General features: G+C 29.2%; 2 protein-coding genes across 2 annotated transcripts in view; one reads left to right on the top strand and one right to left on the bottom strand.

The window, feature by feature from the left end:
- The window catches only part of LOC129980795 (astacin-like metalloprotease toxin 5), an 18,706-nt gene extending 16,722 nt beyond the window's left edge, over positions 1-1,984 (top strand). Inside the window, exon 6 of the mRNA XM_056091181.1 lies at positions 1,687-1,984. Coding sequence (XP_055947156.1) covers positions 1,687-1,913 — 227 coding nt within the window. The 3' untranslated portion in view covers positions 1,914-1,984. The remainder of the gene's footprint in view (positions 1-1,686) is intronic.
- Positions 1,985-9,474: 7,490 nt separating this feature from the next.
- Positions 9,475-58,577, bottom strand: LOC129975409 (glycine receptor subunit alpha-2-like). The gene is made up of 11 exons (XM_056088475.1): positions 58,492-58,577; positions 54,842-54,930; positions 39,002-39,069; positions 37,192-37,415; positions 26,534-26,620; positions 26,216-26,357; positions 24,890-25,001; positions 21,164-21,304; positions 14,005-14,219; positions 11,668-11,844; positions 9,475-9,739 (listed from the first exon to the last, which is right to left on the bottom strand). Exons 1-11 carry the CDS (start codon positions 58,575-58,577, stop codon positions 9,488-9,490), a joined length of 1,593 nt encoding a protein of 530 aa, XP_055944450.1. The 3' UTR covers positions 9,475-9,487.
- Positions 58,578-72,089: the final 13,512 nt, after the last annotated feature.

Genomic DNA, 72,089 nt, shown 5'->3' on the forward strand with positions numbered 1-72,089 from the left:
CACATGTCATTAAAATACCGGAATGTATTCCGCCGCATTCTCTTCGCTGAGAACTTTGACAAGAGAGTGGAAGATATCGATGCATTGAATGGGAGTTTCAGCGCTTACACATGATGTTAACGAAAGTGATAAATACACTTTATATCACACCTTTTTACATCATTCATTAATTAGTAATAAAGTTTCTTCACCGTGATTAATCATTAAGAAAAAATTCCACCACTTACTTCAAGTTTGAAAAGATTCCCAAAAATTTTAAAATTTAGTGTAAAATAATCTGAAATACTTCTTGGCATGCTTTGTTAGATCTAAATTAGATAAATATACGCTAATAATCAATTATAAGCATATATTATGAATTACCTAATGCATCGCATTTCTTACAAGAAGCAAAAGAATGCGACGCTGTAATAAAATCTAAAACATTTTGCGATTTATTATCATGATTACCACATAAGTAGTTATCAATCGTAATTATTGATACCAGTTTTAAAAAACTATATGAACGTTTTTATGGTTTAAATCTTTTGTTTTCCATTATAGTGTAATATTCAAATATTTTTAGATCAACACTATCCTATTTGTATTATTATTTCCGGTGAGCAAATATTAATCGCCTACTTTCTTCAAAATATTAATATTCTACAATACACTTCCGAGTATCTGGCCTAATGGGGCGGAAGGGTAGGCCGGATAACAAAAAAGCCGGAGTTCTATTTCTTTGCTCACCAATACCAGAAGACAAAGTTTTTATACCAAATCTCATTTTTATTATACGTATTTTCTTATTGAGTATACTTAACCTTCACTTAATCCAAACCAAGCAGACTGTGAACGCGGTAGCAACCCGGTGGAACATAGAAGCCGTTACCGGTAACGCGTCAAGTTAAAATAGAAAGCTCTATACTGATGGTTTATGTATGTTTATATACTGCACTGCATTTTTGAAGAATTTTTAAGATACAAAGAAAGTTAAAGGATATAAACTATTCGCATTTTGTCATAAATTCTGCTATGCCCAACTGAAATGTGGAAAAAATAAACAAAACATTAACGTAAATTTCAAACCTATTTCTTTAGAAAATTCAATCAAAATTATTTTACTTTTCATTAATAAATGATTACACAGATATGAAAAAGTAACCTTAAACTCTAAGCCATTATGCTTGCCTTTCATCATGGTTTTTCTTGCTTTTATTCCACTTCCACTAGGTTGTGAAATGCAGTACTTTTCAATTTCTGCTCGATTTTTTTACAGCCCTTGTACTTTTCACAGCTGCTTTTTCCCGAAACTGTATTTTTTGTTGTTCCACCAAAATCAAGTCACTGTATAGCACGTAATTTCACCTATATAGTCACTACAACTTTTTTTCGTTTATCCCACATTTCGAAATCTTTACTATGGTACACTTAAAAAAAACATTAAGCATATCCTAAGAACAATTTACAAATACTGTACATACAGTGCAGTTATAATCTGAAACAATGAGCAATGAGTACAATACTTCTCATTGCTCATTGCTCAACTTGTACTCTGCACGTGACACATAGGAGGATCGTAGCAGACGCCCTCTTTCAACGCAACGCCTTGTTTCCCTCATTTAATTACAGTAAAACAAAATTAGGTCGTATTTAGGCTGTATAACAGTTTGCACCATCATTGACATTTAATTTTCTTTTCCCCAGGTATGGCCGATCAGTTCTTCAAGCTGAAACCTGATCAGAACCAACTACTAACCCCCTTCGATTACGATTCCATTATGTTGTATGGCTCCTACACCTTCTCGAAAGATAGAAGGAACCTGAAGACGATGGTCGGGCGTAACAACATGTTCTTGAAGGACGTCATCACTAAATATTTCATGAGTAAAAGCGATATTATAAGATTCAAGAAGCTCTACAATTGCCCTTGAATGTCCGAGGTTCCATTTGCTCATTGGAATAAACGAAAAAAATAAATGCATTTCTGAGGAAAAATTGTTTAATGAAGCATTTTTTATAAAATTCATATGATTTTATTTTAGCGAGATATGTTGCATACATAATTATTTTCTGAATTCATATCTATCCTTCATTTTTCAGCAGGTGTGACTAATTTCATTGCAAGTCATATTTTATAATAATAACGCAGAAATCATGTTCAACGGGTTACACATTCCGTAAATATTTATTTTGCTTTGAATATAGAAGTTGCAAGGTATAATTCTGAGAGAACCATAAAATTACTATGCCTTCTTATCTATTCAGGATATTTGTTTCAAATATATATAAAAAAAATATTTCTATATGGATTTCCTGGTCTCAGCATTTCTTTTATAAAAGATTACATTTGATTTCATCAAAATTTTCATTTAATTTAACTAGCATTTGGCTGGGCTTAGCCAAATATAGACTTTTAATTAAAAATTAATCAATCAATGAATCAAAAAAAAAATATTTTAAAGATATTCAAGTAATCGAAGTAGCGTTAAGAACAGTCTGTTTTGAGACCCATAACTGTCAAATCAGTTTTTTGCATGCATTAAAGTGAATTCATCCACATAAATTGCATCTTTTTAATGTATATTTTTGTAACATTAAAATGATCTCTTATGTAAATACATTTTACTTAAACCAATGTTGTTTGAAAATTGACTTATGCAGAACAATTTAATACGAATGCGAAATTTCCCGACACGAACTTCGAATACCATCTAATAATAACCTCCAAGTTGGATCATGGGAAAAATACATTGACTAATAACGTAACGCCATCTATTGTAACAAAAGAGAAGTTATGTAATCGTTAGAGTATAATTTTGTTTTTATAAACAAAAATGATGGTCGAAGGAAGAAAGCGAGAATCGTGGAAGTAATTTATAAAGTGACCATTCAATAACATCTGAGATCATACTGCTCGGTTAACTTTATTATTACGATGTAAAAATCATGACTTAAATGATATTTTGAAGCATGATCAGTAAATGCTATTACGTGATGTTTTCTTCAAGTATTTTGGAATTTGAAATAGCTCTTGTCGAAGGCAAAAGAAACTTGATACAGCAGCATAGAATTCGACTACGCATCTTGTACGATGATATTTAATGCATGACAAAATAGCATCACAAAAATTGATTTCATTTGATATCAGAACGTATAAATTTATAGAGATAAAAAAGTACCAATCGTTTATAGAAAGGACTGTATATTTGGCAGTAGAAATTAACATGATAAAATGATGGACTAACAATTAGGGTGAAGTTAAGTAAAATCCAAAATAACATTTTGAGAAATACTTTGAAAGCAGGAATACTTTCTGCGTAACAAGAAATTGTATTACACAAGACATTCATTATTAAATAAATTTATACAAATTAAAATAAATCTAAATTAAAATTTCCCATATTAGTCATGAAATATTAATTTTTTAACTTATATATATATATATATATATATATATATATATATATATATATATATATATATCGGGTGTTTCAAAAATGACCGGTATATTTGAAAAATCAATAAAAACTAAACAGATAGCGATAGAAATACACAGTTTATTGCAATATGCTTGGGACAACAGTAAATTTTCAGGCAGACAAACTTGCGAAATTAGTTACAATTTTCCACAACAGATGGCGCTGCAGCCTAAAAAAATTTAAACTACGATATTTTTCAAATATTCACCATGCGCAGCAATAACATAACTTAGTCTCAGAACGAAATGAGCAAAAACCCGGTAAACGCCTCAGGCGGGATGGCTTCACGTGCAGAACAGATGTATTGCTTCAGCTGTTTAATTGTTTCTGGATTGTGGCGGTACACCTGGTCTTCCAAGTGTCCCCACAGAAAGAAGTCACAGGGGTTCATGTCTGGCGAATAGAGAGGCCAATCCACGCCGCTTCCTGTATGTGTGGGATAGTCCAAAGCAATCACACGATCATCGAAATGTTCGTTCATGAAATTAAAGACGTCGGTTTTGCAATGTGGTCCAGCACCATCTTGCATAAATCACGAGGTGTTCGCAGTGTCCTCTAAGGCATTTTGTACCTTTTTCACAACAAACTTGCAATCTGTGAACAGCACACGCTTACAGCAGACAGACGAGTTACAGAATGGCAAACTCACGAGTGGTTGAAGTTAAAGGAGAGCCCGCTTCCAACAGAAGCTATCTCCTGTAGATGGCTGGAAGTTGATGAAAGTTGACTTGGCTTCACATGATTGCCGTGGTCTTTCAATGTTCCTTAGCGTGTGATGGTAGCAGTGGAACTGGCGCTACTCTGCGAAGCAGAGTAGTCCCCTGATGGAGAGTATGGCAAACTCACAGACTGTGTTTTCTTCTATATCTTTCAAATCGCCTGCAGCGCCATCTGTTGTTGTAAATTGTAGCTAATTTCGCAAGTTGTCTGCTTGAAAATTTACTGTTGTCCCAAGCATATTGTAACAGACGGTGTATTTCTATCGTTGCCCGTTTAGTTTTCATTGATTTTTGAAATATACCGATCATTTTCGAAATATATATATATATGGGTAATTTCAGCAAAGCAGTAGACAGCACGACAGTCCCATAATCAATTCTAACATCTGCTTTTCTAAATAAAAGAAGTAGTATAAATTATGAAAATCTTATGTTTATCTTAATTGTTATTTGTTTTGTGTAAGGTCTAGTAACTATTTATTTATACTAATGAATATAAATTTATGTTATCTGCACTGCTATGATTTTATGTTATAAAGGAGTGTGTATAAGGAAATTCATAACTGTTTTTAAAAAATTGAATTTTGATACTACTTTATGTCGGAAACAATAATGCACAGTATAATGGACAATGAATAATAACCGATTTAAATTTGGACAACATATTATATTTATTTAGAGGCTATTCTTAATAATGAGAATGAAATCTATCAAATACTAGTAATTGCATCACAAACCTATGAGTGTACATCATTGTCTTGAAAATATTGATTTAAGTGTCCTTCGGAAACTTTCTTAAATAAGAAAGTTATTTCTTTTTCCATAGTTTTTCTAGAGAAGTTAGATGAGTGCCAGATGTTTATAGAGTTTTGAATGTATCCTACTGAAGTAATTAAGAATTGTACGAGGAATTTTCTCATATGCTTCAGTTGCATAAATTAAAAAAAAGGTTAATTTTATGAGGAAGGTAATCATTTATTAATCGATTTATTCTGCTCATTTGTTGACATAAATGTACTGAGATTTTAAAAAATGTCCTAAAAATCATTTAAAATAAAGGTTTTTTTTCATAAGATGTTTGACAATTACTATAATGTTTTCTATTTTTCCCCATGAGTAATTTTCCTGATGTCTATTCAATCAGTTATATTCAGTTATATGTAAAATAAAATTATAAAATTCATATCTTCTTCAATCGGTAGATTGCATTAAACAACAAAATTCTTTTTTAATGTTAAATGATGCTATATTTTGATTTGCTTCATCAAACCTTCTATGCTAATACATTACTATATAATGTCATAAAAAAATTAAAGCATTCTTCATATTATCAAAATCCTCCATATGTTTGAAGATCATAAATAACAACACAGGTTCACTTTTGAAAACTATTTATTCCAGAAGAATTGATTACATAACTACAAAACACAATGCTAATTGGCGTTTAATACAATTCTATTGGCAGTGAATGAATCTTTTATGTACGTTTTTAACATATATCTTTAACCAGACAAGGAATTATATTTTTGAATATATGCTGGTTAGAAGAAATTTATATTATTAACAGCAACGTCTAACAACGAATTAACAACGTCTTTAGAGATGTTTCTAGAAGGAAATGTCATGAAAAATTCTGATATTGAGAAAAAGAGAATTGGATGAATCATAAACTTTTGGGAAAACAAAGATATTTATTGAATAAGTATTTCTGTTTTCTATTAGTGACCATTTTTGTGAACAGTTAACTCTTCATTTATAAAAGGTAATTAGAAAAAAAAAGAAGAATTAAAGAAAAAAAGAATGAATGTATTTTTAGCTCGTAGTAGTGATGACTCAACTACCTGGCATTTCCAGAATTAATTACGTATTCATATAGCAACACTGAAATGACATGCAAACGATTTCTCGTCATTCTCTTAACAACTGCATCGATTTTTTATTAGAAAGCTCTGTTTCAAAATTTTGTGTTTTTCAGAAATTTGATATGCATAAATATAAATTCGCAGTACGCAAATTATCAAAATATTATTTGTATCCATAATCAGCAGGTTGGTGGTTCTTATTCTTTTTTAACTTGCCATCGTCGTAAATTAAGATTTGTCCTAAAAAATAAGATAGGAATTTGTCTTCGTTTTCAGAAATTCTTCTGTGGAAAAATCAAAATAGTGATTTCATTTAGTTGAATAATAATATTTACGGTTGTTATAAGAAAGGGAGAAAAGATTTTTCACCTCTTTTCTATAATTTTCTGGGTTCCTTTTTAATAGAATTATTCTTATTTTTTAATGATCAGAATTCTTCTTATTCGACTTTTTGAAATTAGAAGAATAATTTTTCTCATTTATGCCTTAAAAAATTAGTAGAACAATTTCTTATACCGTTTTACTTAAAGCTTTTAACATATGCTAGAGAAAAATTATTTACAAACTTTGTATTCAAAATTAATTAAACAAACAGACTTTCTTAAAATTAAATTTGTAAAAATTAAAAATTTTATTATTTATATATCTATTTTTATTGATGCGTTACTATTCATAACTATGATCTCGATATTATTTATATAATTTAATCACTGAGTCTGTCCTTAGTAATTTTTTTAATAAAATATATGGAGAAGTAAAGCGTTTGCAAACAATTTAAAAATTTCTTTTCGTTTGATAAATCTAACAATAAATAAAATTGAAATTTTATATTTCCTAAAAATACGCATTCTACTTAATTAAAAAAAATGTGTTGATTGGAGCTTTTTCTAATGATAATAATTTCCATGCCATTATTGGAATAAATATTTAATATTCATTTTACTACTTAAATATTCTAAAGGCAGCAAGATAAACTAGGTTTGAAATAAACTATCGAACTGAAGACATTACTATCAAGACATTATTTCAAATTCAAATTGCATGGAACAGATAATAACATATACATAGATAGAGTATAAAATATGACAAAAGCACCAGCATATACGACATTTTGATTTCTGAATGCTTATATTCTACTTACTAGAAAAAAATTACTAATTCTAAATTCTTGGCAAAAAAAATGCAGAATATATTACATTTATGTGTCGGATTATTAAAAACTGAATATCAAGAAAAAAAAATTTTTTTTTACAAAAATCTAAGATACATTTCCTACGAAATCTCTAGCAACTGTCAATCCAAATGTGAGCAAGCATTATTTTGAATAACCATCAAGGAAAATATCATTGATCAATTTTAAAAAAATTTAAGATTTTTTTTAATTTTATAATTTTGCTCTGAATATATAAGAATGAGGAATAGTTGGAACTCCAGATTCTATTGCATTATATTTCGCAAAAATCATTATCTTTTTCGTCTGAATTCCTTGACCAGCTTTTATTCATTTTATGGAATCAAAATTAAAATCCATTTGTATCCAATTTTACTAATACAATTTTGATTATTTAAAATCAAACATATTATTCAAAAAAATCTTAATAAGCTAACACAACTCAAAATAGCTCCAATCAGCAAAAAATGTCTTAATGAATATAAAGAAATGATGTATAAATGAGTCTCTTAATAATCACAGAGAAAATCAGAAATTGACTGCCTTCCAAATTAATCTCCCTCTCTCTTTCCCTTTTTTTATATTGTTTTAATATTCATGAGAGAAAACACTTTCAATTACTGCATATTGCTTAATTTGTTTTAATATTTTATAAAGTATTATTAAGAAAAAGATAATTATATTATTTAAATTACAAAAAAAATCAATATAATAATTGCATAATATTATTTAATATTAAGTGGTGTTATACAATATAACATAGCACTGAGAATATTTTACAATACTGTTTTATGGTGTTCATTATTTTTGCGATATTTGAAATATCAAATAAATAATATAATATATACATATATACAAGTAAATAAAAATAAATAAATAGATATAAAAATAAATCCTATACATAATTTAACTATATAAATAAAAAATATGGCAAAATAAAATAAATAGAATGTATTTTTGGAATGTAAAAACTGAAGGAATTGTAATTTAATAGGTGATTAGAAAACCATCTTTTACCGCTTTACTTGCTTTTGAGCTGATAAGTAATCTCCGAAGACGTATCGAAGAGACTATTACACATAGTTTTTCGTAATTTGATATGCGAATACTTCTCCATCTCCATATTTTTACGTTTTCAACATGGCAATACATACGAGTTTTATATTTTGCTTTAAAAATCAAAGCTATTATCTCGAAAGTTAGGAGAAAATACATTTTATTTATTTCTACACAATTTATTCCGTAGAATTATGATTTTGTTTAACGCTTACTTATAGCATCAATTGATATGATGAAAGTCCTTAGAAAAAGAATAAAAGATTTTTATTTTTGAAATAAACTTCTCATTTTTCTATTTTTTTTTTAATTTTTTTTTTAAATTCAGAAATTTTGTTAACCAAGCTGCTTAAACATTTATTTCCTCATATTATAAATTATATTCCATTCCATTACAAAAAAGGATTCCTTATACCCTATGTTTAATTGATTCTTTCATGAATCTAAATTCTGCTGAATCATAATGAGTTAAAAATTATAAGAACACAAAACAATGTTCAGAAAATAATAAATACTTAATTGATTGTTATCTCAACTGAAGAAAAATTAAAAAGCATCAATCAACATTTTTATTTATATACAAAGATATAGCTTTCGTTTAATATCGAAATTTAACTAAAACATTATTTTTCAAGAAACGACTAATCATAATTTTGATTTAAAATGCTCTCCCTTTTTTGAAAAACTTTTGAACCAAATTAACCGTATACCGTAAAACTATTTTCAACAAAAGTTGTATAATAAATGAATATACAAAAATTCTGGAATAAAAATTAAAGAATTTAATGCAGAACTTCATTTTTAATTAAAATTTACTAGTTTAAATAAAAGTAATTAGCTAATAAAAGGTTTTCACTAAAAATTTTCTTTTTCAAATGAAAATATATTAAACGAAATACGTAATTAATCAGTTATTCAAGCATTCGAAATTACGTGAAAAAAAACATAAATGACAGTGATAAAAATATGAATCACTGTTCAGGACTAATTTTGCAAGCACAGTATAGGGCTGATTTGGCAAGGTTTGAAAAAGGGAGTTCGACAACAAAATAGGATTTTTTGTTCAAATATAAAAGTAAAAATACATTTAGGATACATCTCATATTAAGGACAACCATGCTTGGCGCCACATTATCTTATACAAAGCACCATTTATCTACACATCTACCATGTGAATTTCAAATACACTTTTCACCCCACAGAAATTGGGAGACAAAGCTACGGAGCCCACGAGAACCAGTAGATGAGGTTGAATATGACAAAGGCGCAGGGAAAGAGTATTCTGCAAACTTTGTCTATGGATTTAGCTGTTTGCTCGGTCAACTTGGAGTAGAGATTGCAGCAATCATCGGGAGGTGGGGTCAGATCCTCAACTGGGCGTTCTGTGACTCTGTCGCCGAACTGGCGAATGAGAGGGCCGTTGGTGTACGACGCCGCTACCTTGTGGGTGGCAGATGGTTGTCTTACAACCTAGAAATACAGGCAATAAAAATCATTCTGGAAGAAGATATTCATTGAATTTCAAATATTTTTGATTAACATGTTGACTGCCATGTCACCAATATTCAGATAAGAGTAAAAGTTCTTATACAGTATAGAATTTTATGCGAATAGAATACACCTATGATTAGTTTATATGTCCTTATTTTAACAGATTGTTCACAGTGTGAATCACATGTGATTCATATCTAATATCTAATTAGATATTCTCTTATCTACTACAATTAACAAATAGCAAAGAAGTAAGCATATAGTTAGATATTGGGCCAAATATAGCATATAGTTAGATATACAAATCACAGGCCTGAATCATGGCCGCGTATGTGTTAAATAGTGTATGAATTTCAGTTCTAAGATGCTCTAGACATTGGAGGACAAAAAAGGAGACGAAATTGATATAGAGAATTAAAAAATTGGAATTATAGCGGATAATTCTATTTTATGAGTTTTCTCTTTGCCCTTAACTAGTTAACTACGGAGTTTATTTTTTGAAATCCCCCAAGCCCCCTTTTAAAAGGCAAGCGATGACGCATATAGACGTCAAACTTAAATAGGATTACCACCTAGCATACTGGAAAAGATCAATGCTACACTGGAATAATATGGGCATGTGAGCGCAAAACTTTTAGCCGGAATCGTAATATGGAAGAGAAAATCTAGGAATGGAAAAGCACAGAACGATTGCCAAAATTATGAATGAACCTGGGTGAGTTGAGTTACTTATGAAATATAACGACATCAGGTTAAAAATTTTAACTTTTGCAAATATTTTATAAAACAGTTAAAATACTCCTAAAGGCCGGAATGAATTATTAGATTTCCAAAACTGGATTTGGATTAAAAATAGATTAATAGCAGTTGCATGACGTTTAAACGTGTGTTCTTTTTATAATTCTGTTAAAATTCTATCAAAAGAGATTAAATTCTTACAATGAATTTAATAGCATGCACTTAGAATTTTGGATTTAATTAACATTTAAATCCAGTGTGAAAAATACTATGGTAAGGGGAAAAAATTAATAAGTTAAAATAATTTAATTATGCGCCAAGCAAAATACAAAATATTTTAGGACAAACATTGTGATTTTTTTTTAATGGAGGGAGAAACTTTATCGCTCAGGTGATTAACACGTTAAATGCCACATCGATATTGTTTTTCTTCCCATTTGACCATAATCTCCATCAATGTTCTCGATGTTTATATTCATTTTACTCAAAAAAATTTTACTGTGTTTGATTGAAACCCATTAAAATATTTTGATAAGGAAAATTTAGGCATATTTATTAACTTATTAATAGAATCGTATGATATCGTATTTTATACTGTCAGTCATCGGTTGCTTGTTGTAGTTTGTACTGCAAATTTAAAGTCATTCACAAGTGACTGATGCGGTTGGAACAGGAAGTTCAGCTTCACCACCGAAGTTGAACTGGTGGCGAAATGGAGCTAAACGAGTTAAATCCAGTAATTAAAAATCAATACATTATTTTTATTCAATGAAAATGTTAACACAATTATTAAAAAGAATGATAATGTGAATCGTGCATCTTCATGAGCCAAAAGAACATACTATTTGAAAAGAATTTATTTCCATTGATAGATTCGGCACAAACCTTGACATATATTAACGAATTTTGGCATGAGTGCCACAAAACAAATTTCATTCAGTTGTCTCGTAATGTGTGTGGATTGCAGTATTCACATACACATGAATAGACTGTTCAAACAGCATCTATGTTTTCTCAGGATTCGGGTTTTTTTCCCCAAATATCAGCCACAATTCGAGAGTGAATTGTCTACTTATTCTAGTATTTGCTTTGTTTTTCAGATAGTAAAAACTTTAATGTTTGATTCAAAATATGGATAACTTTCTTAGAAGGAAAAAAAAGAGGGTCACCTGGAATAGTTTGTTGGATGCCGCTATCCGGGAGTTGTTCTGGGCCGCGAGTGCCAGGGCATCGTTCTCTTTGCCCTTGCGAGCGATGAAGTTGACGAAAGGGAACTCGAGTAAGGCACAGAACACGAGCCATGTGCAGGTCTCGATCCATACGTCGACTGCCTTCACGTACGATACCTAAGTACAAATGGTTACAATACTAATTATATTTGAAACGAAGAACAATAAAATGAATTCAATTATTCTAATTGACATTTTGAAACGAAAATGTCAATTAGAGATACAAATTCTACTGAAAGAATTTTTATAATATGACTTTCATAATCATGTTTCCAATGAAAAAGACAAATATTTTGATTCTGCAAGATTTATATCTTAAGATTCCAAAAATATAATTCGTTACACTGTATCTGAAATTCCTGAAACTGAAATTTTAGCCATAGCAAAATGGTCAATTACATTTCAGCTCACCATAAATATGTAATTGTAGAGTCATTTAAATATTGAAAATAAATGCGTAAATAAAAATTTATAAATTTATAAAAAAAGCGTATATTTTGCCTTAAATATTTTTAGCCATAGCAAAATGATCAATTACATTTCAGCACACCATAAATATGCAAGAGCAGAATAATTTAAGTATTGAAAATAACTTTGTAAATAAGAATTTATGAGTTTCTAAAAGGAAAAAAAAACATATAATTTGCCTAAAATATTTTTATTGTCTGTTGTTAACATGCTGAAATTTTTAAGTGAAATAAAATTAAGATAATTGCAGTGCATTAAATGTAGGTTTACGTATGATTTTAATGTGTTTTTAAATACAATGTTTCTATGAACTGTTCTCCCACGTATATGCGTATTGGTGTCAGAACTGATGTTAAAAACATTAAAGATCTGATATCTATATTTCAAATTATATTGGGTTGCTTTGTTAAAATTTTGTACATACATACCCTGTACCGTCAAACAACAAGTAACATAACAAAATAAGCTGAAACGGAACATAGCCTGATACAGCAGAGCAAAATAAATAGGAATAAAATTATTTCGGACATAAAAATTAAACCATAAATGGTAGAAACATAACATTTGATATTTCCAAAATCTAATAAGGCTTGTGGCAAACCACTTAGCATTACAAGATCCCACTTTGAAAATGGAGTTACTGATCATTCAGTGTGGCAAACCACTTAGCTTTACAAAGATTTCACTTCGGAAGAAAAAAATTATTACCATTCTGATATTGGAAAGAATGTGAAAAGCCTCATTTTCTGTCAAATTATGGTTCTTTGAGAATTACTCTGCTACTAAATTCCCAGTCATTTCAACTCGTCCGTAAAGATGAACAGATCTTTCTGTATTTACGGATGATGTTCGTAATTACATGAAAGACGGGCAAATCTTCTGTACTTTCCCAAGAGAGGCGTGATACGTGCTAATGGTTACGGATGAAAGACCCGACTCCTTAATTTTGCATATAATTTAGTTGAAATCTTTGCTCCAGAAGTAACAGCGAGGTACTGTGAGAGATATGCTCTTGTTATCATTCTTTAGAAATTTCAAGTGATCAATTAATCCTTATAGGCATTGTGGTCCTTCGGATGACTTTGCCGATCTTTCCTTTGTGATACCTGTGTTTTGGAAATGCTTTCTATGAATTCGATAATATCATTCTAAAAACATTTTTTTCTTTGCTGGCACAACAAATTTGTCTGGAATTTTGATATGTAGCTAATTGCTTTGTAAAAATAATATTGTATAGATTAAACTCCAAATTTAAAAATACTGTCAATCTATATACTCTTAAAATTTTATTTTAAAAAAGTAACAGATAATAGACGTTTACAATGAATTTACTATCATTACATGATGTTTAACAACGGTTTTAAATAGTAGTTGCACCTATCTTGAATAGTTGTGTAAAACGTGTTTGTAACTTAATTTCGAGCTCAGTGTTACGAATAAACGAAATAAATTATTAGAAAATTAGATGCACAATTGTGCTTTTATAATATATTCGAAATAATATGAAATAAATTTAATTAAAACTTTTTATTCACTCATTTCTTTCAACATTAGAAAAGTATAGTCTGTTTTACATTTTATAGACTTTTTTTACAGATTTCCACAAATCTTCCGAAAGTTTTTTAAACGGTAGAGAAATTCGTATTTCTAAGAAACTTATAAAAATAACTTCTGTAGTTTCCGAATGCATAGACAAAAATTATTAGTTTCCTTAATGAAACGAACCTCTGACTAGGCCTGTAATACTTATAAACAGAATAGAATCGATATTTATTGCTGTTTTTTTCTAATTTATAGACAAATACTCACTCTCGGAATTGACTCTTTGATCCCTCTGGAACTAGTGATAATAGTAAGTATGGTGGTAATGCCCAGAGCAGTCCTGGCGGGAACGGCGTAGACGTCCAACCAGAAGGATAGCCAGGATCCGATGACCAGCAGACTGATAGGCAAATACACTTCCATCAAGTAGTAAGGTATCTCCCTCCGGAATCTCAAGTGAGCCACTAATCCACTGAAGTGACCTGTCGGAAACAAAACTGTTTGATATTAAGAAAGTAAGCAAACGTTTATGAACACTACTATAAGCTACACTGAATGATACCAATGCATCCATGATATCTAATAGTGTATGTTGTTCATGGTAATGTCAACAGAAATTGTTATTGTTTCCAGAGGGAGCGTGATCCAGTACAAAAAGAACAATACAATGCACAATTTTTAAGTTTTTGAAACATTTTTATTTGAAAATATAATTTTTCTTTAGAATTAAAAATATTGAAATAAATCGGGAATTTGAATCTTTGGTAAGTATATTCAGAAGAAATATGTCATAGAATATTCAACAATGTAAAACATTACTATACTACATAATCGAAAATTAATTATGGGTAAAAATATTTATAAGAAGGTACTTATCCTTTGAACATGGGCTGTCTGTTACAATTAAAAATGAAAAATATATTAAATGCATTTTTTTGTGTCATAAATGCAGAAATTTCAAACATGAAAAGATTATAAGTGCCCAATACATTCTCAATTGAAACTTATAATAATGAGTTGAGCTTAAATGATGAGTAGACTAGAGAATGTAGCCAATACCGTGATTATCCATGCTAATATTCTCATTTTATCAGTTATTGTGCAGCACTGACCTTGAACACATATTTAGTGGCCTGAAATTTATTATTTTTATTTTTATTGGCAATTTGACACTTATTGCACTTTCCATTAACTTTTATATTAATATAGTAGTTTGGCTGCTTCTTGCTTAATTAATGTACAGGATTTCTAATCACCTTATAATTGTAATACTGTAAGTGAAAGAAAACAAGTATGGATGGGAGAAAGGGATCTTATCTCCCAATAATCTTAAATTAGATGCAAGAATCATACCCTTGCTTTTGTCTCATAATCTTCATTTTAATAGAGGTTTTTGAAATATAGCCCATCGCAATCAAAAATTAAATTGATAATTTATTCATTCATTTAAAATTCATAACACGGACAGTCGAATGCTTATAAATGGGAAAAATACATAAACTAAATAAAATGCCAAAGTTAGAAAAATATCCAATGTAAACAAAATGCATATATAAATAGAATGAAAACAAAAAAGAGTAATTAATTAATGATAAATTAATGTGATTAATTAATTATTATTAATTGATAACTTTTTTTCTTGACTTTCTCGTTTACTAATATATATTATCATTTGTTTTACAGTAAGTAAGCAACATAGAGAAAAGAAAATCAATAAATAATTTGGACCACTTCCTGTTGATCCACTAGATCCAAAATCTGAAACAGATCTACCATTTTGGTATCATGACTGCTTACCAAATTTCATTTGTGTAACTTGATGCGCCTTTTCGAGCTATCAAACATATGAATAGGCCAACAAATAGTTAACTAATTTGGGGAGATGATGCAAAATTTGATATATAATAATTATTATGATGATAGAGTGATATGCTGAAATTTATCTATCAAATTATTCCTTTTGAGTTATCCTTTTCATATGCACACGAGTGGACAGAAAGACTGACAGACCTCTCTGATTGATTTTATTCAAAATTTGATTTAAATCTTCAGTTTTCATTTAGGAAAGATCACATACCAAAATTTATGTGTCGCATTTTCTTTCAATTTAAGATATAGCGTTAATAGACATAATTAAAAAAAATGTTCTATTTTTTTCAGACTTGATGAGATTTTAAACGTGGAGATTAGTTAAAGTGAAGTTTTTGACAGCTCCAAAACTTTCTCTTTCTTCATATATAGGAAAGTAGGAATAACTGAGCATCTGGAGAAAGTGGAAAAGATAATTACCAATAAAATTTAGAATGAGAATTCCTAGAATTAAGCATAAATCTATAGAAAATTATACTAGTAACATTAATAAATTATTTTAAAAACATATATTTACATTTCCAGAAAATGTAATATCTAATTATTAATTCACATTTCTGAAAAAAACTGATAGTTTAAAAATATTATTCTAAATTGTTGCTTTCAGCAAAAACTACAAAAAATTCCAGAATGTTATTGTATATAAAAGATTTGTGCATAGTATAAATTTTTAATTTTTTCTAAGCTTTCTATTGTATATGCGCATCATAAAATTTACTCCAAATTTCAAATCTTGTCTGAAAACATAACACATAAAACATAATTATTTCCTCCGCACTAAATCTATGCAAAGAAAACTTGCCTTACTCTACTTCCACTCTCCATGAAAAGTTGTTTATAAAAATTTTCTCTTAAAGTTTATCTTGGCGAAACGAATAAAACTGCCTCGGAAGCTTTATTTCCTGCTTTTCAGTCTAAAATTTGTGTGCCATTCTGGCGAGATGTTTCTTCTGAACATACTGCTTGCAAAATCTTTGGTGACTTATTAAATGTATCCGATGTTTGTATTAAATTCTGGTTATCTTTTACAATTTATAAATAACCTTTATACCACAACAGCATCATATGAGAAAAAATATAGAACTCTTATTAATGTCATTCACTAACATTTTTCAACTTTTTAGATCGAGCAAGTTTACTTTATAATGATAATTTTAATAGTAAAGGTTCTTCTATTTATAAACAGTTATAGAAACTAAATTTTTTATAAACATCAAATTCAATGAACAATCCTATTTACAAAAATCATTAATCACTAACAAATTGGAATTTGTTAGAGTCTGGCTGAACTAATGAAGAGCGTTTCATATGTGTTTAGTCAGATATAGGGTTGAGTAGTAATTTATGAATATTGTACAAGAGTATTTAAAATTTTTGAATATTTTTTTAAAAAAAATTCAGGTAGTTGTTTGAAGTAGAATTTGATCCAGTCGCTGAGCTATAATTTTTTTTTTCTTTTTGAAACGTAGAAACAAATGGTGGGATCAATGGTTCGAATCATTGCGTTTGAAACACTTAAATATGAAAACACACAAAAATTAATGAAACTAAAAAAAATCGCATTCTATTACTTTACAAAGCAATAAAATATCTTTCAAATATTCTGTGTTTCATTTTTGCGCGCATTTTAAATTTAAAAATAAATAAATGAAGTTTCGGAGATTTTTACTCAATTTAATGTATCAAAAAACATCAACAGTTGAAGAGATGAGCTGAATCACGAACACACACAATCGAAACGAGGTCCAAAAAGGGAAAAATTGTTTATTTCAACATCATTGCAAAGTGTTTTGAAACAATGCTAACAATAAAGGCTCAAAATTGTGCCTGCCAACAGCAAGATATGAAGGAGTACAAAATTCAAAACGTTTTCAAAGATATCAGGCATTCACACATGTTTCAGCTACAACGAATAGTTTAGCAACGAGATAATTCAGTCAACTGGAGTCTTGTAAATGATTACCTTCAGATGTCCTCACAACAAATAACCGATACTCGATAAATCTAGTTATTGAGGTAGCTCAATCCATCGCTCCACAAAACCAACAACCAAGTAATTGTGGACAACAACCTTGAAATGGGCTGGCGTTCTATCATACTGAAACTACAATTGATTACGAACGGCAATCGAATATATTACAGAAATTTTGGTGAAACCTCTTCCAAAAAATATAATAAGAGAGAACAGAGTTGTGATGGTAAGAGTTACGGATGTCATAAAATTGTTCTCAATACCTAACATTCACATAGAAGAGTTTTGTGGTGAAGCTTATAAGCCAGATAACAACTCCCAGACAGGAATGATCACTTTTGTCTTGAAGTCTTGTTACTCGGTTATGAACCCAACTGCTGCGAGTTCGGTCTTCGCTGCTATCAAAAATCGCAGTTTTTAGAATGCATGTGAACGAATGGATGTTCTATTAACTACATATGTGTATTGTGCACATTGAATAAAACCTTCTGCTTAAATTTTACCTCATTTATGAATAGTACATAGCTGTCAGCTGTCAAATACAAATACAACGAACACTGCCGCAAGAACCAGTGGCAGAATTCTACGGGCGAAGATAAATAAATTTCTTGTAAAGCATAGTCTTTCTGAATATGGAATGGGTGTAAAGTTCTTCATTTTAGGTTTTCCAAATGATTGGCTGACTTATATGTACAAGACGTACAATAGCTCTTGTAATTTGTGTGGGGTATCTCATCCGTAATATTCAAGATGGTTTTTCCATGTTTGGGTGTCATACAGCTCTTCTTCCAGTCCTTTCTTGAGACCTGTCGATGAAAAAACCCTTTTCATAGAAATGCCTCTGCAACTGCTCACACATTTTGGGATTCAGCATACCCTTGTTCGAAAAACGTTACTGATACAGTCATAGCGCTGTTCTATCATTCCTATTAGCAGCACACTTATAACAGATGTCTGCCTGCTTTACATTAATCTTAAAATATCCCAGCACGGCTGAAAGCAGAGATACAAATGACAGTTTCCCTCACATTCATCAGGTAATGGATGTCCAGGCTCACTAGTGCCCTCTACCGACAATACTGCAAAACTATCACTGTTGTTTAATTTGCATTACTGTTGGCGATCACAATTCTCAGTTTTTATTGTAACCTTTGCTGAAAAGAAGCACTTTGCGATTAGTTGTAAATAAAAAAATGGTTTTTTATGTCTTATCTTTTGAGCTCGTGCCTCAACGCGTTACTTCTGACTAGGGATTGCAATACCGGAACCAAATTTCAATACCGGTATTCGGTATTTTTTAGATCTCAATACCGGGATACCGGTTTTAATACCGGTATTAGAAATTTTAGAAAAAGAAAGTAAACACAGGTGTTTCTTTGCTTTATTTGCCAGTTTTATAAAAAGGGTAAATATCACAAAAAAATAATTAGTAACTTATAAATTATAACAGTATATAAAGAATCAAAAAAGTAAAGGAACAACATTTTTAAATCACAAAAATTTGTAAATATCACTGTTCAGTCTGTGGTACTAATACAAATTTCTGAAATGCGATCTTAAAAAACATAATGCATCGATTGTACTGTCATTTAGCCTGAAAAGTAATTTTGTGCAAAAATTACTAGCTGTCTTCGAAAACGCTCTTTCGGCATCTACGAAAGTCAGTGGTACTGTTAGCAATGTGCGATATACTTTTCCAAGTATTTACCTCTAAATCCCTCATCTTCAAATAAATCGATTTCTTATCGGATGAATTTGGATATAGCTGATTTTTGTATTATCTTTTGGTTCGTTGAAATTTTCTTATTTATCGCTAATTCTGATTTTTGTTCAAGAGACAATTCCTTTTCACTATCGACATTAGTATCATCATAATCTTCGATAACTGAACCGAGTTCTTCTGAATGTGGATAGGTTTGTGGGCAAAATATTTTAAGAAAATTTACTATAAACTTAATCAGATATGAATTGGTTATTTTCTTTTCTTCTTTTTCATTTTCATTTTTAAAATCATTATAATTATGTAAATACCATAAGACATTTTCTATTTAAATATGCCTTTCTTCTGTGCGATTTTTCAATGTAATATATAATCTTCAGATAGTGATGTGTGCTGTTAGGAGTAAACGGTTCCAATGTGTTTTAAAATCTAATATTTTAGCAATATGTCATCTTTTATAGGGGAACGTTTAAATATCTTAACAATTTTTCGAACTTTATAAATTATAGGAAGTAATTCTTGATGGGTTAATATTTCATCCTCATTAGCAATATCTTCTTCAACAATTACATTGTTATTATCTTCATTGTCAATATCACTCTCACTCTCACTCTCTTCAAAGTTGGAATCCGAAGTTTCTATATCCACAGTATTTGGATTCTTCTGTTCTTTATTTTTTTGATATAATACATCTATTACTCCTAACTGAATTCTATGAGCATAGCAGAATTGCTGATTTGCACCAATCAACTTCCCAACTTTTTTCATAACTGTTGCTCTATCAGTCATTATGGATACAATTTCTTCTTTCAGGGATAATCCATGTTTCGCTCATTTAGATTTAAGCAATTAATTAAGCCATTAATTAGTTAATTTCGCCAGTTAGGGAGACATAAAAACAAAAACGTATACTATATTGCTATGTTCGCGATCCCTGAACATATAGTGGAGACAATTTTAAAAATTTCTAGTAAATACCGAAAAACCGGTATTTCAACTTGTGAATACCGGTATTACAAAATTGTACAAATGGCTCAAAATACCGGTATTCGGTATCCCGGTATACCGGTATTGCAATCCCTACTTCTGACTATACATTTCTATACAAAAATGTATTAGTAAATTGTATCGACTTAAAATTGTTTTCCAGGATCATAAAATTATCCTGCATACATTTAATTAATTAAGTAATGGTAATTTAGTTAATATTCACACTTTGGGATACCTTATATATACAAATTAGATATATCTTCTTCTTTCAAATGTTAAAAAGAAAAATTCAATATAAAGCAACTAAATACATATGAGTTTTGGAGAATATATGTATCACAGCTTTATACTCATAATTCAGCTTATTTGCTTTAGTTTTCAGTTTTTGTGTGTATAATAAATAATGGAGATCAAATTATAATGATAATCGCCAATATAAATGGGTTGTTTTCAAGTATAAGTGCATATGCGATAAAAATATTTTTTTATTATTTAAAAAAGTATATATCTTCTAAAAAAATTTCTTTAAAAATTAATTAAATAAGAAAATTTAGTAAAAATTCATCACAAATCTTTAAATTTTCATATTAATAATTTTACCAAATATTTCCTCTGCACTTCCAATCATAAAAAATATTAAGGTAAAAAGCAACAAAACTAATCTTTATTTATTTTTAAATACAACTTTTTAAATGTTTTAAAATATTTTGAAACTTTAATTTTTATGGAAAATTTAGGTTTTAAATTTCCAGACAGTTTGTTTAACAGTTACAAGAATGCAGAATATTCGAAAATAATTTCAAATTTAGTCATCGACATAAAATTTCCGAAGTACTATACAAGCTTTAAAATCCTATAAAATTTCTGTGACTTACCTGATGTTTCATAAGTCAAGTTGAAAGCTTTGCAGATGACGTCATCTTTGTCAAGGAAATGTTCCGGCAACTCCACGCTTTCCAAAAACGTCACGCACTCGTCATGCCAGCGCAGAATGAGAGCATTCATATCATAAGACCCTGCGAACAAACCAAAGATATAAAAAAGATAAGGAATCTACAGTTTTTAAATGCCTTTGTTTAATTTAAATTTTTCAATTTCTGTTAAATATTTTAAAGTGATTAAAGAGATTTTTTTAGCATGTAAGTTTTATATTTGATAGAAAAGTTAGCACTTAAAGAACGAATGAGTTATTTTAATTATAAAACAGTAAAAAGTATTTATTTCTTAAAGTATTTGTTTTTTTATAGGTTTAATAATTACAGTGAACTTATTTGTTGTAATATCCCAATAATAAATATTTTTTTAAGTAATGAACATTGTGTAACTTGAAAATCTAAACAATACAAAATATTTTGCATGATAATTACTTCTAAAGTTAAGTATTATTAAAGAGGAAAAAAATTCATTTTACAGATGCATAATATTTTTAAGTATTATTGTAAAAGGTTTCATGCTATTGTACTAAACAAAATGTGTTCTATGTATATCGAAATTTGAAGAAAACGTATTTCGAGAAAAAGGCAACCAACTATCTTTCTACCATAGGAACTTCTATTAGATTCATTGTTAAAAGATAATTTACAAGCTTTCAACTTTTCCAACCTATACAAATTATATATTTCTGTAATTAATAAACTACCCCTGTTTTACAGGTCTGAAATTGAATTATCAGTTTTTCTGATGGTACAGATGTTTGCAATTCCCTTAATTTAGAATTGAATAATTTTGATTCCATATGAAAAGTTTCCTCTTTTTGAGAATTAAAAAAAATGACTTTATGAAGCTTTGTATTTATAATAAACCATTATGAAATAGATTAAAAAATGCTGTTAATGACAAAAAATTTATAAAAATATGTATTAATATATATGCTATGGATTAAGTATTTTTTAAATTATAGCAAACTCAGAATATTTGATCTTTAAATTTTAAATCGACAAAGTAAAGCATTTAATTAGGAGTTTCTTGAACTTAGATAATAACTGAAGCCTCATTAAAATGTCGCCCCGAAAGATATCTGAAAGAAGTACCTATTAATTCAAGTCTTCAAGAACAAGGAATCCTCAAAGAAGAATTTTCATTATTTATCGAACGTTCTGAAACACAACGAAAGTCATTATAGATGCTCGGTTCAATCATTAGAACAGAAAATATCGGGCTATGACATTTTAGAATAAAACTTTGGAGCAGATTGAAGCTTCAAGAGCTGCAGATGCATAATTAGTTAAGAAAAATTGCAGGGTGAAACAAATATTAACATCAGCCTACCTTGAAGTCAAATTTCAAACAGTAGAAATTTTAATAACAAGAAGTTTGATAAATGCTCCATTTGTAAGATATACGATGCTTATTCTGCGATGGACCTCATAATTTTGGACACTGCTCAATTAATCTAGGTTTTATATTTATTGGATCCATTTGAATGGGGTCATTTTACGACAAATTTTACGTATAAATCCACTCTCTCTCTCAGTCATTATATTTCAGAACTGAGATTCTGTCATCAGACCAAAAAAGTCTTAATAATAGCTGTCATTGTGTGCAAAAGAGCCCAAACTTTGATGTTAAAAATAATAATTTTTGAAAAAACAATATTGTACAGCCGTTATTTAATTTAAATAAATCGTATTTGTTTTTTCAAACTACCAAGTGTTCACAGCTTGCAAGAAATCTAATAAGGTCCTAAAAAGATAGAAATATTAAGATGATAGTTAACTAAGACTGGCGGGGTCAAAATGAAAATTCAAAGAGAAAACAGTGTGTGAAGCAAATGACTATTTTAAAATAAAACTGATAGAAAAAATTTATTTTCATCTTTTTAACTTTTAAAAATTAATATACTTTTGATAAATAAATAAAAATGCTAGCAAATAATTTTTTCTTTAATTGGCAAATGGTCAAAATGTTTTAGATGTACATACTAAGTAAGCAAGATATGTAGAATATATTTACATATTTTCAGAATTATTTTAATCAATTAATTCTTAGAATTTACTTAAACATTTTTTCATTATTATTATTTAAGAATCTGTGTACGAAAAACATGCTTACAATATCCACGTAAAGTATTCGGAGTTATAGATCTTTCAAAAAGCCAGCAAAGATACGCTGCCTCTGAGTAGCTATGCCAAATAAAAGTTTAATATAATGGATGATTTTTTTTATCTCTTTGCAGAATATAATTAAAAATTTTACAATTTCAAATAATAATTTCGATAGATAAAAAGTACAGAAATTGGAATAAAATGATTGTACAAGAAGACACCAATTTAAAATCTACAATTCACTATCATTATAAACACTTATGAGTTTTTTTTAATGTAAATTTTTTATTGCCTTCCTCATTGAGTACGTTTTCGGCAATAAATTAAGGTGATAAGATAAAAATTGCTAATTCAAAGTATCTGAAAACACAAAAATAATCGAGAAGTAAAAATAATGCGATTTTTAATTTGTATTTAGAAATTATCAAATTAAATTCCAATTTAAAACGATATCTATTCTATAAGATAGCATTATCTTATAGAATATTCAAGAAATCATACTAAAAGATCAAATTAATTATGAAGCTTTAGAACAAGTCAAATTTCACTGATAAATCCTATGCTCTCCTGTATATATTTATGTTATTTTTTTATTGAACGTAATTATATATCTTATTATTATTATCTTTTATTCATAATATATTTTTATACCAAACGAAGTAAATTTGAATCTCAGGCGAGTCATACGGTAACTGACATGTTAATAACAAAATGTAGTTGTATATAAAAAAAACTCGTTTCAAAAGTAACAGTTTGAAAGAAAAAAGAATTTATAATCATTATGATATATAAATTGCCAAATTTTTAATTTTCATTCAAATACTTATGACAACTAAATTATTTAGACACAAGTAGCATCCAAAGTCTAGCTGGATCTATAATTCTGAACTAGAAAATAGGACCTAAGCTCTTTAAAAGAATAATGAACGTTCAGAACTTCAATAAGTTTAACTATTGTACAAATAGCTTCCTTTCCCTAGCTATGCTACACTATCTACCAATAAGTATTTGGACATCCATGCAAATGAGGATATCTGAGTTCCTGATCTACGTCACGTCTTCTCTACTTAAATATCATGTAGGAAACAACATTGTGGCATTAGTCGCATGCAAGATGCCACTAAATTCATAGCTGTCTGACTTCGAGAAAGGCGTAATTGAAGAATATCACAAAAATGGCCGATCCTTAAAGGACATATGTAGTGAGTTAAACATTCCAAATTCAACAAGGGCTTTTCAGATTAAGAAGTAGAAGCTGAGTAGGGATTGTCAGAATATGTTTCGACCCAGAAGACCCACGAAATTAAGAGACAGAGACAAATGAGTATCGTCCAAAGAAATTCTAGAAAACCGCACCAAACCGATGATTCACATACTTTAGGAGTTTTAGTATCCGGAGATGATGCAAAGCACGTTGAAATTGGACCCTAGATGGACCGAGTGGAAGCAGGTTCTCTGGAATGATGAATCAAGGTTTAATCCCTACCAGTTGGCTGACAAAGTCTGGGTTTGGCGTAGGCATGGAGAACGCCCTTTGCCATAATGCATTGTGCTTACAGTAATGGTTGGTGAAGGTGAAATTATGGTCAGGGAAGGTTTCTCGTGGTATAGACTGGAACTCTTGATTCCAATTTATGCTAAGCTCAGCGCCTACTCCTACTCCACTATTCTAGACAATAATGTGTTTCCTACATTATGGCAATTTTACGGGTTCGATCATTGTTATTTTCATAATGATAATACCACTAGTCATGTTGCTAGGTCCATCATGGATTGATATGATGACAATGGGATGAATCGACTGGACAGACCTGTCCAGAGTCCATATTGGAATCCTATATAAAAACTTTGGGACGAATTGGATCGCCGAATGAAAGGGAGCAGTAACCTTCCAAAATCGGTGAAAGAACGTGCATGTCTTACATGAACTTGTGGAAAGCATGCCCCGGAGGGTTACGGTTGTAATTGTCTCAGGTGGAGGTTCTCCCAATTATTGAATATAAATAAATTGGGATTATCTCTTTTAATCACAGGTGTCCAATTACTTATTGGTAGATAGCGTATTTCTTATTTTATATTGATTTTTTTTTTACTAATAGTTTTTTCCTGTTCAGGTATTTAGTATTTTGCAAGTAATATTGTGATCCTCAGTATATGTATATTGTGTTCCCCTCAGTAAAGGCTACGTTTTATTATTTTTATTTTATATCCTATTTTTACATTTTCGTATTTCATCTATCATTATTTGGCTTATTTTGTTTGTATGCATCTTGCTACAATTTTATGCATTCGAGAAATACTTTTATGACTTCCATGTCTAAAGAATGCTTTTGTATTAAGCTTTTTAAATGGATCACTCTGATAAAGATTGATTCATTCTCCTTTCTATCAGCAAAGGAAAACGGCGAATGAAGAATAACAAACAGGGAATGTTTTCGGTTGTCTCATCCATCTCAAGTCACCAAATAACCACAAAAGTTGAGGTCTCAAAGGCCCAGAGTGGCACACTATCTGCCAATAAGTAATTAGACATCTTTGATAAAAGAGATAAACGCAGTTTCTTCATATTCAATAGTTGGTAGAGCCTCCACCTGAAGCAAAAACAGTCTTAGTCCTCCGGGGCATGCTTTTCACTATTGTTTGGATGATGGACAGTGATATTTTCTTCCACTCGGCTTGGAAAAGACATGTAAGTTCTTTCGCTGATTTTGGACGGTTTAACCCCTTTGCCTCCCCCCCCCCTGCACCCCTTAATTCGGTTACTCAAACCATCCCTGAGATATTCTATAGGATTCAAGTCTGGACTCTGGGCAGGTCAATCCAGTCGGTTCACCACATATCAACGTACCATTGTCCGCATACCAATCCATGGTGGACTCATACCATCACCAATTTCATACCATTTTGCATATGACTAATGCCAGTGTTGTTTCCACCACAATATTTAAGTGCAGAAGCCTGATGTAGACCGCATATATCCTCATTTGCATGAGTGTCCAAATACTTATAGTATATTATGCTAAGCCTATTTAAATAAAATATTACTAATATTAAAGTTTTACATGTAATTATGTCAATAGAAAATTTTGCGCTTATCCTTATCATTCTTTAATACATTTAATGTTCTGAACAAACTTGTACTTTTTAAAATGAAAAATATAAACATCTTTTTCAGATTATAGTAATAGTGTAAAAAAAAACTTACAGCTGCTGACACGAATCCGACAAGATTGCTTGTCAAATGGATAATGCTTCAGATTCATAGGACAAGATAAAACCAGCTGCAATCTAAAAAAAAAAAAAAAAAAAACATACAAATTATTATATCTTTAAAAATTCTCGGTCTATAAGAAATGATACTTTAAAAATTTTGTTCTAAATATATTTAATCTTTGAAAATAAAACTGAACCGAAAATTAATTTTTAACCTAATAGAAATTAAACTGATTGAATAGATTGTTTTCTAATTTTTATCAAAAATACTGTGAAGGAAAAAGATGATCTCAACGAAGGTATCGTATGAAGTGATAAAAAAACTTTATACTAAAAATGTATGTTTCCATTATGCATAGATTTGTCTAATAAACTGAATTTAAAACAGTCGAAACCAACTAAATATAGACAATAATAAATTTATTTACTTTATGGATACTAAAAATATTCCGGTAACTTGTCCGGTAATTGTCTCGAAATTCCCTGTTATTTAAAAATTGATTATTTGCACCGGTTCTAGAGCAGATGGTTAGAACTTGAATGTCCCCAGCCATTTTACCAGTCTAATTTAGAATTTTGTATTGGCAACTCTGCCAGGTTCCAGCGATAAATATTTATAATGAATATTGAAAAGTAAATTTATTTTTCTCAATGTCAGCGCTTGTTCATTTTACATTTTGGTCCCTTTTCAAGTTGGTTTCTCTTGTTAAAAGTGGTCTGCAGGGGTTGGGGCCACCAATATATACGCAAGAGTGTCGTGACCTCCATATCAATTATAACAACAGGAATTAGGTGTTATAATCTTTTAATTTAAATTAATTGTGCCTTCTGATTATATGGCAGTTGGGTCTTATGGAGATTTATTACACAGTTCAAAATGACTGCGTTTATATTCTATTTAATAAAGCTGCCATTCTTAATTTTTAGTTAAATTTTATATCACTTTTTAAAAATTATTAATAATTTATGGGGAAAGTAGCTCAGATTATTGGAAATAATCTACAAGTTTTCAAGAAGATAATAGAATTTAGAAATTCTTTCGTGCAAACGTTTATCGTTATAAAAAAAATTAAGCTATAGATGATGTATTATATTTTTTTTATATAAAGGAATTTTTTTGTATTGAAAATATTATATGTCATTTGAATTGAATTTATTTATGGTTGTATTAGGATTCCATCAAATGCTTATTTTAAATATATTTTTTTAATCTCTCACACAAAGTATTTACATTAGCACGGCTTCCAAACAGTTGATTTGATGTGCAATAAATTTGTTCCTTGCTATAAATATTTGCTTTGTTTGTAAAATTGTATTATTGTATTTAAAAATTAATTATTATATTTACAATCTTTCTCACAAACATTGATGTTTAATAAAAAAAATTAATGGCAATTAATTTAATAGTTGTGTTCTATTAGTAAAAAAGCAGATAAAATAATTTCATCTCGAGACATTCTGAAAAAATTCATGTAATCAATAAACCATGAAAACATTTCGAAATGCAGAAAAACAAAACAAAGCAAAAAGTACGAAAAAGTTTGAATTCGAATATATGGAAAGCAATCCTTTACATATTTTTTTTAAGTTTTAAATTTATTCAGCTCAAAAATACAAATTTTACAATAAGGTTCGATTAAAAGTAGTAAAAAAATAGCAAATATTAAAAAAGGAAATAATCTGTTTGCTCTATTGGGAGCGTTAAATTTAATGTGCCCAGGAACGTTTTTTTTTTTGGAATTATTTATTAAAATACGGTTCATTTTTGCATATATATGGAACTCTCGTTTCATCTCTTATTTTTTATTTAGCCCTGACAAAACGTTTTTTGTGTGATCATCAGAAAATGTAATAAAAAAGAATCCACTCATATACTATATAAAAAGATTATAATTATAAAAACTAGCGAAGACTGATTGGAATTGAAATCCTTGTATATAAGAAATATGGCAATGTGTTACATAAACACTCTTTTCAAAGTATCATTTAAGATTTGTTATACTCATACATTTTTTATCATACATGTATAGGGTATTGAAAAATTGCTTTTGGGGCAATTTTTACCATAGAAATAGTAATATTTTAATACAGAGCATAGGTATACATACTGTATGAACATGGAAAACAAAACAAGCATAAAAAAGTACAGTGCCTTGAAGCTAAGTTCCTTCTACTATGTCTGGCATTTTCTAAATTAACTATTTTTCTCCTCTAACAACATAACACTGTACTCGGAATTATATGACAAAAGTTTTATTTTTCTTACATAAATTTTAACATCTTTGAATTAAACTTATTATCTTCAGAAATTTGATATCATAATCGAAAAAATTCTCATTTATTGAACAAAGCTTCTCTTCATACGCTTATACCTCGATGCATTGATTTTTTTGAGCTGTTGGGCGGATAATGTTTCTTACTTTTTTTTTCTTTAACAGGTGTTGTGTAATGAGGTTTAGAACTCAAGAGCATTCTATCCCTGATTTTCTCGAGTAATTCCATGAAAGGCTGTCAAGCAAATCTTGTGCTCAAAAATGATTAGATTTATTCGTTATACAAACTATTTTTTCTTCAAAGAACAAATCAGTTGCCAACATTGAAAATAAGAATAAGTAATCTCTTTATCTTAGAAATCCTTTAAAAGAATAAAAAAGTGTTTTTAAATTGAATATTTCGTACTGGTATTTTTTGCTTCGTTGTTTTTTTTTTTCGAAAATTTTCCAAATTTTTATTTGAAAATGGAAAATTGTAGAATCAATGAAGCATGATATTGCATTTAGCTTGAAACGATTGTTTTATCTTTACCGGATTTACTTATTTATTTAAGTGTTTTACTTATCTTTTCATTATGACGTTGCCATAAAAATTAATTAAAGTTTTAAAGAGAAAGGAAATTTTATTCAGTGAGCACGAACTGAAATATGACATTAAAAGGGTATGATATTTATTCCGAGTGCATGCAATAAAAATATTACAATATGAGAAAAAATTTTATTTTTGACAAAAAAAAATTAGGAAGGGACACTAATGCAAAATGACATAAGATTACTATGTTATGTTAGGGAAAAAAATTGAACAATTAAAATCTAATTTTGAGTTAATATAAAAAAGAATATTTATACCATAATTTTAACTGTCAAAAATCACACTAGTGAAAAATGTCTGCGCAAAAAAATTGATTCTGGTTTCATTAAAAGAATAAAAACTTTGTTTTAATGTTTAACTTTAATTCATGGAATATTATTAAATTAAAAAAAATTGCATTGATGTAAACTGAAGTTAAAAATGTAAAATTGAATGGGTATAAAACTGAAATTAAAAACTAAAGTTAAAACATTTTTAAATTTTAAGATGATGTAAAAAATGTTTTATGCTGTAATATTTTTCTAAGTTATTCAGAAAAATCAATCAAATTTCAACTAAAATTTACAAAACAGGTAAGCATACAAATGTCATATAAGCATACAGGTAAGCATACAAATGTCTAAGGTAAGCATTTTTATTTTCTAAAATTTGTTTGGGCTAAATTTGGTAGCTTTAGGTCTATCCTTCATTCTTCAGAGCATTACATTCAAGGTATATAAAAATATTAATTTATATTTTAGAAATTTCCGAAAGATGGGAAATTTAGCAATTTTTTTTATGTTAACAGTTAAATGTATTTATTTCTAAATTGAAAGAAACGATCCATTCAAAGGTTCCAGTTAAATAGAAAACTGTTTGCATTTTCCATATTTTTAACATAGTCTAAGAAATATGTTAAACCTTGTCTAAGACAACTCTATATGAAGAAACATATTTATTATTTTCATTAGAAATAGTTACTTGCATGTGAGGAAACATAGAAATTAAATATATATGTAATACTTTTTTTTTTATAATCAGCGTAAATGAGCTCAACGGAATTTTCTCGTATACACTCCAATCAAGATATTTATATTTTACCATTTGTATGGCGCAGCTTAGCCAAATGTGGCTCTTGCGCCAAAAAAAACCTCACAAATCAATCAACCAATAAAGATATTATCACCTTCCCAAACATAGAATTATGAACCTTGAGTAAGGACGCGAATTCCTTGCATGGCATTGGGGAATAATAGTTACGAAATTAAAAAAATATATATATTATGTGTAAATCTTGCATTTTTATTGAATTTATCAGGAAAATATGCATTTTTGACGATTTTTCTTTTCTTTTCTTCCTTTTTTTGCCAGTTAATATTAAAACCAAACTTTGTCATGGAACTACTGTTATAGTCACAAGATAATATACAAAATTCCATTGATTTCATTCATTGAGTTTACATGCAAGTGAAAGCACCGACCGACGCACAGCAATCCTTTCATACTTGTGGCTCAAAATTTGCTAAAAAATCTATCATGTAGATGCAACACCTGATCAAATTTTATCTACCTAGCTCTTTGCCTTTCGTAGTTATTGAGCTCATTTGCATTCTAACAAACAGATGTCCTGAGACTGTTTCGTTCAAAATTTGATAGAAATCTGCACATTTGGATTTTTTCAAATATCATAAGTCTGATACAAAATTTCATCCATTCTAGCTCAAAGCATCTTTGAGTTATCTTGTCGACAGACAGATAAATATAATGCGAAAAAAAATTTTTTTTCAACTCGGGAAGATTTGAAACTTGGAGATTCATCAAATTTTTGAGATTACAATACTTCTTTTATACTTGGTATCCAAAAGAAAAAGAATGATAGCTTGCATATTTGATATTGTAAATGTGATTCTTTTTTGGATAGTTTGGTAAGTGCTTCTATAGAAAGAATGTTTCTTTTGTCTGGCTGCTAGATGTAAGAAATATATATGATTCTTAGAGTTGTAGGGATGTAACTGGAGGGTAAATAAAGTCTCCAAATGCCATCTAAAAGGGTCTAGGCCAGAAGAACAAACTTCTCGGACCCGAAATGCGGTAGGGCTGAGGATATTGAGTAAGTATGGTGCATAGGGAAGAAAATGTATGCCAATACATTGTAGCTGGTGTTTTGATTGTTATATGAATTCTTTAAAGTTCAAATTTGCTGGTTTTTCTCTTGAGAGATCGAAATGCAATATGAGTATTAAGCTAGTGGAATAAAGCAAAAAAGTCCGACTTGTTGAAGATATCTCTATCAGTTACTGTCATAATTAACAGAAACTGAAAGTCTCATATTGTTTCCTGAAAGGAATTTCTAATGCAGAATTTCGGCAACTTTGAAATGAACAAACTCGATAACGGTTTATTTTGCCATTCAACAAAAAACAAATTATTTTGTTTACCCCTGAAAATCGCTTATTTTGTCCAGCATAAAATATTACTTAATTCAAGCATAACATATCCATAAATTAAAATATTAAGCATAAAATAAAATACTACTTAGTCCATCATAAAATATTACTTAATTCATTTGCCCAAGTACTATCTAATCCAAAATATTTCAAACTAAATGGAAATATTTTAAATTTCGAGAAATATATATGATTCTTTCGAATTTCTAATAATGTAATGGCTTAGTGTGACACAATCTATGTCTAGACGTCCAAAACATTAAAGATATATTGCAATAAGAAATGGTTGTCTGAATATGGATAGGCGATAAGATTATTCTAACTTTAAAACTCCTCTCACAAAATGCACTTAATTCAAAAATAGCCTGTTGAGAAATAATATGGAAGTTCTGGCAATTTATAGAAAATTTGAAGAAAGAAGATTCATGAAAAGGCTATTTATAGAAAAAGAATTCATGCTGTTAAACTTAAGAAGCATTTAAAATGTTTTTATTATCAAAATGCTATCCAATTTCATGTGTATCAGATTTATAAAGTTTACTTTAATAAACTGTTTTAAACAATTATCAATAACAGAACTAGCAAGTGGGGTTACGATAAACAGCCTTTTAGACAATCATATGAAAATCCAGGTTTGAAGCGATATCATCCCATATAAATTCATAAATATACTTTTTTTTGGGGGGGGGATGAAATCAGACACTGAATTCATTTCATTTATAATTTGGGTAGAATTTACATAAAAATTTTAAATAAAAATGTTTGGTTTTTTTTTTTTTTTTTTGAAATTTTAAAATGTCATCATTTAGAAAATATTGTTCTTTTTCGTTAACGGAATGGAGTTCCAATTGTTCTCAAGCTAAATATTTGGCGCTATCTGGCTTTGGCGCCAGCATTCTTCAATAATTCCGTTAGAATTTGTCTCAGATCCGGACACTCTTCCAACCACAGTAACAGCAATTTTTTAAATGCCTTCGTTTGAAATCCGTTTCTGTTCTCTTTCTGTGAGCATATTCAACTCCTCAATCTCTTCAAATTTAGTAATCAGCATTGTTAATCCATTCTTCAACATGAACTCTGTTTTCTAGCCTTTCAAACATCAATATTCTCGCAGTGCAGTTAAACCATTTACTTCAGTTCTCATAAAACAACTTAATCCGTAATGCTGGGCTTTGTTCTTCTTCTCTAATATAAAGTGAAGAATGATTTCAAGTCATGAAGTGCTTGCGTTTCTAAACGTCCCTAATTTGCATCACTATTTTTCAAATTTGCATTAAAAATGCCATCTAGTGTTCAATATTTTAACTATTATTTTTATATTTTTCTTTTCTTGATGGTCTATATGATGCATAATTAAGGTTAATATAGTTCTACATTGAACTGGAATTGGCTCTACATTGTTAAGATTAAGGGCCATTTTAATACAAACTAATGGAGTAGCATTGTTTTACAGACTTTGTCTTTCATTTTGTTCAGGTAGGTTGCAGAGTATAGCTAAATGGCTTGAGTAAAATGGCTTGGCTTACTGACTGGTATCTGCTTTATTTTTAGTTTTTTCTCCTTTACGTAACTATATTTTCTTGGAAAATTTAATTCAAAAGTTGAAAATCAATAAGTTTGATGCAGTGGGTGTTTTGTGAAACAGTTTGACAGGTTCAATAATTAAAAAAATGCTTTATTCTGCAAGACATCTCAGACAACAAAATACAGCCGTACACAAGAACAGCACTTAAGTAAACAATATCAAACCGATGATAAATAACCGTAACAACTCAAAGCTTCCAGGGAGTATTCGCTGAACTATTCGCTTGAGCTCAACTAAATTGATTGAATATTCAGAACACGATTCAATGCTGCCTCAATTTTCAATTGATTTCAGCTCTGTCACCTGGCCTTTTATAACTTCCATGACAGAACAAAAAAGATTCTAGAAAGATCTACATAACTCACATTCTAATGAATCTACTGCCGAACTTTCTGTCAATTTCTAAAATCTGCGACTTTTTCGCCAAGACTAATCATTGTTCTGGCATCAGTTCAGCATTCATCAAGATTATTTACAAAACTGTCTTTACTACCATTAAATTTAAGCCATTACTACCATTACTACCATTAAATTAAGTAACATTACTGGAAGGAACCTTTAAAGAGCAGCGTTATCATTTAAATTCCTCACTAAATGAATAATCTGAATGATGACTTCACAGCATGAATAAGGGAAGTGCGGATGTAATCCTAAGGGCTGTTACCAGTTACAACTCAACCTAACTACCATCGTAAAAATATATATATATAACTAGACTTTATAAAATTACTATACTTCATATGAGAAACGAGTACCAGCCTATTAATCTGTTTAGTTACGACAGTAAATAAAAAATAGATTATTAGCTTTCTTAATATAATGATGACTATTATATCTATTTACTTCTATTATTATTACTTTTATTATTTACTTCTATTATATCTATTCTTCTATTATTTACGTTATTTATGTCTGTATTTACTTCAAAGGATGACTGAGACACGCGTAATACGAGTAATACAGGGTGGTCATGAAATAACAGGAGGTGTTCATACGTGTTATGTACTGGAAGAAATATAACAAAATTTGGCCACCATACACATTAAACTATGCAGTTTCAATTTATCAAGAAAAAAAATTATTATCAAAAAACGCTGATAGAGGAAATTCTGGCGTTGAGATCGAAAACTTTATTACGTAATTTAACTATATGAGTACTTTGTGACACGATATCGAGGATAAAAGGAAAGGTTGCGGAAATTTAAGCCATTTTGCGTTGTCACTACATGGACGCGCCTTATTAGTCAAGCTGTTTTATCAGCGAGATGAAAAGGCCAGTGCTGCTCTTCGTGAATACTGGCGATTGAAACAGTTACATAGAGGACCGATGACCATAACTGACTTACAAAAAAAATGGTTGAAAGATTTGAAGCAACAGGAATTCTTGATGTGCAACCAGGCCGAGGACGTAAAATTATCAAGCAGGAACAAGTTGAAGAAGTTGCAACCACCGTTATGGATCAGACGATAGTTAATAAGCAGGTTATCAGCAATACACTTTCAATATCACGACAAAGAGATATCCCGTTCTCGACGATGCAGAAGATATTGCGTAAGATCCTGACATTTTATCCGTATAAGATAACACCCGTTAATGATGACACTGATCTGAATTTCGGCAATTTCTGGTTGTGAGACGGTTCTGGTTCATTTGAAAGGCGTTGTGCATCAAAGACATATTCCTGGCATTCCTACTTTAAAAGATCAAATAACGTTACATGTCAGACGAATATGCTGTGAGCAACCGTCGAAAAACCATGTGTATCACATGAAGTTATTGGAATATCAAGTTGGTGGTCAGCTTCAGCCAAATTTGTAAGTTTCTATAATAATGTTTTTTATTGGTATTTGGTGTGTTGCTATTTACTATTTCCAGTGGCAGTTATATATTCTTCTCCCATACATTATGCGCTCGCAACGCCAGGATTTCTGCTATCGGTGCTTTTTGGTATTATTTTTTTTTTCATGATAAATCGAAACCGCATACTTTAATGCGTATGATGACCAAATTTTGTTAGATTTCGTCCAGTACATAACACGCTACAAGGCTCCAAACATCTCCTCTTATTTCTTGATCTTTCTGTATTTCTATATATAAATAGGAATATTCGTTAAACTATATTTCAAGTAGAATGGTTACAATTAATTCTAAATCTGTAATGAAATACAATCATTCTTACAAAACTGAGTTTTCCTCTTAGATCATATTTGAAAAAAATTATTTAAAAATATATAATTGAAAAAAAAATTTGCAAATACTTGATCATACTTGAAAAAAAATGGGTTTAAAAATAATTTCAGGATTTTCTGTTCAAAATATGTCACTGGGCGATTAAAATTCCTTTGAACTACTCTACCGCAAAATGCCTTTTTATCCCATTAAACGATTTAATCGAACATGTCATGTATTATTCCATAAAAAAACGGCAAAAATTTAAAATATCTATTAAAATAATACAAAAAGAGTTTTAAAATGGGAAATACAAGCTGCCAAGCCACTTAAATTCCTTTCGACATTCCATCTTTTTGTTTAGAGTATATAAAAAAAACCAACAATATTTTTTGTAAAGCAAAAACAAAAAAAATGTCGCTGTTTTTTTTATAATTGATTTTTCTGCTTTGTTGAATACTGCATAAAAAAGGGTATTTCTTTCAATTTGTAGTTAAACTTAGAAAGGAAATTAAAAGATTACTTGAAGGAAGCTCCAAAATTTATATAACACTTAAGACCAAATTTCGACTTGTCAATGTGGCACCGAAGAAGGGTCTATAAATCAAGTGATCAAAGCCTGTGCACTATTGCGAGAACACGGACTCAAATGGCCAAGAAATTAGATGTCTTTTGAAGTCGAAGAACTCATAAAAATTGCAGATGTAAAATCTTCTATTAGGGACATTTTGTCAAAGCTCTTGTCTTTAGTTCTCCCCTAACGTAAAAAGTTAATGCTCATTTAATGTATTTTATGCATTTTTAATGTTTCACAACATAATATGTAATGTAAAAGGTAATGTTTTTTTTATTATTATTATTCGTTTTCTGTACCAATATGCGTTTTCTCTAGAGGGTTTTTCTATTGTTTGCAAGCGTCCAATGTCATCAAGTGTAGTTTGTTCCTTGGTGCTAGGTGGGGTTCTCTTCGGTGACCTTATCAAGTTTCCCGCATGGCCTCTAGCTAGGTCGGAGTATCGCACAGTATATCGCACTTAAGAAAAATTCAAAAACAAATATTAGATTTTTAGGATTTTTCAAATACAGATATGGATATCATAAGTATATATTATCTACATGTATCCATTAAGCAACAAATAGATGAAATCTTAAAACACCCTCTAGAAATGAAGAAATTGAAGACGAAACAGTAAATAATTTCTTTATTTCGAATTATTGGAAGGTGAAACGCTTTTGGTCCCACATGAGACTTGCTGGTAGGATTTCCTTTATCAACATTTAAGTGTAACTGTCACGTATTAAAGACAAGAGAATGGAATTATCTATTGCAGGATTAGAGAAAAGAGATCTTTGTCTTGTGAGTCGAAGTTTAATATTGATTACTGAATATCCCTATATACGGGTTATATTCTATCTTGAAGGAAGGATTCTGATAATACATTATTTGTCCACCCTTCGGGATATTATTTCTAAAGAATAATTTCAAGGATAAACATTTTTGGGATCCAAAGAACGTTACTGAACACCTGTTCTAACTGATTAGATAACTCAGTGTTATGGGCACCGGGGACACAGGATGGTGTTATGTTATGTTATGTACCTGAGAGCATAGTAGACGTTTCCATCGGGATCTATCTGAATGTAGATGTTGTCCCTAGTGCTGACTACAAGTTTGCTATCCTTCTCGTTGATGAAGAAGAGGGTGGGAGTCCAGATGAGGTCCCTGAGACTCTTCAAGCCCACCACTTTGGAGCCCATCGACGAGTTGTAAGTCAGCCTCTCGTCCATCCACCACTGGCGGAATGTGGCATGGATCTCGAAGGTCTGGAAAAGCATAGAATAACAAAATATTAACAAGTGTCAATGAATAACATGTATTATTACCAAAATTCTTTTGGAAATAAAAACAATTAAGAAAGAGAGCCAAGAGGGGTGTATATTGCTGAAGGGGGAAAAATAGTACTTCTTGTCTGAAATATCGTAACATAATAGTATTTGAGATTTGATTCATCTTCTTGTATTCATCTGGTTTGATTACAAAGGCCAATTAATTTTACCTTATATATTTTGTTTTTTAAAAGTAAAATAAAAATTCTATTTTATCATTAATAAGCAAAAAAAAGCAATTAATTTTTAACATAATGGAAATACCGGTAAAAGAATGAATTAAAGATTTGATGAAAAAATGATATTGGTTTGAATTTCATTGCAACATTAAAAACTCTTGTAACAACTTGTAAGTTATTTAAAATTAATCTTAAAAATTTATTGAAATCAGAAAAAAGAACTGTATGGAAACACAACTGGTATCACTGGAATTTTTTTAGAATTATTTTAAAGTAGTGTGAGAATCGTTATTGCAGTAATATGTGCAGAAGTTATTGAAAAAACACTAAAATATCAATAGGTTTTTAATTACTTAAAATATGATTAAAATTATGAAAATATTTTCTTTACGAGCTATTACTTTCCAAGAAAAAGACGAAGTGAAATTTTTTATAAAACTAGTCGAACAGTCTGGTTTGGAGAGGTCACTTCACTCAACTTATAGGAAGAATGTCAATCTAAAATATTAATCTTTTTAAAAAATTATCGGAGTCTTCTTCTCTGGGTTTTTTTTCCGTATATCTTTATATAAGAACTTTTATAGATTGAAAAGGCCAAATGGGATTTTCGACAGATGTTATATAATTATTTAAATATATATGACTAAAATTCCTCTAATACGAATTCAAAATTATTTGTTAAATTGACGCTTGTCTCTTGATTTTTAATATTGTGAACAATTTAAAACTTTTTCGACTTGATAACATTAGGAACTGTTTTCATGTTTAGAATTTTTATTTATTGTATGCAATAAAATTTATTTTCATGCAGTATTAAAAATATTGGTCTGGTATTTTATTTGCATACAGGAAGTGTCATTTCAATCCTTTCACATGGAAGAATATCTTATTTAAGAAAATAACTTTAAACTTGAAACTAATATTCAATAATTTATTTTTATTGCATTTTCAGAAAATAATTTTTTACAAAAAATATTTATAGTTTAAAAATGTTGCAAAGTTATAATAATCAAGGTTGAAATCATTAGTTAATCAAGTTTGTTTCAAAAATTATTAAAGTAAATGACTCGTTAAAAAGTTTAATTTTATTCTAATAAAGTTACTTTATTAAAATTAATGAAGTTAAATTTTCAAAGATTAACAACTTAATAAAACCTAATGTAGCTTTGCTATAAATAAAGAGATTGTATTATGACATTTTTATCAGAGAATGCTTTTAGAAACTTATTTATTCTTTCGATATGGAAATGAAAACAATCCCTACATTTTTTTTAAATAACAAAATAATTAATTTTTATTATATCATCAGTTCTAAAAAAAAGCGCCAAGTTTACAATTCCTTACCATTTTCTTCGTATCAATATCACCCATGTACCCTATCTCCACCTGCACTTTCATGGCGACAGCTGTTCCTGCAAGATGAAAACATCAGAACATCAGAAAAGATCATATAGATTATGTGAAGATTTTTCAAATATACAGTAGGAAATATAATCAAATATCCGTTTAATGAAGTTTCGTCATTCTATTTAAAAGCTTATAAAGAAAATTCGAATTCCATTTTCGCCGGAGCAAATCTCGCCAAGCAGACTTTATTGACGACAACCACAATATAGAGATAAAAAAAATGTTAATAATATTGCAAATCTGGCTGAGTATTTATTGACGACAATGCACAGCATACACATAAAAAATGTTAATAATATTGCAAATCTGGTCAAGCCTTTATTGATGACAACATACAGTATACGCATAAAAAAATGTTAATAATATTTCAAATCTAGAGGAGTAGACTTTATTGATGACAATACACGGAACAAAATAAAAAAAATTAATAATATTGAAAATCTCGCCAAGAAAACTCTTTGGACACTGTATCGTCTGAGCCAGCGAAATGAAATTGATGATTGAATGAAATGAAGCGATTCGTTAAATTAGAATTTGTTAATTAAGTCATGAAAGCGACAATATTAAGCAAACACTAAAACTTACTCATTCCCTTTCATTGACTTTAACTCATAACCTAAACTGTAAAAAAGTCCGTCATTTTGCTTTGTACGGGTTTAAGATGAAGACTACATTGGATTACGCTGCGCATAGAAAAATATGTGCCTGTATTAATACACTTCAGAGGAAGACAAAAAAACTTTCCCACTTTTTCCAGTATTATTTATTAATGTTTACTTTAGTTACGACAAGTATCCTAATAAAAAAAGTGAAGTCAAAATATTTCTAAATATCATTAAATCGTTTTTCCATATAGTTTTTATTTTAAAAGTAAGTTATTAAATTATGTATTAATTGGATCTGTAGGATATAACAGTTAGTAAGATTCAGTTTTCAGTTTTGGAGTTTCGCTTGAGAAAGAGTATTGTGTTTTTAATTACATCTGATAATTTTCATCTTGGTGCAAGCTTTTAACTGAAAATATTTTATAGGTATAAAAATTATATTTTTCATAAATTTGGAATTATTTATTATATAATAGGAAGTAAAATTATATCTAAGGATGTGTAGCGCCCTTCATACTCATTCATTTATTTCAAAGGAATTACTAACATTTTTAAAGAATTTTCTGTGTGATTTACCTGCATATTACGTCGCAAGTATGAAAGTTGGTTATAGTTTTGTAAAGAAGTTATTAGTTTTGCAAGTCAGAAAGCAAACTGTGATTGAAGAGCTAAAAACCTTGATACTGGGTGGAGAAATTTAAGGATAATGTTTTTGACATTATTTTAAAGAGGTCTTAGAGATGTAGGAAATAATCTGGACTCGATATATATATATAGTTGCATAGAAAAAAGGTAAAATGTTATGAAATCGATTGAAATTTTCAGGGGATTAAACTTCAAAAAATACAAAATTTAAATTTTTATACGGACCCTGTACAAAAAATTCCAAATGAGTAAAATGTGCTCCATCCTCTAATAAGGCCATGTTCAAAATTTCAGCACTTTATCACAAAAAGTCTCAAAGATATGAAACTACATAAATGCTGACTTAAACCACATTTCGATACCTGGATATGACTTCGCAAGAGGAAAAATCATGTCGGATGTTCGTGTTTTAGGAGTAGTACACAAATTAACAAAGAAAGTAATGATTGAATAAATAAATAATAATTTTACTATTTATTGGTTCAAAAGTATTAAATAATTACTTAATAATTACTTAAAGGAATTATTACATAAAGGAAAGATTGTATAAGTTTTTTTACAAGTTCATTGACTGTGCTATTTTTAAATTATATTCTGTAATTCATGATATAAAATTTTAAAGTATTTTTCAGGAAGCATAGATTTTAAAATTTGCATTTAAAGCTAAAGATATAAAGCATATTTTATTTTCTTTAAGATGCATTCCTGCGTCGCGTCATCTGCACTGAAGCTGTTAACATTTGCATTTTAATTTGTGATTGACCCTTCACCCATTTTGTTTTAACATATCTTTGGGAGTTTTCATGATAAAATTCTGAAACTTTGTACATGACCTTATTAGAGAATGGGGCACATTTTACTCACTAGAAATGTTTTGTACGGGGTCCGTATAGAAATTTAAATTTTGTATTTTTTAAAGTTAAATCCCTTGAAAATTTTAATCGATTTCATAACATTTTGCACCTTTTTTTACGCAACTTTGTAATTTACAGTATATGTCTGTGATCCATATTTAAGGAATAAAAGCCGCGGTCAAGGTTTTTGAGACACCCTGTATATTGAGTCCAGACTTAATTAGTGATTAATGATACGACTGGTGAATAATGATTTTCAAGATCCATTTTCAAGTTTTTAATTTCCAAGATTCAGATGAAAAAGATACAACCAGAACTGACACATAAATGGATTTTTTTTTTCAGATAGCTTAAATATGAATTGAAATGAGAAACTTCGGGAAGCTGAAGGAGAGAAATAGAAGAAAAATGAAAAGAATAGGAAAATGCCGATCCTTATTCGTTTTCGAATGTTTTCTATTCTTAAACATTTTCTTGTCATGCCTCATAATATTCAATCATTTCCATTTTTATAAAGAAACATTTTCTGACTTTTGCCGATTAATTGGGGAAAGAATAATTATAAATTACTCCAAATTGACAGTACCAAATAATTATGATAATTTATATGTGATATTCTATGAAATGTAATATATTTTTATTAAAAAACGGCATCTTAAAAGTACAGCACAAAATTTTAAAGCAATAAACGTTTTTTTTTTAAATACGTTCTTTTTAAATCAGTTTCTTACCATGAAAGCTTTCTTAATAAAAATCTAAAGTGCACTTATTCTGTATAAAAAAGTTAATATAAAATATTATGAGGTTGGAATGAAATTACAATTTTTTTCTATTAATCACAATACCGTCTATTAATTAAAATTCTTTTTACTATATTTCATTTTGCAGAAAATTTAACCTTTATTTTAAAAGGAAAATAACCGCTAAAGCAGTGGTTCTTAACCTTTTTAAGCCGCGACCCAAATTTGAGAAATATATATAAAAAAATCTTCAATCCTACGATGATGATTTTTTTTAACTTACAAATTTTTTATTTATTTTTTTAATAATAAAGATAAACAAAAGTACTTTTCGATCCAAGGAAAATTTAATTAATAATCAAGAGTTTTTAATAATTTTTATTGACCAAATTAAAATATATTTATAACTTTTTGAAAATAATTGACATTTTAATTTATTCCTAAATAAAAAAAGAAATATCAATACATATGTTAACTCTTTTAAATTTTAAATGCAAGTCATACAGTTTTAATGAGAACCTGGTGCTTGAATACATTTTGAAAGATCTTCAAACCTCGGTTGAATGCTTGTCAAGGAGCACCTTATATCTATTTCAGGATTTAACTTGTTACGGTAATTGTTTTTGATTACACACAGAGCCGAAAACCCGGCCTCACACATATATGTTGTTGAAAAGGTCAATAATACTTTTAGGGCTTCTTTAACAATTATTGGCTTTTCGGTTTTTAATTTTAACTAGAAAGCACATAAAGATTCAGTGTTTTTGTAGAAATTGTATCGAAGTGCTTGGTCACTTTGTATTTCTATTAATTGTTCTTGAAATTGATTAATATTAACAAATTCATTTGATAATGGTATCTTTTGTAATTTCTTTGAACTTTAATCTCCGCACATGATACGCGCAATGTCAATGGCAGCAGGTTTTATAAGTTTTTCAGCAATATTATGGGGTTTCTTTTGTCTTGCAATATGCCAAGCCACATGAAAAGAAGCAAGTGTAGCTTGTTTGGCAGAATTTATAAAACCACTACTACTTGGTGCATCCAAACGCTGTCTTTTTAAATGGGCTTCTTTTCTTTCGAAAAAAGTACGATCTTTTCCCTCAAAGGAAAAATTTTTATGTTTTGCATCAAAATGTCTTTTAAGTTTGTTCGGTTTCATCGATTCATTACTTAATTATGATAACTGATATTTTTTGATCTTGTTAATCACATTCATTTTCGATTGTTGATATTTATTCAAGTCGTCATTTCTAAAATGTCTGAAATTTGGTGTATTACTAACTTTTTTGGTTCGACTCAGCGCGACCCAAGAAATATGCTTCGCGACCCAATTTTGGGTCGCGACCCATAGGTTAAGAACCGCTGCGCTAAAGTTATTAAAAAGTCGAAAATAGATTCTTTATAGTTTGCATTAAGTTCAAATATATTACATGTTGACTTTAGCTCCTGATTGTTCCATGAAATCAAGTCTCGAATGTACAACCGTACTATGAAGCAAGACTCTATGACTAGATCGTCATAATCCCAAAGAGTTAAAATAAAAAAATAAAAGTGAAGAGCATACTAATTTTTTTTTACAGATAGTATTATCAATTCTAATGCCCGACGCATTGTCATTTATAAGAAAATTTTATATTGAACAGCCATTTATTGTTTATTATAATGATATGAATCTTCCCTCATTTCAATAGTCTTCGTGTCATCAACAGTTAAGGAATTATTGTAATTTTTACCTCTCCACAGTTTCCTCCTACCTACTCCACCTACAAATTTCATCTACGAACTAAGATAGCAGCAAACCTAGAACAAACAGCAGTCCGCAAGTAGTAATCGATAGAAAGCAACAACTACAGCACACAGTGCGGCGAGATAGAATTCAGCTGGAGGAGGGAATCTACATAGCTATTCAATAAGGTTTCTCCAAACGTCTGTTATTCTTCCCTATCTCCTCCCTTTAGCTGTAACCGATTGCCGATTCACTATTAAAAGACTGGCTACTCAACACACGACTCGATGTTGCTTCAACACTTGTCTTCAAAACTCGGCGAACGGAACCAATTCTCAATCCATTAATTGCTTGAGCTCCACTTCTCTGACTAATCCAACTAATGCGTCGTTGATTCACTATACGATTCTCTATACCACTAACTTCGTCTTGGACAGCCGACCTTTTACAGCTTCCAGAATAGAGCAGAGAAGATTCTGGAACAATCAAGCATAAATCGGCTTCTATTGGTCCTATCGCCAAAATTCTTGAAGATTGGTCCCCAAGTTCGGGAGTCATTGATCCGCATTCGATCAGCATCTAATAAAGCTGATCGTAAAACAGTCCTTCCTACGATGGAACCAAATGTGCTGAGAAGTTACATTGCAGAATCTTAACAATATATATATACTCGTGGCATGAGAATCATTCCAATAGGTAGAATTTTCTGAAATGAGTATTTCTAACTTGTAGATCACAAATTATATCCTCGTATCTTAAATTCGCAAAAATCATGAAAACTCTTTTTATTATAATCTCATTTGAATGAACAGACTTGTCGAATATTAATTAGAATAGAAATAGAATTAGTTGCTTGTCCACGAGCTCCCTATCTTCCGAGTTATTAAACAAGGTTCGGCATAATCTCTCATGGTTTCTTCTTTACAAGCACTATACCTCAACTCAATTTATTTATGATCAGATGTGGTGTCATTGTATTTTAAATGTATTTGTATCAGAAAAGCAGATCCGGAAAAGTATGGTTTTCTCTACACTTTTCATTCTCTGATCGCGAAAAGATCATTTTAGGCTTTATCAGTTTATGTTTGGTTAACAAATTCGCTGTTGTTTGCCGGTCAACCCTTCTGTATGTTTCTTCTGTATGATCCTTTTATCTGCATCAGCGGGATCAGAAAAGTTTAAACTCTGATATTTCCTTAATTTTGAATTTTTTTTTATTATATGAACCAAAAAATATGATTTCAATGCAATTATCGAGCAATCACGCTGTCTAACATCAATCATATTTAAATGACTTTTTTTATTTATTGGCGCTAATAATAATCATATTGTAGTATTATTACCTTACAAAATTCACACATGAAACACGTGCGGCATAGTTTTGCTTTAGATTAACATTCAATTCTTTTGACAAACTAGAAGAGGCTGTAAATTTATTATTCCTCGTCTAAATGGCGATTAAAATATCTGACGAAGAATGCAAAAAAAAAATTCACGACTTTTTTTGCTTGCCATTAAACATTTCAAAATTACCTAAATGTTAGTAGCACAACTTGTACTCATATCAGTCTGGTTGGTTAAATCGAGGGATACTATTACTTTTCTTACTATTTTTCTTTAAAGAGTTAATTGTAAGATCAGTTCGTGAACAAGTGAAATCTTTTCGGGTTATTTTACATTGATGTTTTACTCTTTTTGATCCTCTAACAGAACTCTAAAAATAATTGAAACAAATAAATTTCGCAAATAAAAATTCTATTTACTTTATAAAAATATTAAATATTACCTTTTTATTATTCTAACTAAATATTTAATATTATACATAAAATTATGATTATGAAAAACTGTTGGAAAAAAATGGTATAAAAGTTTAATTCAGAAATTAATCCAGAAAATATTAAAAAAACAGATATTTAAAGCAATTTATTTTGAAATCTTTTGGAATTCAAACTAATATGAACCCAAAGCGAATGATTTTATATCTGAGAAACTGGCTAAAATGTCGTTTTCTTTATAAAAGATAATAAATTTTAGAAGAGGCGATATTTTTCCCGTGAAGATTCGGAATGCATTCATCGATTTCATGGCATGCATTTTACATTGTTTTTATTTTCTTTGTTGATGAAAATCCTCATTTTCCCGCTTCGTCTTCCAATTTTATTAGAACTTTATTAGCACCATAAATTCACACGAGGCGGTTGAGCTTCGTTAGCAGATTCTCGCCTTTACAAGAAAAAGCATGAAATTAGGATTATGAAAGAAAAATTCGTAAAATTTATTGAAGTTCTTGTTTTTTATGAATTAGAATAGAAGATAGTAAAAAAGAAACAAATTTCAAATGATGTGTGATCTTATAAAATAAAATTTTCGAAATCCATAAATTTATCATATTTTGTATGATAAAACAGTATTTTTAAATAAACTTTTTCTCGAGATAATCTCCAATGACATCATTCATAAATATATAGAAGTTGGTTTTTCCGAGAAAAGAAATCATTAACTCTTTTGGGAATAAAATAATTCTCTTTTGGAATAAGTATATAGCATAAGAAAGAAGAAAAAGTGCATATGTTTTATATGTATCTTTAAATTGATAAAATTCGCATTTATAGCCATGTTTTGATGTTAATACCTATTTTGTTAGGGACTCTGAAAAACGCAAACTAGTCATTCGACAATTTTGAATCATTTTTTTGTCATTTTTTTTTGTCATTTTTTTTAAAGGATATATCTTTTAATCTTTGAGTGATGTCTGGCATTGATTATTTTATTATTATTAAAATATTATTGACGCTTCATATTGACAATTATGAAATATATAAGCTTTTAAATGAATATAAGGGATGGTTTGATTTTTAGATAGCTTAAAAATATTCAAATTAATATTTTTACTCTTTTAATTCAAAACTTATATAATTATACATCTGTAAGGCCTGCTACAGATTTTATTTAGTCATTGGAGATTTTGCATAGCTAAATAGGTATGTTTAAAAATTTTCTAGTTTTAAAAAATAGGTAAGACAATTTAAAATAAAAGTAATATTTAAAAAAATTAAAAGTTAGAAATTGAAATCGGGAATATGAAAATACAGTGGAACGGCTGAATCAAACATCTATAATTTGAATTCTTTTATAAATCGAATATACTCTTCGGGTCCCTTGAATCTTTAAATAAGTAAAAGAATTTCGTCAAAATATAGTTTGCAATTCAGATTTTTTTCGCTCACTTAAAATTCAAATACACTCATGTCCAAAATTAAGGTCACAAAAATGTTTTTTCAAAGTAATTCTAAATGAGTACCAGTAAAATTTAAACAAATTATATTTTATAGATTGTGAAGGACCAGCAACACGATATTAACCTTTGTTGTGGGAAAAAATGTTGTTTAGCATTAGTTTTTGAGGAACTACTAAAATTAGACCGTTTAGGCATCTGGGATTTTTGCCTGCAATTTTCCTATTGAACATGTTTGGGATGATCTCGGAAAAGTCATTGAACAGCCTCTGAACCCTCCAAGAGTTAAAAGTCGCGCTTTTGGAAGAATGGTCCAAGCCTTTTTTGCCCCAAGCATTTATTGACACCCTCATAAACAGTATAAAAGCTCGTTGTGAGCCTTTATAGCAGTGCACGGTGGTCACACTCCATATTAGACAGGCTTTTCCCGAGATAAATATTTTATCTCTGCTTCATAATGTAACACTTTTTGATATACCCTGTTTCTTAATTCCCAATTAAAATCTTTTCCGTGTTGTTATGTGTCTATGTTCTTTCTTCCATTGTAGTGTACCTCTGTGCCAAATTTCGTGGCAACACAGTGAATAGTTTTTCATTTTTCGCAGATTTTATGTTTGTGACCTTAATTTTGGACATGAGTATATATATATATATATATATATATATATATATATACTAGTATTCTTCATTTGTTTTCGTTAGTTTAATATATCCTTGTAACATTAATGATAATTAATGAATGAGTTTTATTTCATTTAATCTATTTGAGGATTTGTAAAATGCATTCGATCAAAAAGAAATAAAAATTTATCACTTCAAAAGCTTTATATATAGAATACATCAGAAATATAACGTATATTTGCATAATATTTTCTTTATTTTGAAGTTTTATTGTAAAATTTTGTACAAGTTGCTACTATTTTAAAATTAATTATTTATTCTTTGTTCAAATTATATCTTTTAATGTTTTTATAAAGCTATTTTATATTATTTGTAAATTACATTTTATATATTAACATAATTAAATACTACTGCAATTCGAATAATTTTCTCTTCTTATTTTAATTTTTTCTTAAATTTGTGGAAATTATTTTCATTTGTATAGCTGGGTGTGTGTATTTAATCCAAGGAAAGATGCTTTCTTGTCTTTTTCTTGTTTATTTTAGCGCAAACACACATATAACAACACACAAATGGATGATGATCACACATATATAAGGAAACACATAATATAAGCATTTATAAGTGGAAATTGCCGCTAACAAAGAACGAACGAATAATTCTTTTTGCCTCTAACAAAGGAGCGAGCGGTGCCTGCTTGCACCAGTTTCACACCAACTCTCAGGTTGAAGTGTTTACAATAAAAAAGCTTAAGTGCCCTAAATAATTAGACGCACAATTCTTACTTGAATATAAGGACTCATAGTATAGATTAAATTTTTTTTAATTAATGTGGAAATCCTTACAATTCATAGAATATTTTTTAATTATCGAAATCTAGAAATGTTTAAATTTAATTGCTTGGATCTGTCCAACAACATTATATACCCGAGAAGTAACTAGGAGATATATTTCGTAATTTTGTAGACCCTGTAGATCATTTTGATTGATTTTTATCATGATTTTTTTTACTTGAAAGCAACACTTTTTTTAATATTAGCTTATAAATGCTATTTCTACCTTCATAGAATTATCATGCGAAAAAATTTGCCAAAACCCCACTGAGCTCAACAATAATGTATTTTTTCTCTTAACGTTTCCTTTCTGAAGTAATGCCACCCTAAAATTCAAAATTTTCAAAGAATGAGAAATGTTAAATTAAATTATCTTGGGAATGAAATTAAAACGTAAAAAATGTCTCCATGTTATGCAAAATTGGAATCTGGCCATAGATTCACATGCATATTTTGTATTCATGACATTTCGGCAGTTGTAGATCCATCCTCCCTTTGCACCCACTCATTCATAAAGCAATTGAATTCTTTATTTTCATTCTCTTATTTGCACGTATTTATTATTTCTGATTTTTGCGAATTTTATTGACATTTATAACTTCTTCCGATCATCTGACTTTAATATATAATATCTTTTATTATTTCATGTAGTTTAAATAAATAAGAAATATCTTCATTAAAATAAATACAATGCATTTTTGGTCTCAAAAACGATATTAACGAATATATAAATCCATTGTAAGAAAAAAAACTGTACTTGGTAATTTTATCTACGGTATTCATTAGATACAAATAATGAATTTTCTTTCTTGTAAATCTCTTAAAGGGTGGTTTAAAAAAGAAATCATCCATCTGGAAACAGGTAAGCGAAGGGTTTCGCTTGGACTATATACACAAAAATAAATTTCATTTTATAAACTACTAGAATAATAATATTGACTTTTGAAAAAACCTTCAGAAGGAAAATTTTAAAATATACAACTCACCGGGGTTTTTTTTTTTTTTTGTCAAAACAAAAGGGAGGAGTTGTTGATGAAATAAATGCATAATTAGTATAATAAAGCATTCTTAAATGTGTACTTAGCAAGACAATGAAAATGTGCGGCTGAATGAGCTAATTTAAAGAAAAATTGTCTAAACTATTAGTTTTTGACATCTCTTTGATATTAAAAGAATAATAATAAAGATAAAACTGTTCTGTTATGTTAAGAAAATCCTGCCTTTCCCTTCCTTTATTGTCACGGTTCACAGCATTTTAATAATCAAATTCAAATTTTTCTTCTCTTCGGAAGGTTTTGCTTTTATTTTGTTAGTTTTGAGCCGTTTTAAATGGGTTCATTCAAATAACTTATAAACGATGAAATTCGAAGCGGAATAAAAAACAAAGATCTATTAATAGAAATATTTGCACCCGTTAGAGATAAAAAAGAATTTTTCTTTATAACAAAGCGATAGAGTCCGTGATTAAATCGGCTCGCAAATCATATGCAATATTTAAATTTTGAACTCAGAACTCTAATTTATGTCTTCTTTATTAAATATTTTCTACAAGAATGCTGTAATAACTATTTTGAAATCAGATTCCATTATAGAATATTTTGAGGAAAAGTTATATATATATATATATAAAGAACGAGCTTTTAAGCCCGAAGTCTTTTTTAATTTCTTATTTAAAGATAGTATAAAAAAGTGTTTAGTTTAAGCAATTTTTATATTTTTTTAATCATTTCCAGATACCAGATTTTGAGAATCTTTAATTTAAAGATTTCTACGGATGTTAAAAATATGGCATTAAAAATATGTCATTTCCTTCTTTTTCTTGATATTTCATTTCTACTGAATACAACTTTTATCGTCAACTCGGCAAACTATAAAGAAACTTGTTTGATTTGGCGTAAACTATCATCTCTTGACGTTGTATCCACCATTTTACAATCTGCGTACTGAAACTAAGGATGTTAACTGCTCCCTAATTAACCCTCTTAAATTTTTTTATCTTTAATATGTTAATAACTGTAGATATATTCGTAGGATATTCGCTGTCACTTTTTCACAAATTATTGGATACGCTTATTAATAGATTCTACAAAAGTTTTAAGTGGAGTTTTCAGTTGTCTTATCATCTCACGTACATTTCAATCAGAATTTTGCTAAATATGGCAATTTATCACGACGGGCTATCTTTTCTCCTGGCTTTCATCTTAACAGGTATCTCGCAACAGAAATAAAACGAAATAATATCATATCTAAGTTGAATTCAAACCGTAAAATCCCGCAAAATAAAAGCAAAAATAATACTGTTGTCTTCAAAAAATATTAAATTATTATTATTTCGAAGAAATATTAAAACAAACGAACACTATTAAAATATTTAAAATAATTATTCAAATTCTTGTTTGTACCAAAACTTTTTGCACGAACATAAGAAACTGAAACTATCAAATCAATGCAAAATCCAATGAGTAGAAGCATTGTAACTCAATAATTTTATTGTTCTTTAAAATAAAAATCTGTCACTCGTTTCCAAATAAAAAGTATTTGAATTTAATAAAGCTATATGAACTTATGTATACAAATCTCATCATATACTTATCAAAAAGGTGGGATTGAAATGATGAAGAAAATGTTAACTATTTACTTATAGGAATATATTTAATTAAAAACATAGCACGGGACTTCAGACAATAAACAGTCACTTGATAGCTACAGAAGAATCTGAAACATTATTTACATTATTTGATGGACTTACTGGTATAAATCTATTTTAGTCTCGCAGACTCACCATAAAACCTTTATTGAGCGATGCCGAACTTTTTCTATAATACATTAATATTAGATTAAGAAGACAACGCTCTTGTCTCCTTTTATGTCATAAATAAATTCGAGAGATGATTATTAAATTATACGTTGTATATAATAATACTTCCACTCTAAGACAACTCTCACTGAAAAATTAACAAATATGGCCATTTTTGGTTGTATATCATGCAGGCTCATATACGAGCAATACTGCAAAAAGTTTTTCTCAAAAGAATACTACTGAAATAAAGTTTTCAAAGAAATAATTTTATCTTTGAAATACCCAAAATTGTTATTTTATTTATCTGAACTGTATCTTTGAAAATTATCGAAAATTATTATTTCCTTTTCCGATGATTATAGCCTGTGTATATTCTGTAGGCGGTTCAAGGTAACATTTTCTACCCAGTTTCTGGCACCAGACAACCAATAACGAGGTGGAAAATGTGACCTCAAACCGCCTACAGAAAATACACAGACTATAGGGATTTCAAGAGAAAAAAAATGGACACATATTAAATTATTTTCTGCCATTTCTCTCTTGAAAATATAAAAACAACATGAGAGAGATGCAATGAAAGAGAAAAAGAAAAGGAATCGAGCTATTGCAGGTGAGCCTTGCGTGAGAGGGAAGAAAAAGCAGCCGACCAAAAGTTGCAAAACATTTTGCTGAACCACCTCTAAGAGAAGAAAACGTGGCTTTCAATTCGTGGTTTTCGGGTATGTTACTTAGGGATACTCAGTATGCATATTTTGATATTTTTGAGGGCTGTTCAGCATTTGGCTCAAGGCCTAAGTATTTCCTACTTATTGATTTCACTTTCTTTCTTCGATTTTTCTTTTTACCTTCGGTTTTCAAACTCCATAAATTAACAATGTGATGAAATTATTAAAAATAAGAAATTAGAATAGAAGTTTCTGAAATAAAATCAGAAAGTTCAGCAACATTTGAGCTCTAATGGATTCTGCTTCTAGTTTCATAATACAGTAAAGAAATTCGAGCACAAACTTGGGAGAAGTACTTCTTCAAAATGGTAGATCTAATCCAAAAATTTAAATAGTTTGTATCTGATATTTCGAAATAATTTGTCAAATTTCAGGATTTAGTTTCAAGTATTTTTGAGTTATAGTATCCATGCATAAACACAAAGTGATAGGAACACATTCATAGTAGTAAAGAATGTTGATATAATACATGTAAATACACCACAATTTGAATCTTTTTTCAATTATGATATCCATCTGTATGTTAATTGTTCACAAAAGGAAGTAAAAACTCTTTGCCCATTATTAAACATCAAGTCTTTTAGAGACGTTTATACACAATTTTCTTCTATAGTTCTCACCAGATTCAAAAGTTTTTAATGCAAGAAATAATATCTTTTGTTTACGAACTCAACCAATGATGAATTGATCTTTTTGTCAATATTCAGCATTGCTGTTCGTTCGCCAGCTGTTTCCATTTACATGAATTGAACTACAGGATGTGTCGGCCTTATTTTGCATCTGTTGTACGAGAAAATTCTTCCTTTAAATGAATGATACAATGGCTATTATAAGTGAATGTCACATTATCTTCTTTTTCTCTTTCGCTGTGATGAAGAATGTAAACACCTCCGCAACGGAGCTAATTATAATTCTTTCGCGCTGCTCTGATAACAGCCTCTTTTATGCAAAAAGATCCAAGTTGATCTGTCTAGTCATTTATGGGTTAGCTTTATTTATGGCAGTGTTCATTATGCTTGTTGACAGATTTTTAATAGAATATCAATTAATGTTATTAGAAAGAATTTTTTTTTTCTTAAAAGCTGTTATCTAAAGGAATCAGGTATAAAATCATAATGGAATATTTTAACCCGAAAAAAATATTACAGATTTAGTAAGGATTTGTCGAGACAGGAAATTAATCTTTCAAAAAGTGAAGGGAAATGGTGATGATACAAAATATTTTTCCAAATATTTTTTTAATATCTATCTGATATTAATTAAATTTTACTTTCTCCTGTAAGAAATATACTGAAATAAAATATATTAATATTATGATTGCACTCTAGCTTATCAATTTTAGTGCATCTTTTTTTTTATTTTAGGCTATATAAAAAAAACTCGATTCACTCATATGAAAATAAAATTTATTTGATAACTAGATCTTTAAAAAAAGCTAAGTCATATCATTGACTCTCCGACCCGCCCGAAGGCACACGGAAAATAAATTAAATGACCGGACTGCCACTACAGCAACAACACTGATGAGGAATGTGTTTGAGACCTAAGGGTTGTCATTTATTTAACCCTTAAAATAGCGCAATTTATGAAAAAGTTAATTTCCCATCTATCGCACATACTGTTTCTAGTTAAGTAATATTACTGACTCTCCTTACCCCTGAAAGCACAAGGATAATAAATTCTGAATGACCGGACCGCAAAATAGCAATACTGTCGGGAAGCGTGGTTGAATCCTAACAGCTATCACTGGCGACGGTACAACCCTTCCCTAAGGAAGTACGTCCCGTCATCGTTGAGAGGAGCCAGACCTCCACCTTTTCGAGTATCCTCCAGGGTGGCGAGATCCAACCACCATGCCGGACGCATCTCATCCTCATTTCGAGGTGCCCTCTTGGGGGGAATTTTTAAAAAAAAGGCTAAAAATATATTATAAGTACTAATAAATGGTAAATTTTCGAATGAATGTAATGACAAGTTAAAAATATTTAGTAAAACAAAATATTTCACAAAACTAGATAGTAAATTGAGGACTAAAAGTAGTAAAGATGCAAATGGCAAAGGTAAAGCTGCAGAAAAATCGCAATTGTTTACGTATTGATGTCATACTTAAATACCTTTGCACCTAAGTACCTAAACCTACCTAAGTATCTCTTTGAGTTACTGAGTGAACTAACAAAAACCTTTTGACGTTTACCATATTATAAAGAGTAAGTCATGCAACGGGAAAACAGGTATTTGATTATTTCATTTTCAGAAATTGCTTCGTTTATCACTTTTAATCTGCTATTCAAGGCCGCTTAAAATCCGCATTTTATACTAAATAAAGTTAAATTTAGTTCTAGAAAATAATTGTAAAAAATATGTTATTAAATGTGTTGGTTCACGATTTGATAGTTTTATGAGTCATTAAAAGTATATCAACTTAAATTACCTTATGAAAAATTAAAAAATCAATAATTTAAACTTTAAAATCAGCTACACTTTCAGTGAATGTAAATAGCACCTAAGATGGTGTGGTACCCGAAAATTCTTCAAAACACTGGCATCTTTTTAATGTCTCATATGATATTCTCATATAGTAAGTTCTCCTATAATCAATGTAATTAGCTAAGTGTTTCGATGTTATCAAGTTTTGATTTGATATGCAATGCAGATACTAGTATCTAGCGCACTAGAATCTGCAGAAAGTTGATTATCAGAAATATTATTTTCATCACTTCAAGGAATCGATTGAGTAAAAAAAATTATAAATTAATTGATTTTAAGAATGGAAAAGCGTCAAAATAAAAATGAAATTAACTACATCCTGTCAAGTGTAAAATTTTAAGACTGATAGCAATTAGGAAAATGCAAATATCTTTAAAACGATTTGGATGCCAGATAAAAAATTTTTAGCCAAGCGTCCTAATTATATGAGCTATAGAAAAAGGTTAAAAAAGTCGATATAGTTTTGTCATTTTAATGATATAAGAAAATAAACCAGTCCTTACCATTTTGAATCTGCGGTCTTTCTAATGGGTCATATCCTCTCTCCGTCAGCAACAGTTTAAAGCTTGTTTCGGACAAATGGACTCCATGGCTGAAACAGAACAGAAAATTGTTATTTCAAATTGAATATAATAATTAGGAGACTGTTAGTAATTCAATTTTTTTTCTATGAAACGTAGAGAAAGTTTACATGATTTGTTTTTTGTTAATCATTGTCAAAAAGTTGGACTTTTTTCTAATAATAAGTAACAAATAAATAATTTAATAAATAAATAAATTTAAATTCATTAACAAATAAATTAATTGAAACACATTTAAAGAATTTAATGAATCATATGCTATGGTAAATATTTAATTGAACTTTCAAAAACTAATTTTACAACAACTTGAAAATCGGGTATTTATTTTTCTCGTACTTGCCTTATATCACTGTGTATTGTCTAGATGTAATTTCTAAATTTATTTAAATCAGTGGGATATCAAAATTATAATTCTCCTAAAAATATCAAAATTATTTCACAATTTTGTCATAGTCTTATTTTTCAGTTAAATAAATAGCTTTCTATGTATTACAGCAGGGTTATTTTAAACTTTTCATTAAAATCCGAGAAATTGGATGAGAAATCTTGAAATCGAGAAACTAGCTGTCATCTTGTCCGTAAATAACATTGCAGAAATCTGCCAAAATGTTTACAGTTTTTTCTCCCAATATCTGAATAATCTGTGAGAAGTTAATACAAATTCCTACGGCTGTGATGAAACCGGAATTCCAAAATTATAATTTCCTAAGGCGTAAACATTTTTGAAATCCTTTAGATAAACATCAGTAGTGAAGTTTAAAATGACGAAATTCACACTTTAGTAAAATAGATACCATTTTCAAGTGAATTATTTGGTTTGCACAAATTGATTACAAATGCAGATAAGATATGTGATGCAAGGATTAACGTCAATACATCTTGGGCATAAACTTTTAATACAAAATAAAATATGTTTCACAATTTAGATTAAATATAAACAGTCGTTTCGAAAAATTTAAATATAAATAAATGGTTCCAGTTAAAAATTTTCTTCGAAAATACCTTATTATTTTATATGATTGAATGAAATCTTTTACCAGTATAATGGCCCTCTGGGGGGAAAAAAACTTTCGTCATAGAAAGAAAAAAAATGATAGTAAACATTTCTCAGTAAATAAATAAAAAAAATTGATTATCAATATCTACATTAGCGAAAGATATCTTAAAGAAATTCTTGTCAGTAAAAATAAGTTCTTGTATATAAAAATGTAATACAATGAAGTATTTCGTTTGCAATTCAGTTAGAATCAATATATAATGAACTTACATACTGGAGGATTATAGAGCAAGTATCCTGATTCTCCTTTTCATTTCCAAACAGACCTAATCATCAACAATTCAAAGTAAATAGTATAATCATTCTTGTTATATTATCCTGCTAATAACCCTTATTTTCTTGCAAGGTTCCAATTCGTGCGTTTTTACTTTCTTGTAAATAAAGTATACAAAGAGGAAAGTGTTCTGATCGTTAAAAAAAATTCAAATTCGACATTTTCATGAATTTGAATGTTTAAGATTTGCCTAAGCTCAAAACGCCCATTTCTGAAATATGTTTATCAGTCAATGAACACTTTAACCCTTTAAAGGGCCATTTTTTTTCTAGTCATATTATGTTAAAATATTTTTAGGCTTGAAATTAGAATAAAAAAAAGGATTCATTTAGCTTATTATATAAATTTAATTTGATTCATTAATTAATTTGGTTAATTAATAATTAAGTAACAAATCAAGACAATCATTTTGTCTGAGATAAAGAGCTGAAACCTCTAAGTTTCTGACTTACTAAAAAAAAATTTGTCAGAACTTATGCCAACCTACATAATTTCATACAAAGATTGATAAATTTGGTGGGAAGCATACTTCCCACGGCCCTAAAAATAGTTAACTCAAAACTACTTTCAGCCAGATGAATTAAACTTGATATAAGGTCTTTACATCGAATTCGTAGATTCGCATTAATTTTTGAACAAAATCCATTGAGAGGAAATCTGTCTGTCCTGTTGTTCGAATATCAGTTAACACAAAACAAAGAAAGTAAGATGGATAAAATTTGGTAGATAAATTTATCAGCTAAGCGTAGATTTGTATCAAATTTTGAATCGAATCTGTCAAAGAGTTGATTGTCCTTTGGTTTGTACTTTCATAAGCATGTAAATGTGATTATTCAAAAACAGAATTCATTAAATATATGAAATTTGGTATGATGTTGAGGTAACTATTATAGTTCTGTGTCAAATGTTGGCTTTAATCGTCTGGACAAAATAAATCCTTAATATACATTCGGTTTTTTTTTGCTTGTATACTAACCCCAATCCAGAGATTAATCGCGGAAGATCGCACTCAGATTCTTATGTAGTTATTGTTCACCAATGGCATATATTTAATAATGTACATTTATTAGAGAATTTTTTAGAAACTTCCGGGAAAATCAGTCCCGCTGATTTTCCAAGCTAAGCACTGACATGAAGAGCACTGAAAGAAATTCTCTTCGTCCTTCACCCATCTGAAAATGGCATCATTTAATTATTTACGTCCAAAATGGAGTTTTATACTGTCCGAAATCTAAAATATCTGACGGGTCGGTTGCGAATTCGTAGAAAATACTGTATGACTAGATGGTATTTTCTACAAAGTAACAATTGATCAATGAAAGAAATGTATTATCCTTATAATTTGTTTCTCATCACTATTAGACTGTCTTTTCTTGCTCGCCGGTCCCAAATTCCACTTTATACTTTAGGAACAACATGTACTTTGATTTTTCAAGTCTTTGCGCCTTTCGTAGGAATTATTATCCACTAACCATAAAATGCAAATAAAATAATATATAAATACTTAATACTTACATAATAAATATAATATATAACATCAATCAAAACTAATTCAATATATCCGTAACCATTCAGTATACTTTTCAAAAAGGAACGAATCAAATAGTTTTTTTTAAATATCCCTCACACATTTGTAGAAAAAGGTTTTATGATGAACCTCCTGTACGAAGAATGGATTTTTACCCTTCCGGAAATGATTGTTTTTTTAATATTAATAGCTGAATCTCAATGAAAGCAAACATACGCTTATCTAAATCCCATTTCTCAGAAAAGGAGGATTTGATTATATCTAAGGCAAGGCTTAATTGTAAATTCTAGGCATCAGTCTTGTAGTTGCCCATGTATGTGTTATAACTGACTCCACAATGTATGGATACCAATTATTATGCTAGAATACCATCTACACTGTTCATTTTGGAATAGTGTGTTTTGGATTGATTGGATTTGGAATAGTTTTCAAAGTTTAACCTCAAGGTAATGTTAATAACAAATCAAAATGTAAATTTCTGTTTCACATCTATAACGCCCCATCCTCCCCATTACTCTCCTTTAAATCCTGTAATGTTTAAACACTAAACAGATCTGTAAAAACACCTCCTGTAAGGATGCCAGTAAATTTGGAAAACGATATTTGTATTCTAGAACTACATTAGGTCAGAATTACATTAACATACAGCTTAATCATCAACTTATCCAAACGTCCTTTTTTACTGAGATATGTCATTCTTTTAGGAAACCCACAATTGCGAGCAAATAATTTTATCTTCTTGCTCAGCATCCCAGTACTTTTTAGAGATATCTTGAATATACAGTTTCTCAGGTTTCATTTTCCTTCTTTATAAATTAGTAGTTGCAGCTGTTCTATCTCAATCTAAGTAAACAACATCATTTTTAAGAAGCAAATTACTTTTGATGATGTATTTCTAGACAAATGTTTGCATAATACAATTTTTCTGTATTAAAGGAATTTGTGTTTCTAACATACATTTTTTCATCTAAATGTTTGATTATTATTCTAAATTTAAAAATGAGTATTTCAGCAAATTTTCCAGATAGAAAAATAAAATTTTGTTTTTACATAGATGAATATAAAACAGCATTTTTACTTATTGACACTTTTGGATTGGGTGGGGGTATAAAAATGCAATTTGTTTTTAGCATTTTACTATCAATCTCCAAAGAAATCAAAATATTTTCATACCTCTGCTCATCTGCTCACCATGTGTGTAAAGATATGAATTACAAAGTTTCGTAATTGAAAAATATATTCAATATATTTAGGGGAAAATATATCAATATATTTGTTCCACTTTTTTCCGGATATATATATATATATATATATATATATATATATATATATATAATCATTGTATATTAGATATTAGATTCGCCAATACGTTTATGCATTATTATTTATTTGCTCTCCCGTGTATTATTCGGAAGCAAAGATTCTGAACAAGTAATTCTCCCCCCCCCCAAATATCGTTCGTATATTGAATTCCGATGCTGCTGAGCAACGAACCGAGCCGATTAGCTCAATATTGCTTCTAATTTCTTGTGACCGAAATTAGAAGCAATATTCAGATAATCGCATCAAAAATAAAAAATAAATGAAAAATAGAATATTTCAAGCCATTGCTATTCATTTCTTCATATTGCTATCAATGAAAAGAGAAGAAAAAATACCTTTTTTACGGTGCCTTTCTAAATGGATGAATTTGATGTGAATATATTTAAAATAAATAGCAAACCCAAAAACAAATCTCCCAATCCTATTTGCAGGTCCAATTTTTATTTAATATGAAAGCTCATGACTTCTAAATATATCTGCAACATCTCCTGCCTTACATTTTTACAGAGATATCGCAATTTTTAGTAAAGACCTTGGCCTCAACAATTGGACCGATTTCGCCAATTTTATTCGCGGTTAATTTTATCAGTTTACGAACACAGCTAACCAATTACATTGCTCTATGTTACCCAGGTAAGATGTAGTTCATCAATTCTGATTGATAAACTAAACTAAATATTAAATGAACTATAACTAAAATATTACTGTTAATATGGTGGGTGAACAGCTATTCGTCAGAATTGTCTAGCAAATTTTTAAATTTAATTGGAGCACATTTTAAGAGAAAAAAAATATATAATTCCAAAATAAATGAAAAAATAAGATAAATAGAAGTAAAATAAGATATCAAAGTAAAATAAAGAGCCTGTTTTACATATTAAATAAGATTATTAACATTTTATTCCTGGATTAAAAAATGTATTCCGGATTTTTCGCATTTCCTAGTTAATAAATAATTTGTTGTCAAATAGAAAAGAAATTTAAACTTATTATTTAAAAAGTTATTCCCGGAAAAATTATCTCTTCTATATTCTTTTTTTTCTATGTATTTAATATGCACAGAAAAAGAATGAATGGAATGATTAATGAGCATTAATTAATCTGTAAGAATTAATATCAAAATATATTATTTGAGTTCCTTTATATCAACTTTACTACTACTTTTTGCAAATTTTGAGACAATTAATTATTGTGCCACTTTTAATTAATTTTTATTCATTCATTTGCATTGTTTAGATTCATGTCATGTATCATTATCCTTTCTTACGGCCAATGGCCTCATTGTCGTGAAGTTTAGTAGTTATTTTATTATTAGCAGTCGGTTTCTAAAAAGTTCCGAATGAGATATTAATTTAATACAGATTTAATATTTAAAAGCAGAATAAATTGACATTAAAGTAGTTTTTTAACATATTAAAAGGTATTCCAAACATTCTAACAAAACATAGATTAATCGCTTATTGCAGTGAACATCTTCATAATGATAAATGAAGCACATGCTCTGATAATATTCTCAACCAAACACATATTTTCCAATTAGCTTAAGTAAATCTCATTACCCAGCCTTTCTGAAATTAACATCGCAAACATTTGCAAATAAATTAGCGCAATGCATAGCTATTTAGTGCTTTATGGACACCTGCGCTACACTCCCAATAACATTCCAATGAAATCCAAATGGCAAGAAGGCTATTTTCGGTAACGATTATTACATGAACATTATCATCTCGTGGCAATTTATGTGATATTTGCTTAAGTATCAAGCAAGTATGTCAAATACTCAATAATTCGATGTTTTTATTTGTTTTGCATGCATTCTGTTAATTTGTATTTTTAGGCCCATTACATCGTTTGTGAGTTGTTAGATTTATTTTGAGACTTTTTGAAATTTTTAGTGGAATATTCTCAATATTTTATGATTCTGATTATTTATATGTAAATATACAAGCAACTTTAGGCGGATAATAAGATAATATTTATTAATTTATTCTTATGTATATATTTTCCCTTTCTACTTTTTTGCATAGTTTTTTCTCTCATTCTGCTATGCATTTATAAGCATTATTTATGTCATATAAACATCACGAACAATAGTTACGAAAGAGCATAATAGCGTGTGATCTTTTGAGATTTATTGAACAATAAGTCATTGACATGAGGTTATTACAAAAGTACCAGAAAACCGAATAAGCGTTTTGGACACCGTTTCTTGACCGACTGAAACCATTATTTGGCATAAATTTTGGCAAAATAACCTCTTAACTGTTTTGCCCGAGTGCTAAACGTGCATCGATTTATGGAATTTTGATAGTTGTAAGCAAAAAATGAACCATTCATAACGATTATAATGCAATATTAAAATTACTTCGAATACATAGATAAGTCAAGTATTCAATGGATTTCCACTTGAATCAAAATAAGAAAATATTCCCAAAATAGAAGGTGTCATCTTTTTAGATAGTAAAGAAAATAAAACAATTAAGGAGTTAAAGTCATGAGATCTCAAACTAAAATATATTGTGTTTTTGAATTTCCGCGTTTTAATTTCAATTTTGTTACATATGCTCTATAGATGTTACTTAAGTGTACCAAATTATATCAACTTCAGTTCTTTATGTTTTGTAGTTATCGAATTCTCATTTAATCGAACTGCCGGACAGACAGACTTCCTCTTAATATATTTTGTTCAAAACTGATAGAAATCTACAAAGTTGATGTTAAGACCCAAAAAAAAAACAAATTTCATTGTTTCGACATAATTCCAAAATTGGTTTTTTGGCCAAGAGGAGTTCTAAAATGTGGATATTCGTCCAAAAATCGAATTAGAAATTCTTGGCGATTACAATACTTTCTCTTTGCATATATACTCTTCATACACGAGACAATAATTTATATATCAAAAGTTCTTTTTAGAAAAAATTTTAAAATCTTTCACTAAAGCTTTGGAATGTTTTTCTTTTATAATTTGTATTTTAAAGTAAAAATTCTGGAAGTTAATTTAATTATATAAACAATTTCTCATTAATAATTAATATGCTCTAAAATGAAAATATCTTCATTTAGATTGCGTAATACATTTTATAAACTTTTCGTTTAAGAGTATCATAAAAATAACTCTTAATAGCACTTCCCAAATTTTTACAATAAGGATGATAACTAATTAAATGAACTTCGCAGATTCTATTTAAAAATCATTTCCTTATGAAGATGTCGATAATAAAACGAGAACCTTATATTACTTTACATAAACTTAATCTGAAATATTCAGAGGCAATTTTACATGAAATATATTGCATTATGACTTTTCAAAACCAATATTTTCCTCACATGTTATATTTTACTGCTCATGTCATTTCAAGATATGATGTAGTAAATGTAATAAAATTGCTACTTAAGTCATTTTTTTGTTGTTGTATTGATGAAAACTTTAGATTCGATATTATAATCTATACATACATACAACGAAAGACAAATTATTCCTTTGCTTAATCCCAGAAAATCATCTTTCGAACTGTAGATAAATCTGCCGTTTTCTGTGACTGAAGCTTGAAATAATTTCATTTTTTGTCACACATTAAATGTCATTTTCACTAATAAATAATAATAATAAATAAATCATCACAAGCTATACGTGAAGACATTTATCTCTTAATTCCCATTTATACAAGAAGAAAACTGTTACTTGTGAATTATTCAGCAGTGGAAAATTTCAATATCAAATCTGGCTAAACGACTCGTAAATCTTCACGGCTTACCGGATTTCGGTCGTTTGCTTTCGTCGATTTAATGATGGTCTAATATTTATATCATCGAGATATTAAATCCATATCGGATCAGTTATTCGATGTACAAGATTTAAGATGAGTTATTTGTGTGTATCGTACCGGCACATGTCATTGTCGATTTTGCAGAACCTCCATATGAGACTATGTCTTCTTTAATAATAAATTAATAACTTATTTTATTTACATACCGAATAAAATAAATATATTCTTCGTATCGGTACTCAATATCTAACTTTTTCCAGAGTTCAGAAATTTTAGTTGTTTTTACTCTATTTGCATTAATCTAAGTGTGATGCATGTTAATAAAACTAATATCAGCCTTGAATAGAAAAATATTTATAAAATAACAACAATTAAAACTCTGTAACAAATTGTATTTGGAATGAATTTCGAAAAACTTATTAAGATTAGAAAAAGCGTTTATTTAATTATAATTGATCTTATTAGTACATTATTTTTATTTTAAGATAACATGACAGTTTGTATCTAATAAAATGCTCTGGAATCTTTGAGGGAAATTAAAATTTCTGTTAATTTTTAATTAGTTAATTTTTAAAAAAAAACATTTTTAGAGAGCGCCTACTAACTAAAAAGTAACTAGGTACCAAATTTCAATTTCTCTATGCTCATCATTCCATCCGGTAGAACACTGAATTCTGAGCTTTAAGATTTTTATATCGCGTAATTTATATAAAAAATGCCTGCTAAGAGGCATTATCATGCTTAAAAAAATTCTGCTCTTGCATAATTCTTATTTAATGAATAGGATGTTATGTAACTAATTGAATTCGGTTCGTTTTTATATAACAAACTACTCTTTCCCCTTCTCATGCGTGGACAGAAAAAATAACAATAAAGAATTAATAAGCACGAGCTAAAAAAATACAGCTCAGCTGCTATTTGTTACGGAACAGAAGATGATTCCAGGGTATGATGAAAAGTGCACGAGCAATATCAGGTCGATCGCATAATTTATACCATCATGCCTATCGCGTCATTTAACCCTAAGACATTTGTCCTTTCAAAAACTTTTCCAAGGAAATTCCATTTCTCGTGTATACTTTTTGGTATTTTTCCATAGACAATTATAATTCTTAATCAGCATAGTATTTTATTTTTAAGACATTTTACCTTTTTTTTAATGTGACATCTTCATTTCATTTGTTGCACAAGTTGAATCTGAAGCGTCAAAATTTGTCTTATAGACGATATTTGGTCATTTTTTGTTATTTAAAAAAAAAACTTGAAGCAGCACATTCTTTTTCATAAATAAATCAAATTTCGTTCCATTTCATTCTAGAAAGTTCAAAACTTTCGATGTTATTTTACAGTCACTTTGTAAGTATAATCCAGGGCATTTTATTATTAATATTTTGCATAGAAATCTATTCGAAGACCAAATTGGTCCAGAAAAGAAATAATCCATATTTATTATAAACCCAAATTTAGTAAAAACATTAATTTCTAGTTTTCGATAAAGATGAAAATAATTTAGCAATGTGGATTTTTGAGTAGGCACTTAATCGCAACGAGTATGTCTTTGCTTTTTTAACTTCATCAAATATGCGTATCTATTAATGTACCAATAGCTTACATACGTACTGTGTTTTCGACTGTGAAACAGCATTATGATCGCTTGTTTTATTTTTACAAAAATGCTCCCCATGGTACACCAAATTATTCTTGCTTGCATTGTGTGATAATGATATTTTTCCCATGTGTTTTCTCTGAGAAATATGTTGGTTGAGCATCTCAAATATGCGACAAATGTAGCGAACACAAGCGTTGGGACCAGTGAATAATGCATCCAGTCACTGTATCTTCCTATTGCAAGATGGAATGTTTCATTTCATTGAAGAATGAAAGGCATCAGAATAAGAATGTTGTTTTCACTATTCGATCTTCATTCTTTATATATTGTGGTGCAGTCCAAATAATTAATATCTGGTTCTGAATATTTACATTTAAGTTAAAATAATTAGCTTGAATTTTTTTTCAAAATTAAATTTTACATTGACTTAATAAGCTATGAAAATAATATTAGCAGATCACAGAAATGTTCAGTTTTAGAATTTTTACTTATATACCATGATATACCAAGTGGCATATTGAATCTCTAAGATAAATACTCTTTCGACTTTTAAATAAAGTTTCTGAGATAGACTTACAGCGGATAAGCCTGAAATGACACTTAATTGGCTGAAAAATGACATAACGTAGCTTGCTACATTTGCTATTATAATGGTAATTATTATGATACATTTGCTATACTAATATACATTTTCATTATGCTCGAACACATAAAAAGACAGTCCTGTTTACAATGACTTTACTTGCTTCTGGTTTATCTGATTTTAACTCGATGTAGACAATCTTTAAATTGTATCTATTTAACAAACAATTTTAGTTTTCTATGAACAATCCTGTAAAAATTCTTAACTGTGTTAAAAATGTAAGAAGCTCATTTGCGATACTTACTGAAAGCGCATTACAAATTGGAATTCGTCTTTACGTTTATTTTCTATAGTCTCGTTTATCTCTGTTGTTTCAACACACCATAGTGATTCTTGAAATATTTATACGGATTTAGCTTATTTTGCGCAACCCTGCATCAATTTTAAGCAGCTTTAACATATTGGAAGCTATTTTGTAATACTTTCTCTTTGAGTGCGCAGAATGATGTTGTTCTATACGTTGATTACTATTGCTCCAGGATTATTGTCTCTCGTTTTAACTTAAAATATATTTTCATGAAACATTTTTAAAGTGATCCTTTTGAAAATGAATACAATATTTAGAAAGATTATATATTAAAAAAGGAATAACTATGATGCAATCTATGCATGGTCGTCAAGAAATAAATTCAATCTCTTGGTCTTCTTTTGGAAATACAGTTCTTGTCATTCCGAAAAAAGGTTAATAATCATTGTTGCTATTTTAATTTTTTTTTTTTTTGCGCATCAATTATATTTTCTGTTTAATTTTGGTTTATTTCTGCTCTTTTAATGCTAGCAATATTTTTGTTTTATTTTTTTATTTATTATTTTTTTTTTGACTCGAATAGATTTTTTTGTTGTTGTTGTTGTTCCTGTGAGACTCGTGTTAAATTTACTCTGACTTCTCTTTTGCGAAATTTGTAAATAATCCTCTACTCCGGAAAATCGTGTTGCATGGTATTGTTTTAGGCTTGATTTGTCTATTTTTATATTATTTAAAAAAATTCTCGCAACTATAAAACAGCGATAGCATGCGCATAAAATCATGAATTTAGTTTCTCCGCAACATTCGTGTTTAAGCAAAGTAATTAAAACAAATGAAAATTATTGCTTCCTACTTACAAATATCTTTTTTAAATAAGACCATAAGATGCTTGACATCAAAAGAAAAAGGTTTAGCTCCGTTTTCCTGATTGAAACGATCGGTTTGCATTGAAGACAAAATCAGTAACTCATTTTTAGGCATGGACGTTAAATAAATTAAGATAAAACTCGAACTCGCTAGTTATAGTGGGTGTATGGTAACATAGTCCACAACATGCTGCAATAACAAAGAACGTCGTTTATTTATACGAAAATACGAATACGCAGATGACAAATACAGAGACGAGACGTACACAAGCAGCACTTACAACAAGCAACAACCCATAAGTAGTAATCGGTAATAAACAACAATTACAGCATACAAAGCGGTCAAAACAGAATGCAGCAGGAGTAGGGAATTCACTTAACTAATCATTAAGGTCTCTCCAAACGCCTGCTATTTTCCACTGTCCAACGGTCTTCCCTGCGATGGAACTAACTGTACTGGGCAGCAACATTGGAAAATCGTAATAATAACCATAAGCACAGCTTGATTTTATATTCGTATAAAATAAATTTTCTCGTAAAATTCTTTAAAAATATGGAAATGAGAACAACATGCAAATGAAACTCGTGATGAAATGATCCCATATCTATGTTGTTACTATTGTAAACTTTAATATAGACTAAGAGAAAAGAAAAATAAGTAAAAATAAGTTGTTACCGTTGTAAACTTATTATATAGACTAAGAGAAAAAAAGAGATGGTCAGATTCAAATTTGTTTTTAATGAAATACAGTAGATATATAAGATACACAATTAGATAGAGGAAGACGACTTGAAGTTTTATTTTATGCATAAGAAATTGAATGAACAATGAGTTTTATTTTATGCATGAGAATTTTATATCGATCATAAGAAATTGAGAGAACATCTTTCGTCGTTGCAATGATTCCCAGGACTAAGATATTTCCATTAAACGACCATTGATAATTCATGTTTGGGCATTTCCAATACAATAAAATGGCTATTTAGATATTCTGTAGAAAATAGTCGTAAAAGGTGATTATGGCAACTACATTATTAGACAAATGCTATAAGTTCACTCCAATCAACTAACTTCTATTCAAGAAAGTCTTTTATCATATGAAATAAAATTCTTAGCAGAATTATAACTTTGATTAGCATTTGAATGTTGTTTATTTTCCATATTATGAAAGATCTTTTTCTATTTAATTTAATATTTTCTCCCTTTTTTACAAATTTATATATATTTATTCATTATATTACAACTTCTCATTTGTTCTTAGAACAGTTTCGACTGAATAGACCGCTGAAGCCTATTCAGTAGAAATTGTTAAACTCCTCTGCTCTATTACAGAATATGTGGGTTGTATAATTTTTTATACTTTTATTGAAGACTGCGTGAAATGACAGAATATTACAAAATAAATTGAAATGGTTACGAAATTCAAAAACGTCTATGTTTCAGCAATAAGAAAAAAGAGAGGAATTCTTCCAATAAGTTTAACTAAATTGAGTAAAAAAAATGGCATGAGAAAAAAAATACCATGATAAAAAAAATTATAAAAGGTTTAAAACATTTTAATTCCTAAACTATTTCCAATCATTTTTTATCCTTGAAAAAACTGAAGTAAACCATTCATAGATATTGGAAATTCATTAGCACATCAAAAACAGAAAGGGAAAACTTTGGAAACGTTTTGTAAAGTGCTTCAAATATTTTAAGAACTAAAAGTATTTTCAGCCATTTATCCTATTAATTACAATCAATTTTATTAAGTAATTATCAAGAATGACAAAGAATTAAACTGAGATACTAAAATAAGTTTCTATTCCATTTCTAAAAATTAATTGTTGCTAGATGAATTTTTTTTTTCAGAAAGAGTTCACAATTTTGTATTTGCAAAAATTAGTGTTTAGAAAGTCGTGTTTATTTATATTTATTGTATGCGTTTGATTGCTTTAATTTAGTGATTTTGCTATTTATTAAGAATATAATTCACATTTTAACATTGTAAATTTGATTAGTGAGAATAAAACTAATTGATTTAAGAAACAAAAATCGAAAAACTAAATGACTTAGAATAAAGGATTAATTAGATGTAATTTTATCATAAAATTTAATAAAATTTCATTATGAATATTTCGAGGTTGTACAATTTTACTTCAAATCCTCCCTCTCCTGCTAAAGACAAAATTATAACTTCGCAAGTGAACCCTGTAATTACACTGATGTTCAAAATGAAGAAATTTTCTCTTTGGGTCGATTGTTTCAAGAATAATTGGAGAAATTTTCAAGAAATTAAGTATTTACATAGGTTGATATAATATAAAAAAGGCCATATAGCAATTTTTGTCTATATACATGATCTTAGGTATAAATCAAAGTAAAAGGGTATAGGCAAAGTAAAATGTAAAACAAAAAATTGTAAGAGGAAATATAAAAATGTAGGATGTGTGATCCCCATGATCATGATGGCATGATGATTCCCCTGATGGGTGTGTGCTATACAACTCTCACAACATGAATTCATGCTGGAAATTAGACAGTTTATGAATCCTAAGGCAATTGATCATTATAAACACTTAAAACAGTTGTTTTCAGGTCCTGGATGGGTGAAAATGTAAAGGCGAATTTCATCTGTCTTCCCAAGATCATCCTAGACACACTCTAAAAGTTTAAAATCCAGTGATTTCGCTAACTAACCCATGCGCTGAGCATATTCCTTTTCCAAAAATTCCCTGACTAATTGAGTTCTCTGTAGGTGAACTTTATTCTCTACAAAAATGAAATTAATATAATTGCATAACCCAGAAGTCAAACATGGGACTCCAAGATCTCTATCTCTCACAGAATCTCTGCAACAAAATGTTTGCCCAAATCATAAAACATCTGTTGCAACACCGTTCGCTTTCTACGATATTGGCGGACGGTAACTAGTCACTGGTTGCTTTCACATGACCGCCAGAATCAGCGATTAGGTTGAATCTGAATTCATCCGTCAGTAGAACGATATCTCATTTTTCCTTGCTCCAATGACACTGTTCCTTGCATCATGTGCATGAAGACTTTCCTTTGTGTTATGGATTCTTTTATGCTTCTGTGACTGCTACCAATTATAAGGAGAGATCTTGAGACCTCATTTAGTTTATCTAAAGGTGCAATTGATTCTGATTCCACTTTTAACAACGACAATAATCATTTGCGCAAGGATCGTCTAATTTATAAAATTCGGGAATTGAGAATATTTGACTCACGAACTGACTAGTCAAATCTCAGAGCTTTAACTAATGGCCCAAACTCGTTACGTTCTCAGGAAGGCGATTAGGGCCAACTTTTCTTTTTCCCAAGGCCTAAAAAAAGAATTCGGCAAATAAAATGCGACAGAGATTGCTTCATTTCACGTTGTGAAAGTTGTAAAAGAGAATTACAAGGCTTATCCAGAAATTGTTTATCATAGATAGTAAAAAAGAACCAAAATATAATTACCTGAAAGGTTTCCTGCAATCGATACAGCAATTGTTAAGCCACTTCTCAACATAATAACTACCAGAATTGTAATAGATGTCATACCAGTATTACGATTCTATTTTAATAACATTTCCTGTTTTTTTTTTTTTTTTTTTTTGCCCAATTTCATAGAAGTGTGTCGCCCAGGAATGAAATCAGTATACATCACAATTGTCTAGAGGTCTTCGTTTATGGGAAACTAACCCGATAAGAATGTATGCAAATTCAAGAAAAGTGGAAACTGCTGAAAGTAAGATCCACTATAGGGTGGATGGTCAAATGGCTCCAAATAAAACTTCTGTAGCAGTTTTTTTGTGAATTTCGTTGTATAAGGCAGATGTTATCGTGGATGAACATAGCACCACCACTGAGCATCCCATTCGTTTTGTTCTGAACTGTTTACAGATTTTGACTGGCTCTACTTAGAGTACGTTTAAAAACTTTATTGCAGTCCTAACTTTACAGTCAGCAAAAGGAGAAATGATAATCAACATCTTCGCGAGTTATATTATGATTCGCGAAGATGTTATAATTCGCAATAAAGCAGCAATATTACAATTTCCACATGCAATATGCATATCAGTTATATATTCAGCTTGTGCTCTTGCGTTTCGATTCTTTCTCCCGGGGATGGGAGATAATTACCTTCTGGCCCTATTTACTCTTACAGCCCTTATTTACTCATTTTTTTATTATATCGTGTAGTATATGTTTGATACTTTTTTATGATGATGATCGATACCAAAATCATACATATGAAAAATAATTACTGTATAGGTTTTTTTCTTTCTTTTTACATTATATTAACTTATGTATACACCTGATTTTATTAAAATCTGTATAGGTCTGGAAATAATTGATAAAAAGTGAAAATGATCTGCTTTTTGAATAGCAGTGTGTAACATTTTACATTCTTGAGCAATCCTTAGAATTTACTCTATGTTGCATTTATTTGTTTACACTTATTTTATTCAGAATTTGAAATTATGTATGACATTTTAAGCTTTGCACTAGTTCTTTCATGAATAAACCAAATTTTCATCATTTTTATCTAGTACAGCTCTCATGAGATCACTCAATCTCAAATTCCTATTGAGAAATTATCAAATATTTTTTATGACAATAGAAAAACATTTCCTTCGAATTATAAAGATATTGTTAAATTCGTAATTTAATATTTAAATAGGAATGATTAGTACCAAAAACAAAAACAAAAATTGCTTTTAAAAATAATTTTTAAAATAAAATAAACAAAAATTATTTTTAAAAGCACAATTATATTAATCAATTAAGAAATAAGAATTTTATTATCTCATTTACTTTCAACATTCAATCTTTAATTAATATTTTTGTTTACAAATGTTAGAAAATGAGGAATGTTTAAAATCCTATGTTAGGTGGAGCCATACGTAAAAATCAAAATGTTAAATTAATTTATTAACTGACAATTAATTTCTGAAAAATTTAAATGGTATATTATCATTAAAATTGCTCTGAGGAGCAAAATATAAAAAATCATATTTATTAGAAAGCGAAAAAAAATTAATGTAAAAATTCATTATGTATAAAAATAAAATCAATCTCATGAAAAATTATTAAATTATAGGAAATTGAAAACCAGCGATAGAGATATCCTTAAATTTCTCGCATAATTTCTTTCCCTCCTCCTCCTCCACATAAAATTGTGAACCTTTTTAAAGGTTTTGAATACAACGACTGCTCATATTTTTATTTTCAAGTCATATTTTTACTGTCATACTGCTCATATTTTTATTTCTCATATAATTTTTTGCATTTAATCATTTGAAATCTACGGACTTGGTTTAAAGACTATATACCAAATTTCACCCACCTAACTAAAACTATTTTATAATTATTGGGTTCATAGACAGGAATAATTCCGAAAATGTTTTTTGGACTCAGGAAAGTCAGAAATGTGGAGATTCTTCAAAATCTTAAAGTCGAATATTTTATGATAACAAATATTTCTCATCATATATTCTGCATACGACAAAGTGAAAAGTGGGTCAAATGGAACAGTTTGTTTCGAAATGCTTCCATAAAAAAGAGGCACAAAGAAATGAGAAAGTTATCAGTAAATTATGATTAATGTTTTCGAAGAGAATTAAGTAAAAGAACTTAAATAAAAGTTTTATTTAAATATTTTTCAAAAATCGTTTTGCATGCCACAAAATAGTTTTATTCATTCTTCAAAATATAAATATTAATGTACCAAGATTATGAACTAATGCCTTTAAATTTGATTTTTATTTTGCAAATTGCATTATTTCCATTTAAGGATTTTCGAGATCTATTTTTAATTTACATTTATAAATATAATTCATAACATCTTTTTGCAATATTTAGAC

This window comes from Argiope bruennichi, chromosome 1 (assembly GCF_947563725.1).
Source record: "Argiope bruennichi chromosome 1, qqArgBrue1.1, whole genome shotgun sequence".
Classification (NCBI taxonomy): Eukaryota; Metazoa; Arthropoda; class Arachnida; order Araneae; family Araneidae; genus Argiope; species Argiope bruennichi.

What these genes read in the sequence shown, in the direction of transcription:
- LOC129975409 (XM_056088475.1), bottom strand. Translation starts at nt 58,577, where the DNA reads ATGAAACCTGAGAAACTGTATATTCAAGATATCTCTAAAAAGTACTGG. An exon ending in ATGGTATGAAATTGGTGATG is followed by an intron (nt 25,002 to 26,215) that starts GTATGAGTCCAC and finishes ATTATTGTCTAG; the next exon opens with AATAGTGGAGTAGGAGTAGG. An exon ending in CATCCAACAAACTATTCCAG is followed by an intron (nt 9,740 to 11,667) that starts GTGACCCTCTTT and finishes CTGTATTTCTAG; the next exon opens with GTTGTAAGACAACCATCTGC.